At 54.0% G+C, this 70,301-nt stretch overlaps 1 protein-coding gene across 1 annotated transcript; it reads left to right on the top strand.

Annotated features, from left to right (window-relative positions):
* Positions 1-36,299: 36,299 nt before the first annotated feature.
* On the top strand, positions 36,300-69,167 carry GRHL3 (grainyhead like transcription factor 3). The gene is made up of 16 exons (XM_037032915.1): positions 36,300-36,537; positions 48,188-48,374; positions 50,872-50,933; positions 52,145-52,490; positions 52,720-52,793; positions 53,258-53,411; positions 53,633-53,744; positions 55,056-55,150; positions 57,283-57,441; positions 57,900-57,978; positions 58,102-58,235; positions 59,837-59,871; positions 61,063-61,151; positions 62,002-62,087; positions 64,450-64,514; positions 68,336-69,167. The coding sequence occupies exons 1-16, from the start codon at positions 36,521-36,523 to the stop codon at positions 68,448-68,450; spliced, it is 1,809 nt and encodes a 602-aa protein (XP_036888810.1). The 5' UTR covers positions 36,300-36,520; the 3' UTR covers positions 68,451-69,167.
* Positions 69,168-70,301: the final 1,134 nt, after the last annotated feature.

The raw sequence follows: 70,301 nt of genomic DNA, 5'->3' as shown, positions 1-70,301 counted from the left end.
TCCAGACAAGGAAAGGGAAATGGAATAACAAGTGATTCCACACCTACTGTGTGCCAGCATTGTGCTGTAGACACACGTTTCCTTTAAGCCTCACAACAACGGGATGAAGTAGGTACTGTGGTTATCCGCATCTCACAGGCGAGGGAACTGAGGTTCGGAGAAGTGCAGTGCCTTGCCCCAGGCCATGCAGAGAACAGCTGGCAGAGCTGCGACCGGAGCCCAGGCTCTGTGCCTTCAGAGGCCGACCTGGTTCTGAGTGGCTAACTCAGCCAGGGCTGTTCAGCACAGCTTAGTGGGCCCCCTGGAAAGCACTCTCAAAGTGGGTGGCAGTTGTCAGTTCACATCTGTTCCCTATTGGACGGTAAGCTCCTCCAGAGCAGGGTCTGTGTCTTACTCCTTTGTGTATCTCTGATACCCCCCAAATCTACAGGTGTGCCTTGGACGTGGATGTTGGCTGGATGGATGAGCAGATAGATGGATGGATGAATGGGTAGGTGAATAGGCGGACAGATGGATGGATGCATAGGCAAATGAACGAATGAGTGGACAAACAGAAAAGTCCCCAGAGGAAGTCCTCACGTGCCAAGGATTCCTCTTTAATAGCTCTCTGCTCCCTTCCCCCAGGAACAGCCTTAGGTCTAGGCTCGGGGTGGACCCAGGACTGTGGAGACAGCAGTCGTGTGGGAGACTAGGGAAGAAAACACACCCACACAGCCGCCACGTTTGTCTCAAAGTGCATATGGTGGATGTAGCTGCAGTCAGGTTCCAGCCCCAGCAGTCACGCCAGGCTCTTGGACACCCCTCAGCGAGGCCGGCTTCCTGGGCACCCGCGACGCATGGGGCCAGAGCCCGAGTCACGCACTTCAGCTTCCTTCTCTCCCCCCACCCCCGCATCAGCACACACTGCCCCACCCCAATTCTCCACCATAAGGAGGCCATAGGCCAGATTTTGCTACCAGAACCACCAAACCCCCAGAAAGGGCGCGGTCCTGAGGCTGGCTTTGGCCCAGGAAATGGGTCAAAAGCCACTGCCTCATTATTGAAATAGTAGCGAAGGCCTGAGATGCTTAATCACCACACTGAGCTGATAGAATCTCTGGCTCCGCAGAGAGATAACCTGGGAGGAAGGGAGGGGACCGAGGGCGCTGTGAGTATCTCCAGCCCACACTCACTCGGGAGGGGTAAAGGGTATGATGCACCCAAAGTGCTTAGCACAGGGCCTGGCCCACGGGAAGCACTCCGTAAGTGGGAGATGCAATCACTCGTGTCATCAATTAGCACGAAAAGTAAGTAATTGCTACTGAGGTAGTGCTTCACTCTGGCTATATCTAGAAAGGGTTTGAAAGCCTGTGGTTTTGAACCTGAGTCCATGTCACACCCTGGTGCAGTGAAAAGAAAGATAAAAAGGAAAGATTGGGTTTGGTGCCAGGCAATCCATGAAGCGGAGTTTCAGGCAGCTATTAAAAGTGTACGTGGCACTGTATTTACGGCTGGTGTTTTGACTGCGGTGTGTAAATGCCCAGGTCTTAAGTCAGGGGAACCTGGGAGCTTAGAGGAGTCACTTATGCCCCAGAGCTTCCGTTTCCCACTCTGTAAAGCAAAGGCAAAAAGTCGTACCCGCAGACTTGTTGAGTGATTCATGTGCACTGGCGTCCCCAGGGTGGGCACCGCATGAGAATCCCAGGAAGAAAGATGCAAATGCAAATCCTGGGGTTTCCAGCAAGCCCGTCGGGCAGCTCTAGTCCGGTGGACCTCAGGCCGGCTTTGGGGAACCGTGGAGTCGAGGTGTGCGAATGAGCCTGGCCCAGCTCTTGGCACCAGTAAGTGCTCTGAGGCGCCCCTGAGCGGCTGCTGCCTTCCCTTTTACATCAGCTGTACTTGGAAACGAAGCCGTGTCTGCAGGTACAACTCTTGTGTGTGACACTTGGGTCCCTGTGATTGGCGTCCTTGTTTCCACTGTGGGGCTCCCCATAGTCTAGTCCTCACCGAGCAGCCACAGTCATCTTATCATTCAAATGGCTAAATCAGATCATGGCCCGTAAAATCCAAACCCCTCCCCCTGGTTTGCAAGACCCGGCTCCTGCTGGTCTCTCCAGCTGTATTTTGATCTCTCACTCAGCCTCACTCAGCGCCTGCCTAATGGCTCTTCCCCAAACAGACTGACCTTATTCTCACCACAGGACCTTTGCACTTGCTGTTTCCTCTGCCAGGATCCAGCCCAAGGCCGGCCCCAGCTCAGATGTCACCTCCTCAAAGAAAGGCTTTTATCACCACCCCTTTCAAATGCTGCCCTCATCCCAGGGCACTGTTTTCTTTGCAACACTATCCGAAATGGACGTTTTAAGTTGTTTTATTTTTAGTGGTATACGGCCTGATAACTCCAGTGGGGCGAAGGCCTTTTCTATTCTGTTCATTTCTATGTTCTCAGTGCCTAGAAAATATTTATGGCTATCCTATCTTGTTGAATGAATGAAGTTATTATTATTTTTGTGACATATTAAAATGTGATTAAGATACCAAAAAAAGGGTAGGTTTCAAAATAGCATGTCATCTATTCTTCCTTTTCTAAAAGTTTGTTTGCAAAAACATAAACACACACACATAATACATACCCAAATGTACATATAAAATTCTACAAGGGGGTACATCAAGAAGTTGACATTTTTATTTATGGTCAAGATGCAATTTATTCTAAAATCAGAAATAACGTTATTAAAAACACTTTTTTTTTCAACGAAGGAAGCACCCAAGAGGAAAAGGAGAAGACTTGTTGTAACCACAACCTGGGCTTAGGCCAACGAACATCACGTTTCATTTCGTTAGGAACTGACAGCGGCCGAGGGGGTGCCAAGCTGTCCCAAGGCAGTGCGCCTGCAGGTCCCGGAGACGCGTGGCCTGCTGACGCTCTGCTCTAGGACCAGCAGAACCTGGGAATCTGGAGATAGGGGGTATTGTGCCACCTGGTGAATAACGTCCCCAGCTTTGCCAAGGACACTGACACGTCCTTCAGCAGCTGACTGTCACATCCACCCTCTATAAAAACCAAGATACACCATCAAATCACAACTCAGCAAAGATATTTTTGAAGGGGGCAGAGCCAGAGCACCGCGGGCACCTCGCCTGGCCTGTGGCACTTCGGGCACCCAGACAACACTGGCAGTGTGGCGGGCTGCGTTCTGAGCACTTCACCTACGTTACCTTTGTGATCCTCATTGTAACCCTTGGAGGGCAGTGACAGAGACGGTTGCACTGCCAGCCTCATCCCATTTTACTGAAGAGTTCAGCAACATGCTTGAGGCGTCACAGCTAGTGGAGGGGGAGCTGAAATTTGATCCCAGGTGTGCGGGACTAGACCCCATCTGGTGCTGTGTGCTCTTTACCACTCAACAGTACTGTCCCCTGACAATTAAGGGCCCCTGGGGGCAGTGACACATCCCTTTGGACCCACGCAGTTTCTCCTCCTGTCCACCCGGCCATTTCCCTGCTCAGCTGCGTGCTGAATGCAGCCAGGACCATCAGCACACTACTGCTCTTTACTAAGCACGGCTGACGGCGACTGGCACTGGGGGGCGTGATGGGAGCAGTGTGGCTCTGAGGGACAGGCTGCCTTGACCCTGAACCCCAGCTCTTGCCCTTTAGCCGTGTCACAGGTTACTCAACTGCTCTGAGCCTCAGTTTCTCCATTTAGACATTGGGAGCACTTACACAGACTTCTTCCCGGGGCCACAAAGATTACATGAGGTCATCACGGTGAACGTGCCTGTCCCAACACGGGGCTCTGTGGAGAGGGCCCTTAATAAAGTTAGCTCTTCTAACCATGGCCAGCGGCCATTCATTAATTCAGCTTCCTCTTCCATCATAGTCACAAGGCCCACTGCACAGGGCAGTTCTGGTGACCTGACACAACAATGTAGGCGCGGACGATGCTCAGCACGGTGCCTGGCACACTGTCGGTGCTTAGTTGGGCATCATCATTGTCATCTCTGCGATGCTGGCACACCAGGGCGGGAGACAGCAGGGGCTTTCCAGCGTCACTCCGCCTGGGTTCTGGGACACAATACTCCACCTCTCTAGCTTCGGTTTATCCGTCAGAGAAGTGGGATCATAGTAGTACCAGCTGTAGCAATGTGGGCAGTGCTCTGACACACGGCCTTGCAACGAAGCCCTCAGCTACCATACTCTCTAATGTGTGTTTGCCGCGTGTCCCCTTGGTCCTAAGCACCCAGGCCTCTGGGCAGGACTTGGGCTGATTCTCTGTCTAAGGGACCTTGGCTTGTAGACCACCTGGTACATGGCAGCTACACCCTGCACGGTGGGATGACCGACGGTCCCCAGGAAAGCCAGCCGAGGCCCTGGGCACGTGGGCGAGTGGAAGAGCCTCTAGCCTGATGCTCGGGGATGAGCCCAGCCTGAGAGCCTGTGCTTGGCAGACGCCTCTGGAAAGCGGAGGCCGCCTTCCAGGCCAGGCCTGGCCCGAGGCCCGGAGCAAGCCCTTGGTCTTGCCGGTGCCCTGGGCACACGCCGGCTTTGAGCCTGAACAGAGCTTCCTTTGTGCGGTGACAGTGGCATGTAACTGCTCCCGGGTGGCAAGTTACTCACCAAAGAGCGGCCATCGACTTAATAACTGGGGAAGTGCTGGGCTGCTGGGCGAGTCTCTGGGCGCAGCGCCCACACGGTGGAGGAGGGGCACAGGGGGCCCTGGAGAAGAGAGAGAAAACTTGGGGCAGAGGCTAAATGGTGATTATTGCTGTATGTTCATCGAAGCCAGTCGGTTAACACTGCAAATCTTTTGGGAACCCATTTCGTTAACTTACACATTTAATTTGATTTTTTATTTGCTTCATTTAATTAAATTTATTCACTTAAATGGAACTAAAACACATTCCATTTAACTATTCCTAACTCAATCATAAAGAAAATATAAATGTTTTAATACACACAGGTGTGTGTGAGCATAGCAAGCAGATGACAAGAATGGGCGCATGATGGAGGCCGGCCATTTGGGCACTGAGGACACTGCACCCGAGCACCCTGTGCCGTTGTGACGTTCCTTGGGGTCCACAAAGCCATTGTAATAGTCACAGCCCGCATGTCTTTTTCCACATGCACAGCCGTAAACCTCCTTTGGCCCACCCGTGTACATGCAGAAAGAACCAATAGACGTTGCAGACAAGTCTGCCAATCGTGAATTCTTCACACACGGCACATCCCCTGGGCATCTAGACAAAGGAGCAGAGCCTCCCCAGTGTTCAGACCCCCAGCGTGGCCCCCCTGCCCACCGCTGCCCTGAGGGCTGAGCCCGCTGTTTGGGCTCACTGGCTCTGCTCTTCCATGATGGGAAGCCACGGGTCACGCCTCCTTTTGTCGGACACAGCTGTGCCTCTCCTGCCGCGCCACGTCTGTGCGAGGCAACTGTGTTTTTCAACATTCATTTGGAAAATTTTCAAAATACAGGTAAGTCGAAAGACGTTTGCAGCGAACTGCCACGAATCTGCCACCGAGATCCCGCTACGAACATTCTATGGCCCTTGCTTTTCTTTCATATACGGCCATCCCTCCACCCAGTAACGCACCTGTTTTTCTTATGTGTTGGAATAAGTTGCAGGCATCAGTATGCCCCCCTAAATATTTCAGCATGCTTGTCATGGAAAAGTTTGATATCTGTTCACAAATTTTGCCCTCTCGATGTACAATTGAGGTATGCGCAAACCCTAAGACGCCGTTATTACGCTCTGATGAATGCACGTGTGTGCGTGACCAGGCCCTGTGACGTCACTAGTGCCCCGGAGAGCCCCCTCAGCCCTTCCAAGGCAGCACCGTGTTCGCTCACCACATCCCACTTTCTCACCCCACACCCCGAGCAGCCACCGTTCTGATATTTTTCCACAATGAAAGTTTGTGTAAATGGAATCATGGAGTACACACCCTTTCGTGTAAGTGATTTTCCAAGTGTCTGCAGGGCCCTCCACCTCCTCAACCCTGGACTGAATGAATGAGAATCCATTCCTGAAGCTGGACTCACCTGAGCCCTCTGCACCTGACATCCCCCCTGACCTTCTCCCCAGAGGTCACGGGGCCTCGGACAAGGTTGGGCCCCCGGGGTAGACGTGGATTCACCTGGACGGAAGGGAAAGTGCAGCAGTTGCCTCTGCAGATGCGTGGCTCATGCCTGGCTATCCAGTGCTTCCCCAGGTAGGTTTGTTTACCTGGGGACAGGTGAGTGCCTGGGCCACACTACCACATGGAGGTCCCAATTGTAGTCATCCTGTCCCTGTCGGAGAGCATGGGGAATGCCATTTAGAGCTCCCTCAGAAAATCTCATCTTCTTCGACCCAGCAGGTTAAGCCATGGTTCATTGTGGGAAGGCGGGGGGGGGAGCTCACTGGACTTTTAAATACACGCAGCGCCAGTCACAGGGAGCGACCCTCCCCCAGGGCTCCCTGGGGGACTGCCAGAGCCGTCTTCTGCTCACTCCCGGGAGCCCAGTCACACTGGTGTTTTCACGCCCTCTTCCAGTTAACCTCATTCAATAGCAACACGGGGAACATCCACAGTGATTAATTAAACTCCAACGGCAGGACACTCTGTTTTGTCTGGAGACTCCGCAGAGCTGCCTCCTTGCAGAAGGAGGGAACGGGGCCACGGGTCTGGCTCATTTACTTACGTACACACGTCTGGCCTACTTTGCATTGTGATTCACTGCGGCCGAGGTGGATCAGATGGGACGGCATCCAAGGAGGAACCCGGCTGGAGAAGGGTATCCGAATCCTGGAGTCACCCTGCCGGCAGCCTCGGAAGCAGGATTCTCCTGTTTCCCATCCACACGCTCTCTCCTCCGTGATGACAGTCCTTCCCAGGGACCTCATGAACCCTGAGACTTTTTGAACATTTTCCAAAAGTAAATGGGACTGGTCTCCTGGAGGAAGGGGTGACTCAGGTTGAGTCCCCAGGAATACCCCACGTGCTCAGAAGGCAACTGTGGAACCCAGGACAGATTACTTCATCTTCATGTGCAAAATAAGAAGTTTCCTCTTTGGGGTGTTGCAGGGTTTCGGTGAATGACACTGTGTATCGGCCTTGCTTCCGGGCCTGTGCACCTGCCGTTCCCTTCGCCTGGGACGTGGTTCTCCTCTACCCGCCACTGCCCCAGCCCCTCTACTTGACTGACACCAACAACCCCTCTGGCTCCAGCTTAAATATCACTTATTCAGAGAACATCTCAGCCTAGTTCAGGCGCCCAGTTAGGAGCACCCATAGTTCCTCACAGTTTTCCTCCCCGGCCTCATCACAGCTGTGATTTAAATAGCTCTTTGTTGTCTAACCTCCGCCTCCTCCGCCCTCCAGGAGCTCCTCGGAGGCCTGGTCCCCGCCCAGGCCCACGCAGGTCTGACCCTTCAATGGCGTCCCCCTCAGAACTGTGGTCTGTGGATCTGAAGCCTCCAACACCCACATGAGGCCCTTGGACTTGGTGTCTTGTGGGATGAAATTTGGGCCAAGGCTAAGGAGGCTGTGGCAGAAGACTTGGAGTTTAGACTGGGGTGCTTCATGGATCTGGGTCCCAGGCTGGGCTCCCCTAGAACTCGGGGTTCAGTCGGTTCCCTGATTCTCTGGTCAGATTAGGGGTGGACGGGCCCAGACAGGTCCCTGGGGCAGCCAAACCCCGGGCCTCACCCACGCCTCCTCGTATCCAGCGCACAGGCAGGCCTCGGCATGCCCGGCGAAACGTGGTGGGCAGCTTTGCCCCATAGCACACCCCGCCTCTGTTTTGCGAGAAAGGGGAGCCCCCCAATGGAGAGTGTGGCCCCATTGGGCTCCTGCGCTGAAGGAAAAACACACAGACATACATTAATAAACACACACATACACCTGCACACGCACTCCTCTCGGAGAAAAGCTCTGGGCAAGGCCTAGTGGTTCTGGGCAAGAACCACTGCTGTGGTTCTTCATGAGTCCAAAGAGTTCTCTTGCTTGGCTTACAAACTGAGGAGGGTGGGAATCCTGACAACCATGACCGAGGGCCTCAGGGACCCTGAGAGTCCCCTGAGAAGAAGAGGGGAGCCCACCGCAGCCGATGCTCCGAGGCTGCCTTTCATCAGACGCACCGTGAAGCTCTGCGTGAGGCTCTCGGGACACGGTGGTGAGCAAAGGGTCCAGGGCTCCACACTGGTGCAGCCTGTGGTTGGGGAAGACAGATGACAAATGACATAAAATAAGTAACCCATGGAGCAGGTGAGAAGGTGACAGTGCCTTGGAGGGAAATAAAACAGGAAAGGAATGGGGGGGGCAGGAAGAAGGACACTGCATTCTAAATGGCATCCTTAGGGAAAACCTCTCTGAGGTGGCCTGAGTTGTCTCGGGTACCCAACTGTCAAGCTCTTGAAGTTGTTGCTGTTTTTGTCTCATTTTGTGGATGAGGCTCCCAGGGAGAATGAATTCACTCCAGGACTCTCAGCCTGTGAGAGCCCGAGTGGGATTTGAACCCAGGCCTCCCTGATGCCAAAGTGCCAACCTGCCACCAGACCTGCTGCCTCGACCCGGCCTGCCCTGCCCCTGGGAGAGCAGGCCTGCGGAACCCAGAGCGCTGTGCAGAGAGGCAGCCCCCTAGGGCCTGGCATTCCTGCTGGGCATGCGGCTCCAAGTCAGACCTGTTTGGGCTGGACAGCCTAGGCCCTGAAAAAGTCCTTTTGTGTGTTCTCAAAGGGCCTCACAAGAGGGTTAAACGCCCTCACATTAGTGCTAATTTGGGGCTGACTTTCCCATTCAGCCGGTGACAAAGCCGGTGTTTGCACAAGGGCCTGAGGAACGGGACCACACACACTGCGGGCGAGCGAGGAGGCCCGTGCCCGCCGCCTGCCCTGCCCGCCCAGGCACCTGCTTCTCTCACCCGTAATCGGAGCTCCGCGGAGGTTGCCGTCCTGGCCCTCGCCCTGCCCCGAATCTGCACAAATCTCCATCCCGGTCTCTCCCAGTGACATCCTTCCAGGAAGGAAAGAACCTTCATTCAGTTACAAACCCCTGTCCGCACGCACAAAACATGTTTGTGGTGATGAAAGATGGAAACGACACAAACGCCCATCCCAGGGGAACCGGCTACATCGATGAGGACGTTCGCACCACACAGGCGGGCACAGAGGGTGACATGGCTCCGTGGGGCCGGGACACGGGAACTGCTGTGCGGCCTGCTGCCGCTGGAAACAAGCAAACTGCAAAGCAATGCACGGAGCACGATCCCTCTGAGGTCACTCAAAACACAACCGGAGTCAGCAGTGTGGCCATGTCCTTCGATAGGATAGTAAAGGTCTCTGAGTCTGATTAAGGAGCTTGAGAAAACACTGCACTTTGATAGGGAAAGTGATAAATATACCTTGTAATTTTTTTTAAGGAGCCTGAAAAGAAACCATTGAACTGTTAATGGGGAAGAGTGATTGATTGGGTTGGGGTGAGGATGGAGACATGAAGGCGAAGTTTTAGTTTTCTATCTTCTCCTGGACTATTTTAGAAATTTGTTAAGTAATAGGGACATATGTGTACATATATGTATTTGTGGGTGTGTTTATGTATCTGTGTGTGTGAGAGAGTACTTTTAAAAAATTCTCACCCGAGGACATTCTTTTTAATTTTATTTATTTATTTATTTATTTATTTATTTAGAGAGGAAGGGAGAAAGAGAAACATCAATGGGGAAAAGAAGCATTAATTGGTTGCCTTCCTTATGTGCCTGGACCAGGGATCGAACCCGCAACCGTTCGGCTATGGGTTGACACTCCAACACGCTGAGCCACGTCAGCCAGGGCTGAAAGAGAAGTACTTTTCATGAAGAATTCCCATTTTGTTATAAGCAGCCAATTCCCATTACTGGCAATAGTTATTACGTTCTGTCTGTAAAGTCCCCACCAACTCTGAATTAGTGAGTACGGGTCTGCTGCTCCGAGGGGAGGCACAGGCTTATGTTCCCTCGAGCCTCTGGTCACAGCACGTTCATGGACTGATCAACGTGTAACCTTTTATGTGTTTCCATTAAATGCACCTCCCTTAACATACATTGTTGATTTGTTAACCTGACCTCAGGGCCAGCAGCACTGGACTCATGACCGAACGAAGCTCATCTGACTCACAGTGGGTTTGTCTGGAAGGCACATCCCAGCATTTTTAAACTGTAAAAGTACCAAGAAAAAGCACAAAATAATCTGAACAGTGTGCTACTAAGCAGTCTAGGAGCAGGATGCCTGCTTACAGCGTGAGAGCTGAAACAAGAAGGCAGACAGACGGCCACCATGCTCAGCCTCGGCTGAAAAGCTGTGGGTGGGGCCCCTCGACTTTCTCACCGCTTGTGTGAGTCTGAAAATGAACGCAAAGCACCTTGAGCACTGACTGGGGGTCACAAATAAATTTCTGCGAGTCAGCAAATTCACCGAGATAGAACCTGTGAATCCTGACGGTGGACTGTTTATGCTTCAGCCTTCCAGCCACCCCAGGATAATTCTCATCTTGTGCTTTTAAGGTTCAAGTTGGCATTCTGCAAGCTCCCTGGTGCCCACGCCAGCCCGCTGGCCTGCTGGCAGGTTGTATGATCTTGCAAGTGTCAGTATCTAAGCTCAGCTTCCCTTCTTTTGCAGAGCTGAGAATCAATACCTAGCGCAGAGCCTGACACGTAGTAGGTACACAAAAAACAGACAGTCAACACCACTGTTGCCCCTGACCCTGGGGGCTTCAGTTGAGGTTTAGGGAAAGGCTGTCGGCCCCAGAGCTCCAGGCTGGCATCTTTCCCCTCGTTTGGCGGGACCTAAACCCTTGCAACAGGCTGGATGCTGAGGACAGCAGTCGGTGAAATGGCTGTGTGGCACCAAGCCAGCTCAGGACTTTTCCCCTTGGGAGTGACAGCCCTCTCCTCCCCTCTCCTGTCACCTTTGGTGTAGCCCTGGGGTTCCGCTCTTGTCTTGGAGGTCCCCTGAGGCGACTCAGCATGGAACCCTCTGGCCCAGAGCCTCGGGCTCAGGGCCGGGATGGCAGGTCCCAGCGGGCAGGGCTGCAGCTTACGCGTAACCCGGGCTCAGCATGGGCCGGTGGAGACCAGCACCCTGTGAAAGGTCTGAGCCGAAGATCAGGGACCAGGGCCAAACGGAGCGTCTCATCCCACACCTCCCCCCGACTCCAGGCCGAAGGCAATGAACCTGCAAAGGGCAGATACAGTCCAGTGTTTGCCACCAGGACGCGCCTAATAAGTGGTATCTCGTGTTATTGGTGTGTTCGGCTTTGTCGGTGCATGTAAACTTCCTAAACGGCCCAAACACATTTTTCATTCGAACAAAACTATGGAAATAAACTGAGAGAATAGTTTGAATTGTATAAACCTTTCAATTGTAGAACCTTTTTAAAAAAAGAAGGAGGCTGTGAACAGAGTTAGTGCTCAGCACGTGTTTGTGGAAGGGGGCAGGCCAAGGAAGGAAGGGGGATGCTTGATCAGCCGATGACCGAACTATCGAATGGACCAGGGCATGAATGGAGCCCAGGTGGCTCCGCCTCCGCACACTGCTGGAGGGGAGAGCAGTGAACCGGGACGAGCATAACAGGCATTCCTGCTACGTGACTGGCTCTGTGCTGTGCCTTTTGAGTACTAACTCACTTAATCCCCACAGCAATCCTAGGAGGTAAGTATTACTGCCCCCATCTTACAGATGAGCAAACTGAGGCCTCAGAGAAGCAAAGTGACTGGTCCAAGGTCACAGGGCTAGTTAGCAGAGCAGCTGGACCTGAACCCACACACCTGGCTCCAGAGGCTGCCCTCCTTGCCACCACGAGACCCTGTCCCTCTGGGCTGTGATTGTTCTTGTCCCTCAGAGGCACTCCAGGAGGTGGACACCCAGCAGGGAGTGGTGACATGAGGGTGGGCTTGTGCCCTGCTCGGGACAGTGTCCAGATCCTGATGCCCAAACCACTAGGTCCGGATGCCTTCACTTGCCTTCACTCGCCTCTTTCCTATTTTTCCTGTCTGTTCTGATGGAAGTTTCCAGGCTGATCTCCTTCCACGTCCTTCCCTGCACCGAACGCAGCGCCCCCAGCCCAGCCCAGTTGCTCCCTGTGCCCTCCTCACACCCATGCATTCCTCCGGCTCCCCCCCCCCCCCACCCCCAACGCTGTTCATCCCTTGGCCTGGAATGTGCTCTCCCATCTCTGTCCGTCACAGCCTCCCCACGTCTGCAAGCCGAACGGGGAGGCCACGCTGCCTGTAAAGCCCTCCCTGGTGGTCCCTGTTAGAACACGTCACGCCTCGCCTGCCTGTGGGCTTCAGCGGCTGACTCTTCATCACCCCAACCCCCACCCTAGAAATTCTCACTGACCAGCACCCAAGGCTGCATCTTCAAACCCCTCCCCACCCTAGATGTTGGCATGCCAGAGCGAGGGAACTCTGTCTAGCTCATGCCCTTGTCCATGCAGCCTAGCATAGTGCCCGGACTAGGAAACAGAAGTTCTTCTGACCCCTCAGGTGCAGTGAGTACATTGACCGTAAGAGCCCATGACAACTGAAAAGTCATCTACCCCGTGAGCCCATGTTCAGCCAGTAGCTGGTAACAACATGCTGGTGCCCCAAAGTCTTCCATTCCAGGGGTCCTTAAGGCTCCCTCCGTACACCCCATTTTCCATCACAGCCTTTGCCATGCTGTTCCCTCTGTCTGGAACGCTCTTCCCCACCTTGGTTGCTTGGAGAATCCAATCCTTGCTAGCTCGGTTCAGTGTCCCCTCCTCCTAGAAGCCTTCCCGGATTGCTCAGTAGTTGCCCCAGAGCCTACACTTCTTTCAAGTTGTATCCTCAGATCACACCTACCTGGGTGGTTGCAGAGCCTGCTGCTGTACTGGGACGGATTTGTTTGTAGGTCTGTCCAAAGACCAAACACAGTAATTTTCAAGCATGTTTAGGGGTGGGCTTTTTTCTCCAAAAGAAAATCGATGTGCATCTCAACATTAAGCAGATGCAAAGAAGGCAGTTCTTGGCAGAGTAGGGGCAGGGGTGGGGGCTGGGGTGACCCTGCCTGTGTGGTCCCCTCAGACCTTGCCTGGGACCCTCCCTCGGAGCTCCTGGGCCTCTGCAAAAGTTTGAAAGCCCCTGACTCAGCACAATGCCGGGAACGAGGTCGCTGCTCAGCAAATGCCTTTCAAACGATTTGAAGACCAAGCACCTTCATGACCCAGAAGAATGGATTCCTTAGAGTGGAATTTCTGACACCTGGACCAGTAGGAGGGGTGCTCTTAGACTTTGGGTCAGCAGTAGAGGTTGGCGTCTCAGCCCCATCGCTCTGAGGCTGGGCAAGAACTACACCCCTCTGGACCTCATTTTTCTCCTCCACAAAACGAGGAAGATAACAGTCCCTCACTGGGGCGATGGGGTGTGACTGTTCCTGGGGGACAGGCGGTCTGCTCCTCTCCTCCTCAGTCACATTGTTTGTGTCCACCTGAAGAAGGCCAGCAGCAGCCAGGATGGAGCCTGGGCCCTGGCCCCAGACCCCAGGTCTGACATTGACTAGCCATGGCCTCTGAGCCTTGGTTTACTCATCTGCCAAATGGGGATAAGGACAGCAGCTTAAGGGATCGGGGTGAGTAGGTGGCCAGGTCCAGACCGCCCTGCCTTAGGGACTCGCTCCCTCACTTTCTAGCCCTGTCACCTGGAGCAGGTTAGGTTACTCAACCCCTTTGACCCGCAGTTTCCCCACCTGTAAAAAAGGGGTGATGGTAGGACTCACCTCACAGGCCTGGGTAAATTAACACACACGAAGTGCGCAGAGTGGGGCCTGCACATAGTGACTGTTAGATACATGTATGCAATTGATTCCACCCCACACTGTTAGGAGCATTAAATTAGATCGTATGTAAAATGGGCCCAGCCCAGAGCTTTATATGGTAAGAATTCAAATGACGGGGGTATTCTTGAACGTGAATTTAATGCAAATTCAGCATATTACACATCAACTCTCCGGGGAAAGAAAGCTGGGCAGAAACTCCAGGGCTTTCGAGCTCCCCCTGCAATCTCCCTGAAAGGGGCAGCGGCAACCCTCCGTGTGGGTGGGCGCCGCGCGGTGCGGTTCTGGGTGGTCCGGCCTCCTGATTCAGAGAAAAGGGCCCGGCTGGCTCTCCCCACCCGTCCTCCGCGGCACTGCGGCTGCTGTTCCGTGCGATGATCGGACCTGACCCTGGAGAACTGCGAAGACCCTATCACTGCCCCAGGGTCGGGGGGTGGCAGGAGGGGTTATAATCATGCGTTTCATCGAAATTGCGGATACGAGGCACTCCGCTTTCTGGGGCTCCTTATCTAAGGGCTCTGCCCGGGCCTCCCAGGCCCCTCCCCCTGGTGCCCCCAGGAGCCAGCCCTCCCAGGCCAGTGACTGACGACTGACAAGTCCTAAGTGCTTTGTGTGAGGCATCTCATTTAATCCCCACAAAGGGCTTTGCTTTTACCATTTTACAGATGAGGAAACTGAGGCCCAGGGAGAGGCTAAGAAGCTCCAAGGACTTTCTGGCTCCACAGTCCTGGATCGCAACCTCTGTCCCAGTTCGCATCCCAAACATTCCCCTGCGTGGGCTGTAATCACACAGCCAGGAACCTGGGCTCTGGAACACGGCAGCCCTGGGTTTGATTCTCGCCTCCAATGCTGGGTGATCCTGTACGATCACACCACCTCTCTGAGCCTTGGTTTCCTGCAGGGTCTGCTGGGAGGACGAGGTGAGAAAATACATGCATCTACACGTGCCTGAAAGAGACAAGGATTCCGTAGGGGTCAGGTGCCACTCTCTGACCATTGTTGCTGGTGGGCTTTAGTGCTGAAATCGCTGTCTGCGTGGACACGGCCATCACAGCATTAGGAGTCCACCTGGTATTGTATGTGCCACCTGTGGCATTTCCGTCCAGATCCTGAGCCGTGACAAAGTGGACTAAGTAACGGGGTTTCCTTTGCTTCCATTACGACATCCAAATTGGGGGGTTTCTGGTAAGCAGGGAAGCAAATGAAACCGACCCCCCATCTGCTGTGTGAGTGGACTTCAGTCAATGAACCGTTCTGTTCCCCAGTTTTTCTCTAGTCAAACGTGTTGTTCTCTTGCCATTGTGGAGCCAGGAGCTCTCAGGGCAAGAGCGACTTCAGAAGCCCAGGTCATCCTATTTCACTTTCCACCTCTCCCTTATTTTCCGTGATAAAAGACAGGGAGGGGAAGACGCGCAATAGGGAGGGGGGAGGGGGTATTATTTACGGACCTGTGAGTGCCTCTCTGAGACAAAGGTGCTCTACTCATCGCTGGTGACCACTTCCCTCTGGCCCAGAGCAAGTATTGCTCCGGTTGGCGGTGACTGTGCTGTGATCGCCTCCCTCACACTTACTCATCTCTGCCAGGGAGGCAGGAAGGAAACACCGTGCCCGGCGTTGCGCAAACCCAGGGACCAGGCGGGGTCCATTAACCCCAGAGATGAACCTGGGCTCCATCTGCCAGGCCCCACCCTCAACTATGCTGGGCTTTGTCGGTAATTTATGAGCTTCTCCACGTTGCCTGTTATTATGTTCCCTCTCATTAATGAGCATGCTTAGGAGATTCAGGATTTCCTTAATTAGAGTTTCCTTCTTCCTGAGCCTTCTGTCCCTGGATTTTTATAGGTCATTTGCAGCATTGTTGCAAAGTTTGACATTGTACCAGGCAGCTAGGTTACTGCACTGGGAAGGACAAGGGGCAGGTTGAAGGACAGAAGGACAGCTCATGCCACTGGGCAGAGAGGGGCTATTTCAACTCAGATCAAGCAGGGCCAGAGGGGCGTCTTCCTCCTCAAGGGCCACGAACTTCCCATTTCCTGGCCCCAGAGGCAAACACAACGCACACAGCTATCACGGAACTGAGGAAAGTTTGCACACACATTTCTTCTTCATGTCGGAGGCCCTGACGTTGGTCTCCACAGGCAGCAGGGTCACCTCCTCTCCGCTGCGTTTTGAGCGCCCTGGTTTCTGAGGAAGGTCTGTGCATTCACTGAGGGCTCAGCCTCCAGCTGCTATCTATGCAGAGGTGGGCGGGAGAGGGGTGGAGGGGATGGGACATAGTCCTTGTTCACACACACACACACACACACACACGAAAGCCTCCCTTTTCATTCCAAGGCGTTGGACACACCAGCACGCTTCATAAAACAGGTGGCAGCAGGGCGAACGCAGAGCGCTGACTCAGCCCCGCCACTGCCCTTGCATCTGGGGCCCGGACGGCTGAACAGCCGAGCGAGCTTCCCGGGAAAAGATGGAGGAGTTTATCTCCTTAATAAGCCAGCCCGAAGTTGCTGTTCTTAATCATCTTCATCTCCCAGGAGGCGGGGGGATCATTTCTGGTTATATTAATAATTGACCTGGTGTGCCTCAGAACTATTGACGTGGACATTTAAAAAAACAACAACAAAGAAAAACCATTGATACGGTTTTCTTATTTTTTAAAGCAAGTCTGGAGACACAGCACCTCGTGCGCGATTCCAGTCGTGTGCACGAATCCACTCAGAACAGGAGGAAACAGTTTGGGAGGTTTAAAATAACAGTGCTGACAAACAACACTGTGGGGGTCACATCGTGGGGCTTACAGATGGCGCGTCACTGTGTTATACGCCTGAAACTAATATAATATTGCATGTCAACTATGCTTCAATTTTTAAAAATTAAAAAAAAACATTGAATGGTAAAATAAAGTGGTTCTAAGTGTTTGGGTTATTTCTTGCTTTTGGCAATTTTGGAAAATTTCTCCAGCAAACATATTATATTTGAGACTTTAAAAAAAAAAGGATACCCGTAAACCCTGGGACATCCTTGGTAAATCAAACCCATGCTTAGTTTAAGCTGTCTTTCAGATTTAGACCAAAACAAAATCTCTTTATTGAGTTTTGGTAACTTATCCTACCTTTCACAATTCAGGCCACCTCCCCGCAAGCCCAGGGAGTTGAAGCTAAAGAGAAATTCTGTTCATCATTGGCTCTTGGCTCTGTAGCACTTTCTTTTTTCTTTAAGTTCTGGCTTCTTCCCGTAGTGAGAGCTGCCCCAGAAGAGCACAGGGCGGGGCGGCTGCCTTTCCCCAGCCCTGAGATGCTCAGTTTCCCCTGCCTGCAAAGGCGAGGAAAGACTGGGGATTAGACTCACTGCACCGTTCCCAGAGAGGGTGTGATTACAAAAATTTGCTTGTCAAGCTTGGGTCGAGGTGACCAGAACCTGCGTGTGGAACCGGCCTTCTCCGTCTGGGACTGAGTGCTCAGCAGGACCCAGGGACAAGCGAGGCCTTGGAGAGACCTGTTCCTAGACCTCCTCGGCTCCCTCCAAACAGCCCGAACCCCGCCTCACCTGAAGTCAAAACTGGGGAGTCTGGGTGTCATTCCACTTTGAGGAAGCAGAGGAGTTTATAAAACACACCCAGGGCATACACCCAGCAGTGGAATCCCTGGGTCAAAAGGCAGTTCCATTTTCAATTTTCGGAGGAAATTCCATCCTGTTTCCCACAGTGGCTGCGCCCGTCCGCATTCCCGCCAACAGTGCACGAGGATTCCCTTTTCTCGGCATCCTTGCCAGCACTTGTTGTTTGTTGATTTATCATGCTAAGGGAAATAGCCAGTCCGTGAAAGGCAAATACCATATGATCTCTCTTATAAGTGGAATCTAATGAACAAAATAAACTAACGAGCAAAACAGAGCCAGAGGCGGAGAAGCGGGGAACAGCCCGACAGCTGCGAGGGGGGCGGGGAGGGGAGTGGGGACGGGGGAGGGGAGGTGACGAGATTAGTCAGAGAACGCAGCTGCACTGACCACGGACGCGGACCGCGGTGTGGCGATGGCCTGTGGGAGTGGGGCGTGGGCAGGCAGGGAGGAGGGGGGCCAAGGGGGGGAAATCTGGACAACCGTAATAGCATGAACAATAAAATATTTAAATTAAAAACATATCTAGATCTAGAAGATCCAGAAGATGACAATAGGTCATTCGGGAGTAAAACAAACATTTTTAGCCAAAAATGAAGGCTGAAAACGGGTTTTGAAACCCCAGATGGCAGTTTCCCACGGGATGGGGTGAAAGACCCCAGCCCGCCAGGCAGGGGGCAGCTGGCTGCTGGTCCCTGCTCCTTGGTTCCTCTGTGGCGCCTCCCTTCCTCCCCGCGTGGGTGCAATGGGGTTCTTCTGAGCGGCCCAGTGCTGAAGGGGGAGTAGAGTGGACTTGGGAGCTGGCCGATCTGGGCTCACATCCCCATACTCCCCCGGGGGCTGCCTTTGAGGGGGACAGAACGAAGCCCATCACACAGGGCTGTCGAGGGGATTAAGGAGGAAAGCTCCTGTGCAGCGCAAAGCCGGGGCCTGGTGAGCGGTGGGCAGCCGAACAATGAAAGTGTGGGAGGATTACGGGCAGCAGGAGGGGACCGGGGAGTGCCAGAACCGTTCTGCGTGGTGACTGTGGTGGAGGACGGCTTACGGAACAGCGTACCACAAAGAGAAGGTGCGCTGGAGTTTTGAAAACTGGCTGTGTCAGTCTTTTCCGACTTTGACAGCCTGTGGAATTCCTCAGCTGCAGAGCTGCTGTTGGGAAGGTGTGATGAGATTGGTATGATTTTGCACCATGGTGGGGAGAAAAGGGGCGCACAGACCCTTTCAGCTTCATTCATTCACCCCGCTGTCCTCGTACCGATCTGCCTCCAGTCCCGCAGGACTGTCCCAGGGAGTGGCCCTGGGTGGCCCGTCAGAACCTCAGTGGGTCACCTGGAGCAGCAACACCCAGAAGTGAATTGTCTATCACGGTTGCCACTGGCCACACATGGCTTTAGAAACCGGAGCTGTGGCTGGTGTGACCGGGAACTGAATTTTAAATGTTACTGAATCTCAGCTAGTTGACATTTAAATTTGGAAACTGAGTCAGTATAAAATATTTTCCTCTTAAAGGCAACTTTATTGCTTTGGTAGGAATACATTTTATTTTTAATATATTTTATCATTCATTTTTATTGAGATATAATTCATGTGCCATGAAATTTACCATTTTAATGTCTACAACTCAGTGGCTGTTCATATATTCACAAGGTTATGCAACTGTCACCACTATCTCCAGGACATTGCATTACCCTGAAGAGAAACCCCGTGCCTTTTAATTAGTCACCCCGCACTTCCCCCAAGTCCCAGTCCCTGGCAACCATCACCTACTCGCTATCTCTGTGGGTTTTCTTAGTCTAGACATTTCCATATAAATGGAATCATTCAGTGCATGGTCTTCTGTGTCTGGCTTCTCTCACTTCCCATGGTCTCAAGGATCCCTCCACATTGTACTTCATGTTTTTGTGGCTGAGTAACACTCCACCGTGCGGACGCACCGCCTTTGGTTTACCTCTTCATCAGCTGGTGGCCATCTGGGTTGTTTCTACCTTTGACTCCTAGCCCTGAAACTCTAGGACCCAAACTGAGTTGGGTTGCAGGTGTAAACACCTATCAGATTTCAAAGACTCGTACAAAAAAACATATAAAATACCTCATTAATAGTTTATATTAATGACACGTTGAAATGACAGTTTTTATATACTAGCTTGAATAAAAGGCACCATGTGGAAAAGATTACCCTAAAAGCAAGGCAGGGGAAGTATGAGCTTGGGGGGGTGGGGGCGAGGCAGGGGCCTCTCTCCCCCAATCTCATCCTTCAGCTGCCCCGCCCACTGGTGGCCTGACACAGGGTGCAGGGTCGGGCCTGCCAAAAGAGTGGCCACTTCCGGCGTCATCCTGCCTTGGCGCCGAGGGGGGCTGTGGAGAGGACAGGTCCAGGCAGAGGTTGGCAGGCGCTATCCCCCTGCAGCGGGACTGGGGACGGGAACCACTGGCGGCTGGCCCGCACTGGACTGCAGAGGGGCTCGAGTCCACGCCTGCCCCTGGGCTCTGCTCCCTGGCTCAGGAGCAAGGGCAACGACGTGAGAGGCTTCCTCACCTCTGGGCACCAGGCGGCTGGTGTAATAAATCCTCAATACGTGGTAGAAGGCAGAGGAAGGCAGAATCCCATGACTGTTAACACACCTCTGGTGGGAACCCTGTTAAACGCCCCCAATACACAGAGGGGGACCCCAAGCCCAAAAGGATGAGATGACCTGTCCTGAGCCACTGCCAAAATGGTGACAGCGCGAAACCCAAGAACCCTGGCTCAGAGCTGCCCTTCGCGTTTGAAACTGCACGAGAGAGCTTGGGTTACACAGGCAAACCCACTGGCAGAGAAGTGGCCCCAGCCCAGGCTGATCTCAGAGCGTGTCACCTGGCCGATTAACATCTGACTCTCACCAGGGCAGTGCCTCTGGAGATGCCTTTGCCTTGCTCGCTGTGCTGTCTCTGAGTTCCATCCAGGCACCATTCCCGGTTGCTAGGCTTTGCACTGAACAGGAACTGGCTGTCCAGGGTTCTTCAACAGCCACTCTGGGCTTCCGAGACTCAGTTCAGATGTTTCTTGAGTGCCTACTGTGGGCAGAGCACGCAGGAGGCTCGGGAGCTGCCCAGAGATGAAGGAACTACCTGTCCTGCCCTCCAGGAGTTCCCAGTTGAATCGGGTAGATAAAAGAAATATCCTTGCTCAACAATAATTGTTTCGAGATGAACAACAACGATAAAAGCCAGTGTTGGTGACGGTGCAGCGAGCTCATCACTCTCGTCCCTTACTTGGCACAACCTCTCTGGAGGGCAGTCTGGTAACAGGTATCAAGTATGAAACTATGTTCCTGTAAAACCCTGCACTTCTCCCCCTTGAAACTGGCCCCAAGGAAATAATTAAGTCTGGGCACAGAGACGCAGACACAGTTGTGTCCACGTGCCACCGTTTGCAATAACGAAACACTGGGTATAACCTGAGCGTCTGTCCGTGGGGGACTGGTAAATGAGGCCAGGTCTTCCCATACAAAGATCATGAGAGAATATTTAGCCCTGGCTGGTGTGGCTCAGTGGCTTCCCACTGACCTCCAAACTGAAGCCTCACCGGTTCGGTTCCCAGTCAGGGCACATGCCTGGGCTGCAGGCTGGGTCCCCAGTTGGGGGCACGCAAGAGGCAACCAATCAGTGTTTCTCTCCCTCTCTTTCCCCCTCCCTTCTCCTCTCTCTAAAAATAAATAAGCTCTTTTTTTTTCAAAGAATATTTAATGCCGGAAAGAGATCCACATTGTTGCCAGGTGTGAGGGGAAAAGGCAGGTTACAAACAGAATCTATGGCGTGAGAGCCATTTGGGGGTGAGAATCTGTGTTTGCATTACGAACTAGCATTCACTGAGTCATATCCAGGCCTCATTTCAACCCAACGACATAGACGCTCTCTTTATTTTTGTTTCACACTGAGGAAATAAGGCTGGGGAGGGGGTCTCAGCGTCCAGGGCTGGGGTTAGGGTCCCGCTCCTGGAGCTTGTGCTCCAATCCTGGGGTGGCGCCCCCCCCACCTCTGAGCAGAGAAAAACAGAGGGGAGAACAGCAGCGGTTCTCTCTGGATGAAAAAGTGTCATCGGTGTTGAATTTTTTCCTTGTATTTATCGGCATTTTTGTTTGTTTTCCCTGTCAACGAGCGTGGGTTGCTTCTGTAATAGCCTGTGGAACTCTCCAGATCAAAGAGACTGAAGCTTCACTGGCTGGGAGGGTTTTTCCTGGCAAGGTCTCCACCCGACAGAGGGCTGTTTCAGGTGGAGGCCAGGAACCCCGAGGTCTGATCTTCAGAACGACAGTGGGCGCGCCTCATCCCCAGCCAGCCCCCTCCGACGGAATCCCGAAGGGCAAGCAAGGTTCCACCTGGCAGGTTCCCGTCTTTAGCAAGACCCCCAAACTCCAAGGCCTGGACTTCCCCTGCGCTGCAAAGGTGGGCCTCACACCACAGCGGCCGCAGTCATCCTGTTGTAAAGCTTCCAACCACCTCATCTCAGGATGGGGTGGGCAGGGAGAAGCCCGGAACAGGTGGCAAGGATTCTTTTAAAAAATAAGGAAAGATTCCTGCTTCCCCCACCCCCACTCCCACCCCCACAAATCATCCTGGGATCCCTGGGCTGACTGGGTGCTGTCCTGAGTGTTCGTGATGAAACTGTTTGTCACAGCTGCTCGTAGAGAACCACATCCTGGGTTTCTGGCCTCATAGGAGAGGGAGGGGTTGGGAGCGGGCCAAAGGACTGCGGGGGTGGGTGGGTCGGGGAAGGAGGAGGCGGGCAGGGAGTTATCATCACAGTAAAAATAGTGAAGTAATAATAATAAACTCGACAGACATTTACTGGGAACGTCCACATGCTGAGAGATTTACGTGCGTGATCTCAGAGAGTCCTCCCCCAAAACGCCATGAGGTAGGCACTGTTTCACACCAACCCGGGTGACAGTAAATGACCTGCCCAAGGGCACGTCCTACAGCTGCTGAGTGGAACAGTTAGGACCATAAACCCAAGGGCTCCTCTTGCTAAGCACCCCCTTCCCGGAGCCGTGGAAGCCCGACACGGCCTTGACTCTTCTCAGAAAACACACGCGCATCCTCGCTCACATCAAATGTTCATTTCCAGAGAAACTGCTGTTTTTAAGTCGCTTGGCCAGAAGCCTCACATCATTTCTTCTGGATTACGCGACGCCTGTTTGGAGGCGGTCCAGTGAATGTCTCTGACGGCTGCGTCCTGCGCCGGCACCATGTGTGTCCCCGACTGTGGGTCTGTGTTCTCAGTGTAAACTGGAGACTGATGATCATAAATGCACACACAATCGCATAGTGACCACCAAGTTTGGAAACAGACACTATTGTTTTGCCTGTATTATGACGTAATAGAGCTAAAGCATTCACATGCATGTGCTAGGCATGTTTGCCTGCTTTCAGGCTTAATGGCTACTCTGTATTTATCTCGTGGGGGTTAAACATGTGGGTGTGCATACACATCTGTGTATGTACATACGTGTATGTGTAAGTGTGTGGGGTCATACAGTTCAATATGTGTGCAGGGAACTCAGCGTGCAGCCAGGCACACAGTGGGTGCTTAACACAGGGTAGACAGTTTTATGGGTCTGGCCTCATCACTCCCGTGTTTGCTGAGTGCTTGCCGTGCGAGGGCCGAAGGGGCTGCTCACGTGCAGCAGGGGAAGAGGTGGGGCCTGGCCGCAGGTGACCCCCCAGAAGGCCGGCCGTGTTGAGCGACGTGCTGCCAGAACAGTAAAGTGCTCGGAGAGAAGAGTGAACAAAGGGTGAACTCTCGCCAGGGAGATCCAAGTGGCACAATTTTAATTCTTAGATTAAATTTACAATACAAAGAAATGCACGGGTCTAAATTCAATGACTTCTGACACATGTATATGCTCGCGGAACTACCACCAGCATCAAGGTGTAGAATATTTCCCCCGGAGCCCTTTGGAGCCTCTTCCAGTCAATGCCTACCCCTCAAAGGCAACCGCAGCTCTGTTTTTCTACGATAGATTAGTTTTGCCTGTTCTTCACCCTCATACGGTCCGCTTTTTGTATCTGACCTCTCTCAATTGACGTGGGTGGTAGGTTCTGAGCTGAGCCTCGACACGCTGCTGGGGCTGACTGAGTAACAGTCGGGGCAGGAGAGACGTGAGGCAGAGAGTCGTTCGAGCAAAGACAGAAAGGGAGAAAGACCTACATAAAGTGCATTTGGGAATGGAGAGTGGGACTACAGTGAGAGAGAAGGATGGAGAGGTGGGCTGGAGTTTTGTTTTGCAGCGTTTCAAACGCCAGGCTGAGCCCCGTGACTGTTTTTGTCCTGAAGGCAGAGGGCAGCCACCGGGGCCTCCCGATCAAAGGAGCAGGCTGACGGGACCTGGATTGGGAGAAGGCGCATCTGTTTCCGAGGCAGGGAGCATGAAACGCACGCGTCTGGAGGCCCGGAGACTAGTCAGTCATTTGTCCATTCATTCATTCACTCACTCACACACACACATCCATTCAGTCAGCCAGTCTCCCAACTCTCTGACCAAACAGTCCATTCACTCCAAAGTTATTTACCTCCTATTGGGTTGTGGACTTTATTCCCCATCACATCACAGCCCTGGCTTTGGTCCTTTGACTAGAAAGCAAATAAAAGTTTGGTTAACCCCGGCTGCCTAAATTCTGCTCCCCTTTCCCAAGTTCTGGAAAACCCTCAATCTTTTCTAACAGCATCCTCATGAAGTTTTGTTAGGAAAGTCTTCATCCCTGTCGAGTGTGTCTTTCTCGAAGACCCCACTGAGCACACATCTCCTTAGATCATCTGTGAGATTGGCCCAGAGAAACACGAAGGGTCTAAATCCATGAGGGTGGACTCCATGCTTTGGTAGAGGCTGGGGGCAGCATTTCCTGAAGCGTCACCCACAGAGGACCACTGGTTCTGTGCGTTGCTATAGATACAGGGGGAGGATGCAGGGGATGATTTCATGGTCATCTCAGTCTGAAAAACTCTGGGTTAAAAACACAAACAAAACGGTTTCCTGACTGCAGGACTTTCCAGGGACTTGCCTTGATGGCCTGGTATGAAGCTTTTCCCAGATGTTTTGATCCCAGAATCCTTTCTGCCTGGAGCGTTCTTGGGCATTCTTGTGTTACCCAGAATACAGTTGTGGGATTCCCTGACATGACCTGGGGAATTCAGCAGTGGTTCAGGTCCAGGAGAAGTATGGAGCAAGCTGCCTGGAGCCTGGTGCCATGAAGAAGAGGGAGTGAATTCCTCAGGAAGATACAGGGAAAGGAGGGGAAGGAAGTGGACTTGAGCTGAGACCAGCAGTTGCAAGGAAGTAGGAAGAGGAAAGCAACTTCCAAGCTACAAAGGGAACTAGCTCGGGGGTGGCCTGGGGCCTAGAAATGATATCAGTATTGCAGAATTGCTACAGAAACATTACCTTCAAAACTGGCCTCATCTTGCCCTGGCTGGTGTAGCTCAGTGGATTGACCACGGGCCTTTGAAGCAAAGGGTAGCTGGTTTGATTCGAACACATGCCTGGGTTGCAGGCCAGGTCCCCAGTAGGAGACACATGAGAGGCAACCACACATTGATGTTTCTCTCCCACCCTTTTTCCTTCCCTTCCCCTCTCTCTAAAAATAAATAAATAAAATATTACAAAAACAAAAACAAAACCAAAAAAACTGGCCTCATCTGGACTCTGCAATTGTTAGAAGGCAAAGGAGGGAAAAGTTTGTGGTTCCTGGCCACTGGACATGACAGTGACTGGGAGACAGGGTGCCCCTTCGCACTCTTACCCCCAAGTGGCCTCTTTCCTGCAGACAGAGGCGTGAAGACCGCTGAGCTCTGCCCCCTTCACTTACAGCTCGGAGGAGCTGCCTTTCCATGCTGCGCTGCAGTCCCCCAGATGTCAAAGGACCAGAGGTGCCCCGATGGGGTCTTCCGGAAAACAGAGTCTGGGCTTTCCCGGAAGGTGGGCAGATCTGTGTCTATGGTCTGGGCAGAGCTTCCTCAACAAGGCTGCAGTTTGCATATGCAGCCATGGCTGCTGCTGACGTTTTGGAGTGACATGGGCCCTGGGTTCAAGTCCTACCCCTTCCCTTGAGAAAATCACTTTACTTTTCTGGGCCTCAGTCTTCCCAGCTAAAAAATGAAAATCACATTTCTCCCCCGTGGCAAATATGGGGGGATAATATTTTAATATTGTTTTTATTATATTTTGAAATAATATTTATTATTTTTAATAAAATAGTAATATTTTTGAATAATAGATTAATGGGTATAAACTGTTGGGTGCCGTTTGGACAGGATGAGCTTGATAAAAAACTGCCTGTGTTTGTCAGTTGCCACCAATAAATTCCTCTGAAACCTTCTGTCTCTGCAAAGGAAAATGTGTTACATTAAAATGGTTAAGCGATGTTTGACTGGAGGGGGAGGGGTAAAAACTGGTAGAACTAGTTGAAACCAATTCTTTTTTATTTTGTGTAAATCCCACCTATATTATCCCCCCATAACTCAGCGGGACTCTGCCTAAACAGAGACCCTTACGGGGAAAAATTCTCATTCGTAGGGATGCTGGCTGCCTCACCTCCTCGGGGCTCCTGCATTCCCAGCCCTGGTCTCCTGCTGGGGGCTTCTCAGACTGCTAGGTGGGCCACATGTAGAGGAAAGGGTCAGAGGTCACTAGACAAAGAAAGAAAAAGTTCTATTGCCCTGGTGGGCCTGTTCTGCAGCAGATCAGGACACCCTCGGGCTCCAGAAGAAAGGTCCCTCCCTGGCAGTAAACTAATCGGTTCTGGGGAAGTGAAGGGCGGCCCTTGTCCAGGGCACTGAAGGCGGAGGTCCCAGGCGGGACCGGCTGGTGCTCTGTGCTGCGGGCCTTCCTTCCCCAGGCCTTGCTATGGCTCCAGGGGTCCCCCTGGGGTCTCGCAAACCGCTTGTGTGGTTGGGAGGTTCTCCCAAGAGGCTGTAGGAGGGGGTAGTTTTCGGAAGGTGGTACCCAGGCCCTGGCAGACAAGCGTGGTTTTGCGAAATGTGATTTTGGCAGACAAAGACATCTGCTACTAATTAATTCTTTTCTCCTTCTGTTTTCTTTCTTTTTCCGGTGGAACCTTCAAAGTCATAGATCTTAGGTAGCTGGAAAGAACCTGAGTGACCTTCAAATCCAAACCTTTCATGTCACATCGAAGAAACACGAGCACAGAGAAGGGAGTTAACTTGCCTAATGTCGGCACAGCCAGTGAGCGGGAGGGCGGGAACAAACCCTCATCCCCCGACTCTGGGTCCAGTGCTCTCCCCCCTGCTGCAGAACAGTGGTCCTGGTTCCAACTACGTCCCCGATACCATATTAGGCACTTCACCTGCATTAAATCCTCATAACCTATAAAGCAAATACTGCTATCCCCACTTTACGAATGGGGAAACAGACTCAGAGAAACAAATGATAAAGTTCAGGGTCACAACAAAAAGCTGAGCCAGGCTTCAAACCTAGGTCTGTTTAGAAACCTGAAGCTTGGAACACAAAACTATCTAGGACATGCTGAGTCTTTCAAGATGAGGGCCTTAACTTTTTAAAAAAATATTTTATTTATTTATCTTTAGAGGGGAAGGGAAGGAGAGAAGGAGAGAAATATCAATGTATGGTTGCCTCTCGTGAGTCCCCTGCCAGGAACTGGCCTGCAACCCAGGCATGTGCCCTGACTGGGAATCGAACCCCAATTGTGTGGTTTACAGGCCTGTGCTCAATCCATTGAGCTACACCAGCCAGGGCGAGGGCCTTAACTTTTAACACCCCAAAACCCCTCACAGGAGTTAGGGAAGCCCAGGGCCTGGGGGCTGAGAGAGAATGAGGCAAAACGCTCCCAAACACGCCCCATCCAGACGGGGCTGTGCCTGAGTCGTCACTTAGTCCGAGAGCAGCCGCATGAAATACTGTGACCCAGCACTGGGTCATCAGTCAACTCAGAGGTCACTAGTGTTTTTGAAACATGGCCAACCAGCCACCTGCTAGAGAGTCAAGTCACTGTCACCTGACTATCAACACTTGTAACTTCTTGGAGGTTTCCTCAAGGCCCAGCCGTGGGCAATCCTGATTGTGTCTGAAAGGAGCGAATGACTGAGCTTATTGTGAAAGGCGAGAGGGCTGAGGCTCGAGGAAGCATCTCTGAGGGAGAGCGGTGGAGGTGTGACTCAGATTTGGAAGGAGCCTGGGAAGAGAGGAACACTCATGCTGGCCTGCCCTCTGAAGCTGTGGAACCCTGTGACTAACCTCCCCCACTGGGCGCATCTGCACCGGGCTGAGCGCCCTGGGCGGCAGGAGCAAAGGAGGAGACAAGGAACTCACTGTTTCCCGGGGAAGGCAAGATATGCCCGCCCCTAAAGATGACAACAATCGATGACATTATCTGGACTTAGGGAATGAGAGAAGCGCTGCATGCTTTCCACGTGTGACCTCCTCTAATCTTTGCGAGAACCTACACAGTAGGAGTTCTGCCTACTTTAAAGATAAACTAACGTAGGTGCAGAAAGACCAGAGGACTTGCCCAAGGTTGCACAGGTGGTACGTGGCCGAGCCGAGATTTGAACTCCAATAGTTCGGTCCAGAATTCAAGCCCTCAACCAGGAGTGCTCTACCCGGAGTGTGTGAGTGTGTGAGTGTGAGTGTGTGAGTGTGAGTGTGTGTGTGAGTGTGCAGGGCCGGAGCTCTGCGGTACAGAGTCCCGCGTCACCTGGAGGGTGGGATTAGAGAACTCCCATGGAGACCTCCAGAAAGAGGATCTCTGAAACGTGATGACAAAATGAATTTTGGAGAATTCCAGTTGTAGATAAAGGAGGAAAGGGCTTCCAGAATAGAGGGGTTGATGAAGGTGCCCTGACCGGGCCTCCTTGTGGGCAGAAATACACCTTTCTTGTTTCCCTCACCAGCCCACGCTACAGATGCTTGGCCAGGACGGTTCCTAAGTCCACTGAACAGCTGCGTGTTGGGGAAGCATACCGTGGTGGTTCACAGCTCGAGTATTTGAGCCAAACAGCCTAGGTTCAAATCCCACCTTGACCTGACTGAGTTCTCTAGCCTCTCTAAGCCTCAGTTTCCACATCTGTGAAATGGAGGAGGTGATCGTGCTTAAATCCCTGGGCAGTTGTAGGAACTGAGGGACACGGGGAGGTGAAGTGCTTGGCACAGAGCCCGGCACACAGTTAAATGCTCAAAAATGAGAGCTACCTTTATCATTTTTAATGATTAAACAAGTCTCTATATTCATTGCATAAGTGAGTGATGCACCAATCTAGAGAGCTGGGTTTAACACGGAGAAGATCTGAGAGCAATTGGAGAATGAAAGGTGGGGTTTATAGAAGCAAATAAATGAACCCCGTCTGGGAGGGAAAGCTAACCACAGCATGGCCTGTGTCCAGGCAGTGGGGACAGCCTGTGCAGTGCCCAGTCTGAGAGGGTGGGCAGAACCAAGGGTGCTGAATTGATGGCAACTTTTCCCGAGGGAAGAGCCAGAGGGGCCTGATGTTGATGCAAGATCCACCAGGCCAATTTCTATGTCCTTCCCCTTCTCATCCCCCAATGCTTAACCACCTGCACCCAAACTTAGAGCCTTAAAAATTCAGGCAGGTCAGCCACGGATTTAGAGAAACCCTCACCAGAGTGTCCAAGGGCCAAGGTCGAGTGCTTAACCTCTGACCACACGGCCTCTGCCTTCCTGAGAAGGTGCGGGGCCCAGGGGCCCTAGCAAATCACTCCCCCTCATCCCACCTTCAGTGAGATCAGATCTAAACAAACACCAGGGGCAGTTTGAAGGAAAACTCTCACGGAATAGGGAGGGACCTTATGGGTTAACTGTGTCCACCTGAACCTGTCTGAGCTCAGAGCAGGCCCTGTCCAGCTCTGCCCCGCCCGACTGCACCCTGCCCCACCTCGCCTCACCTAGGAAAGCAGCACTGCCCCCAGTCACTCACCCCTCCTGTTCACCCCAGGGCACCAGGACCCTATCTGCCCGAGCCAGGCATTGGGCATTTCTCCTCTGCATACAGTTCCTCAAGGAGACCCTCATTCGAGCCCTCCAAGACCCCAGCTTGACCACTTCAGATAGATGGAGGGGGTATATTTTTAGTGCTGGCATATTTGCCATGCTGGTAGTGGGGATACATAGGTTCTTCCCAGCGAAGCCCTCTTGTATTTGGAAGTGGGCAGTATTTTGTTTGCTGCCCCTTTTAAGCTGCAGACTGGTGATGGCCAACAGCGGGCGGTGTGGGGCGGGTGCTGCTAGGCTCCCAGGAAAGAGTGGGCCTCTGGGGCTGCACCCGCTGGGTTCTGTTCGGTCCAGCGGGCACTCTCTTTGTGGGGCTGAGGCTACATCCTTCCCGGCAGTCCGCTCCCTGGCTGCGTCCTATTCTGGCTGGTTCCTGGCAACAGAGAAAGACCTCAGATGGCCCTCTGGCTGCCTACGCTGTCCCAACTCAGGGATGAGCCTTCTCCGACGTGTTACTTTTTAATAACTGTAAACAGTTTCTTTATTCCTCGTAACAGAAGAAATAATGTCCGTAGACAAGGTAGAAGAATAAAATGTAAATCACCCCAACCCCATTATCCATGACATTCTGATGTGTACCTTTCCTGTATTTTCTCTATTCACACAAATGGGTTTTAAAAGATAGGAACGGACCAATTTACTAAAGGTAAGTGAAAAACGTAAAGGTAGGATGTCAGACCCAGGTTCAAGATTCAGCTCAGAGACTCCCCGGAAGTAACCTTGGGTAGACTGTTCCGCTTCCGAGCCTCGCTTGTCTCCTGTGTGACATGAGGGTAACAGTTCTTCCGTTACAGGATCGTGAGGACTAGACAGGACGCAACGCCGAGCCCAGTGCCTCCCACCCCGGAAGGACTCCTGCGGGCTGCCACCTGTGCTGCGAGCTCGGGAGGCGACTTCCCAGGCACTAAGGGGCCTCGTGTGGCGCCCTTTTAAACTGGGGCTCAGGATGCAGCTGCGTTCAGTATCTTCATTTTCCTGGCTGAGCCTCTGCTGAAGGGTATTTATATTCATTCTCACTTTTCAGGATTCTGAACAGTGCTCTGAGGCATATCCTTGCAGATAACTCTTTGCCCACGGAGATCATTTGCTCAGACTAAATTCCTGTGAGTGAAATGGCTAGATCAAAGGGTGAGCACACAACCAAGGCCGGAGTTTGGACTGATTCACACTCCCTCTAGCAAGGACAGAGGGTTCCCTTCACCTGTGCCAGCACTGGGGCTTAGCACCCTCTTTCATCCTTATCACCTTGATTAAAAAATAATGAAAAATAACTGCTTGTGTGTTTCCAGGCTATTGGGAGTCTCTTGGTTTTTTAAAGGGAGCTTTTAGAATGACTTTTGACCCCGTGATCCCGCATGTCCAAGGAACCTCTGGGAGGAATGTAGGTGGTGTTGTTGGCAGAACTGTGATAAAAATCTAAAGTACAGAATGTAAAAGGGCCTGGGACTGCCCACTCCTCCTCCTGACCGTCCACAAGCGCAACTTACAGATCCTCCCATGCCTTCACCTTAGGGCCAAGTTCTCTACGTGGGGTGCGCAGCCCCTGCCCCGACTTAACTCCACTGGCGGGTAGGGATTGTGGCGAAGTATTTGCAGAGCTTCTGGTATGCAACCAGGATAGTACTTCTGGGACCCATCGGGACCCATAATGGTATCAGGGGTGATGCTTTACCCCAAAATCTGGGGTTCCAATCCAAACTCCTTTGCTTAAGTAAGGGTGCTTTCTCTGAACCTGTTTCTCTACCACACGGGACCAATAACACTCTTCCTTCCCCCGCCCCTGGCTTTCTCAGACGAGATAAGCACAGCAAGACACTTTGTAAACTGAAAAGGGCTGTACGCGCAGAGGAGGCTCGTTTTAGGGGAGACCCAGCACTGACAGCTGTGGACTAAGCTGTGCATTGAGGCTGAAAACAGGTGGTGGCAGCCCACCCCTAAGCCAGGTGCCGGCCTATGACACCAGCTGTCTTTTGCTGTGCTCCTGCTACTTGCCATTGGCTTTCCATTGAGATCTTGTCTGATGTAATACTCAGAGCAGCCCAATGAGGTATGATGGGCAGCGTGCTAAGACTTACAGAAATGAGTCACTGGGCCAAACGTNCGAGATAAGCACAGCAAGACACTTTGTAAACTGAAAAGGGCTGTACGCGCAGAGGAGGCTCGTTTTAGGGGAGACCCAGCACTGACAGCTGTGGACTAAGCTGTGCATTGAGGCTGAAAACAGGTGGTGGCAGCCCACCCCTAAGCCAGGTGCCGGCCTATGACACCAGCTGTCTTTTGCTGTGCTCCTGCTACTTGCCATTGGCTTTCCATTGAGATCTTTTCTGATGTAATCCTCAGAGCAGCCCAATGAGGTATGATGGGCAGCGTGCTAAGACTTACAGAAATGAGCCACTGGGCCAAACGTGTGTACTAATAAGAGGGAGGGTAGGAATCCAAACTGTTAGTGGGAGGTCTCCCCTGGAGGTGGGGGTGGGGGTGGGACAGAGGCAACCCCTGATTTTCCTATAATGTCAATTACCTTGTGTAACATACACACTCCCCCATTTTTCATTCATTCAACATGAATTTATTGAAAACTTACTATATTGAGGGCTGGGTGGGACAAGTGCCACCTAAACTTTATTTTTCCTTGTGTAGTTTCCGTATTCCAGAAGCATACAAATCCTCCCTTGTCTTACAGATCCTATCAAGAGACTATCTACTTGTTTTCTTTTTCCTTCTGCCCACCCATCCATCCTAGGCTTTGTTCCAAAGAGGAATACAGGAGCCTTAAAGAACTGCTTCTAAGGCTTTGCGGCAAGGCACACCTTGGTTTGATTCTATCTCTGCTTCCAAAGAGAGCCAGCTGACTAGCTGCCTCACCCCTCTGAGTCTGCTTCTCTTCTGTAAAACACAGATAATCATGACGACTCCTTGATAAGACTCTAGAGAATTCCCTAACATGTACCTAAAGCATGGTACACACTAAGGACATCGTGTTACGTCCTCTAATCCATGTAACAATCATTTCCCTGAGCAAGAGTTTAGGTGAGAGGAAGTGAAGTCCCCTGTCCTAGGTCTTATCAACTCCTTTAGCAGCGTGGCCCACACTCCAGCCGCCAATTCCATCTGGGTGAATAATGCGACCCTATCATCTGGGTGCATAATGCGACAGGGAGGAGTCAGACAAAATATCTAAAGCCAGTATCATAAAATGCTCATTTTATGATAGCTGATCATTTTAATTAAGTCCAGATCAGATCTGATTCCCGAACTCACTGCTTACAGCCTGCAGGCTGGACGGCGTACTTCGCAGGGAGGCTCTGAGCCGGGATTCTGGATCTTTGCTGTCTTCCCCTGCACCTTTGCCCCAGGGACACACTGACCTCTTGGTCAGTGGACATTTATTTTGGTTAACGACATTCAAACTGGAATTTTTATATAGAATTTCTCATTACAAAAGCAGTGGGAGATTAATGCAGAAAGTTTAATTAAGGCAGAAAGCTGGTTGGGGAGAGGGGATAGAAAAAATTAGAATTCTGTCATTTAGGAACCTCCAGAGAAGTACCATTGACATTTGGGTATTTGTCCTTCCAGTATTTTCATAGAGGTCAATGGATTTTCATTGTTTTGGATAACCATGAAGTCTTAAAGAGTCAGAGGAGGCAGGACTCTTCGCAAGGCCATTGCGCCCCACGGAGGGAGTCCCGCACTGCAAGTGACGCTGTGACAGCGGTACACAACCTTCACAGACACACAAAGCAGCCCTGGCTCCTGGCACGTACTTGACTTTGTGGTCCTAACCTTTGCTCCTCCCCGTGCTCAGGGTATCACGCTCCTTTCGAAAGCGTCTCACGGGCAGCCGTGATCCTGGAAAGGGGAGGGAGGGATGAGGCACGGGGCCATCCCTCAGGGGGGCAGGAGGAGTAACGAGGGGAGGAAGCGCGTTTCTGTCCCAGAAATAATCTAGAAAAGAAGAGCTAGGTGATTTAACATGCACCTGCACCCTGGTAGTGGTTCACCAATCTTGTCTTGCACAGAGGGAAATAGGCTCTAGGAGATGAGTCAGGCAGCTAGTAAGTGGCCAGCGACCAGGCAGAACTTGAATCCAGGACCATCCCTAACTCAGCTGGTCCCACAAGAATGGAAGCAGAAAGACGTGGGCTCAAATCTCAACTCTATCACTTATTAACTTATGACTTTTAAGAAAACATTCAATCCCTCTGGGTCTCAGTTGCTTCATCTGTAAAATGAGGCAACAGCTTCCTCATCAGGTTTACATGAGAATGAAATAAGGAAAAAAGCTTTCCTTAAGATTATTAAGTGCTGTGTATCGGGCACTGCACAATGTAATGCATAGACGTTATCTCATTTAATCTTCACGGCAACCCTCTGAGGGGGACACTATTTTCATGTCCGGTTTTACAGGAGAGGAGACCGAGGCTCAGGAAGACTGTCTGCCCAGCGGCACACAGCAGTGAGTGGTTGAGCTGGGATTTGCATCCAGGTCTGTTCCGGAGGGATGCTATCAGATAACACAGTAACTTTCAGCCCAGTGCTTATAGCATACAAGCACAAAACAAATAGTAGCCATTGTTTACTGTGACTGTTGTGAATGTAATTATTATGTCACGTGATTGGCTGGTCTCAGATTCTTGGTCCTTGGGCCAAGAATCCAAGAACTGGGCGCATCCAAGAAGGGGAAGAGAGGCCAGCCCAGCCTCACCCTATCCCAGACCACGCCACCCCATCCAGGGCACCTTCTGCAGGACCCTGTGTGTGGAGACCCAGAAACCCTCTGCCCTGTGGTCTGGGCCTCTGCTGATCTCTGCAGATGGGTGCAGGCGATTAAAGAGGCAAGAGTCAGAGGGAGAGGGAGAGGACCCATTTCAAAAAGCCCAGCGAGCACAGACACGCCACCTAAATCCCAGTCTCCACCTGAGCCCAGCCAGCGTGAGTCACCCCATAGCCCTTTACCTGCGAATTGCAACACAGCTGACAGAAACTCCAGGCCTTCCAGGAGGTGGGCAGACAGGCGCACGGACGAGCGTGCCATCGTTTGGGCTGCTGAAAGCCTTTGGGCTGGTGTAAGCCTCTGTGAAGTGGTTGGACACCCAGACTCCGCTCTGCGGTCCCAGCTTTAGCTCTGCCCCAGGTCTGCGGCTTGAGTGACTTATTTAAACTCTTTGTACTTCAGTGTCCTCATCTCATGAAAGTGCCTATCTCAAAGGGTTGCTGCAAGGATTAAATGAGACAGTGTACGTAAAGGTTTAGCACAATGTGGTATATTGAGCACCTACTGTGTGCCAGACAGCATAGTGGGCACTGGCAATGCAACAGGGTACGAGACCGACGAGGTCCTCGCTCCTGTGGAGTGCACATTCCAGAAGGGAAGACAGACAATAAATAATTTAAAAACTATCAAAAAGTCCTACGGGCTTTGCAGAGAACCGAAATAAAGTGGTATGACACAGTGACGAAACGACTCTGATTTAGTAAGGATGAGTAGAGAGGCCTGCTCTGAGGAGGTGGCGTTATTAGCAATTATCATTGCTATTTACTAGTATCTGACGGGCCCATCTAGGCTGCCCCCAGCACAGCCTCCAGTTTGGGACCAACCCTTGGCAGCTCCCAATCCTACTTCTCCCTCTCCGTAGGCCTGACCCCCTCCAAGAGGGCTCCTTCAGATTCTGGCTTTGCCCTAAACACCTCCATCAAACTGGCAGGAGTAACTGAAACCCCACCTTTCCCGGAGAGAGAAAGGGGTGGGCCGAGGTAAGGCTCCCAGGAAAGCAAAGCAAAGGAGTAATTTGCCAAAAGAGAAGGGGGGGGGGGGCGGGTAAGAAAGGGAGAAACAGGGGAAAAAAGATGCCAAGATCTTTGGCTTAGATTTAATTTCAAATTAATCCTGGTGTAAGCTCTAAAGAAGGCACCAGCATTCTCCTGTTTGTGTTTATGGATCTTCTGGGTTTACCAGCCTTGTTCTGTACAGAGACAGCTCTCGGCAGTTACTCCGCAATTACTCAGTCTAACAGGCCCCTGATTTCTCCGGTTTCCAGTGCGGAACGCCGCACGCACTAAGGGTTTGTGAAATGCCTGGCTCTGGAGGTGGCCCACAAGCCTTCCACCCTTCCCGTGCTGGCCAGAGGTATGCGGTGTGCTTGCATCTCGTTCAGATCGGTATCGCGCCAAATCAAAGGTTGCCTCCCACCCCGCGCCCCCACCCCGTGCCACCAACACACGCGCACACCCCGCTGTACACTCCCCCAGAGCAGCGATCCTGTCATTCTGGCCTGCGTCTTCCCAGAACCCGGAGTAGGGCATGGCACACAATAGGTGCTCAACGAATGCTGAATTGAGGCCACCCAGTGCAGCTCGAAGGGACAGCCGGGCTTGGGGCGAGGTGGCTGTAGATGTGGCTCTGGGCTCTGACACTCACTCGCCTGTGCCCTTGGGCGAGTCGCTTTACCTCTCTGGCCTCCATTTTCCCACCTACAAAGGTGGTAATAACCTGAAAAAAAAGAAAGGGAACTTATACAGAGACCCACCAAGAAGATCTCCTCTTTCCCTTAAGAATTCCTTGGTGGTTGTGGAGTACGATGCTGGGTAGAGGAGGGGGCAAAAGACTGCGGGGGGGGGGGCTGTTCCTGGGTATCCAGAACACTAACTAAATAGACACAGGAACTGAGGTTTCCTTCAGCCAAGTTTCTGTTTGTCCCTGTACTTTTCCTCTAGCTATCTTCTGTCCAACTTTTTTTTTCTTCCCTCTCTCCTCCCTCGTCTCCACCCCCCACCCCCTCACCAAGAAAGGAATTGGCCAGCTCCACCCAGCTGGCCCCCAGGACTCCACCCCCAGCTCAGCAGGGCAAGAGTTAACAGCTGCACCTGTTGAGGTATACCTGCTGTCGCCGGCACCTGTACCTGTAGCCAATCAGCACCGGCGCTGCCAGGAACCTACCTGTCAGCAAAATCCCGACACCCAAACCTCAACATAAATCAAACACTTCCCTGGGCAGGGAATGTCTGTGTCAGGCGGGGACTAGAGACCAGAGCAGTCAGCAGAGTCTCCGTGCCCCTGCCGCCTGTCGTCGGAGCCTGGAAGCAGGAAGATGTCGAATGAACTTGAGTGAGTAAACACCAGTGGATGCCTGGCGCCCCGAGAGCGTGGAGGCTGGTTGGGATTCCCAGAGGGGAAAGAGCAGGGCGGCCGGCGCCAGGATTCACAGAGCAATTTGTAAGGGTAAATGAATGGGCTGACGATCTCACTCTGGCGTGTAGGGGCAAGCACCGGTCTCAAGGGAGAGCTGAGTGTTTCCCTGGGAAAATAGGGTGGTGTGTTTTTTTTTTTCCTTTCCGTCTCCGCCGAGCAGTTTCGAGCTAAGCAGGGGAACACAGGGCTGAAACTGTGAAGGCTTTCGGCACCGCTTTCTGATACTCCAAAGTTAGCTCGGCAATCAGAGAGCCTCAATTCCATCTCGGCTTCCTACCTTCCTGCCAAAAGAAACTTCTCTGAGGTGATTGATTCTAAGAGCTGTCTTAGGCAGAGAGCTGGGTTACTCCTCCAAAGGGACGTGTTTGCTGGGTTCGAACAGTCCCAAGAGGGAAGGACACAGCGTGGTGCCTAAACGTACACACTCTGCAGTCTACCTGACCTGGGTTCAAATCCAGACTCTGCTCCTATCCTCATGGGCTGTGGAATCTTGGATAAGTCATTCAACTTTTCTGAGCTTCATTTTCCTCCTCTGGAAAATGAGGGTGAGAATGCTTTGCTGAATGCTTAAGAGAGTTAAGTGCGATAAAGGCTGTAAAAGGCTGAGCAAAGCCCGGGTCTGAGGAGGCGTTGGATAAAAGCTGGGGGATTTTATTCAGGGGCAGGTCTCAGGTGATGAAGCTGAGAGGTGGTTTTCGGTGAAGTCACCTCTGCTGCCTGGCAGGGTCCGGGCGCCTTCCTCCCATACCTGGGGTTTAGAATCCCCACTGGCCGATGCTGACCTTCACCAGGACCCCCTGCTTGGGGTCTGGATCTCAGGGAAGGTGGGATGAGGCTGAGGTTCCGGGCTGCATTAGCCAGGCTTCTAAAATACACTCTCTCTGCCACCTTCAGAGGTGCGTGGGCGCAGACAAGGACAGAGCGATCTTTTTTTCCAGCTGCCCCTCCATAGATTGTTTCTGAAACTTGAAGGCCTGAGGGCAGAGTAGTTGGTGGGTCCTGACTGCAGACAGGGTCCCACGGTACCAGCTGGCTTGGGGGTTCTCCTGGGCTAGCCAGCTACGTTCATAGTACAGTCACTCAGGGTTCTCTTGAATGAATTCCCTGGAGGGGACGATGTGTTGCCAACTGGAACTGGAGCAGCAGAGGCACTGGAACCAATATCTGGGCTCAAGCCCCAGCTCTGTTACTACTTAGCTGGGTGACCTTGGGCTAGTCATTTCTGAGTCTCAGTTCCCTGCAAATTGTGGCCATAAGGGCACCCACCTCACAGAGTTGTGGGGCAGGTTGGGGGGGTGGGCGTGGGATCCAACAACTTCAGAGAAGTGATCAGCCTAAAACCCGGTAAGGGGCAAACTAATCCTACTCTTGGTACTTCACACACTATTTAGCAATCATTGAACATTTCTGAACCTCTTGCTATTTTTCCACACTTTGAAAACAAACAAATTGTGTGTGTGGTGGCGGGGGGGCGGGGGTGATGTGTCTCTAACCCACTTAGAGCTACTTCTTCAAACTGCAAAAGGTTGTAGGCAGAAGCTGCTCACTGATGCCCCATAGGGGGTGAGTGTCCCAGGGCTGAGTTACTCCCCAGAAAGATTTCCTGCCTTTCTCTTCCTTAATGATTTGGGTTTGAAGTCAGATGGGCTGACAGTTGAGGCTTCTCCCTGTGGGGTAGGGTGGGGTGAGGGGTCTTGTGCCTGCAGAGTAATTGCAGGCGACTCTGGAGCCACTATTTAAGATTACAATGACAGAGCCTCAATGCCTGGGGGCTCAGCTGCCCTAACTGAGGTGTGGAGGGGGGTCAGAGGGCGGGGCATTGAGTGCTGAGTTTGCTGCTGGTGCTGCGGCGGCCATACTCTGGCTGCCTCATTCCCTTAAATGGTGTCTCGTTGGAGAGGACTGACTGGTCCTGGAGTCCACCTCGAGCCCCGATAGACAGATAGGATAGACAGATAGCGGGGCTTGAAGGTGACTCTAAATTCTGTCACTTTCCAACCGTGGGATCCTGGTGAATTTGGTCCTCCACCCTGACCCTCCGTTCCCTCCTCTGTCCCACAGGGACCATAACCACTTACCTGGCAGCGGAACAGTGTGGGCCCCTCGGCCTAGAGCAGGAGCTCCATAAACATGAGCCTGATTCCTAGGCTTCAGGTGGAAGGCCCACTTCGAAGGTTGGGTGTGGAAGCCTGGAGGCCAGGGTGGTGTCGTTCGACTCAGCTCCAGGCAGCTGCCGGGTGGAGCCCTGGGCCTTTCTTGTGGCCGGGCCCAGCCCACTGGGGAGCGTCAGCCAGCCTCTAGGCCTCCGCAAGCGATTGCCTCCAGCACTTGGAGTTCTGCTGCCCCGGGGCAAGAGCGGGCCACGGGGGATCTTGGGGCCGTGGGACACCCGAAATCGCTGTCAGAAGTCCTCCTCTGCTGGGAAGACAGTGGGTGCCTGAGCACTGCCCGCCATCTGGGCTGCTTGGGAGCTGCAGGTCTGGCAGCCTGAGCCCAGGCCGCAGGAGGGGTGCTGTGGGGCCCTTCCGGAAGTTTTGGGTTCTATGTGCAGTGGTGCCCAAGGGCCCACTGCGTGCCAGGTGCACCTGGGCCATCTCCTCCTGCCCCTGCCCTTGAGGAAATGAGGGTTAGGGTTAGTGACCAGCACATAGTATGTCTGTGGAATGGACAGCTAAGTGAGCGAGGCCCTCCCAAATTCCCCTGCACAATCTCTCCGGGTCCACAGGCTGGACTCTGGAGCCTTGGAGAGACTCAGGGTGTGAGGAGACAAGGGCTGTCCCGGTTAGACCCGTGGGCCTGGGACGCGTCTCCATCTGATTTCAGGAGGCTCGGCTCCAGACTGCCTGGAGCGCTGAAAGAGTTAACCAGGAACGCCTCCCCGCTGTGGTTTTGTGGTCGAAACCATGATTGCCAGGAGCAAATTTTTGTCGTGCACAAGGTGTGTTATTAAAAGTCGTATGCTGGTGGTGAATGAAAAGTTAAAAGCCCTCATTAAGCTCGGGCTGTAAAACAGGAGGACTGGGTGAAGAGGCTGAGACAACCCTAACGGCGGTGGGGACCCCGGGGAGAGGATCAGGCTGGAGGCCTCTGCCACTCCGTGAGCTGCCCCCCGGACTGCCTTCACCCAGTGAGGGCCCTGGGGAGGGTGCCTGGAGGCAAGAGGGTCTTCAGGGCCCACAGAGAGGCCACAGGGCTAGAGCGCAATTAGTACACTCAAAGCTCTACCTTGGTCAAAGCAAAAATAACAGTCAAGCATTTAGGGAGCGCGGATTCCGCACTTGACTCGGGGTGCCGTGCCTTGATAACCACCTCATCTCCTTTAACCCTCCCACAATCCACGGAAGGGTGAGGAATGTAAATGCAATTTTGCAAAGGAGAGGACTTAGGCTTGTCTCGAGCTTGCCCAGGATTTCATGGACTAGCTGGGATTTTAACTGAGGGGTCCAAAGGATGTCACCAGGATGCCGCCCCGCTTCCCATCTGCACGGGCATTGAAAGACGACAGGCAGATGCGTCGGACTGATAGAGTGGCATCCTCTGAGGGAAAGGGGGCGGGTGTGTCTGTTTGTTCCCCATTTGAAACATTATGTGTTACAAACCTGCATTACTTCTGAAATGGGAAGGGCAAAGAGGGAATCACTTCTTTAAAGAGAAATGTATTGGTTCACCTGAAAACAGTATTCTCAAAACGTGGTCCCTGGACCATCATCATCATCACCGTCATCATCACTGGGAACTTGTTCCAAATGCACGTTCTCAGCCCCACCCTGGACCGACTGAATCAGAAACTCTGGGGGTGAGACTCAGCAATATGTGTTTTAACAGGCCCTCCGTGTGATGCTGATGCGTGTTCAAGTTTAAGAACCATTGGCCTGGAGGACGTGGCAGGGCACTGGGTGGCGGGAGTTCCCAGATTCCCTGCCGACCAGCAGCGTAGTGGCTGAGTCAGCAGGCTGGGAGCTTTGCCCCCTAAGCCTGGGGGGCTTTTCAATGAGCTGCTTCTTGACCTCCGGAAGTGTCCGTCTCTGCGTGTGTGAAACGACAGCAATAACACCACCTCCCGTGGGCATGTGCGTATGGGAATGAAAAGGCACTGTGCCTGACACTATAAAATAACTTCATTCCGTTCCCTTCCCTTCCCTGCCCTGCCCTCCCCTCTCTGGAATTCAGCTTCCCGCCGTGTAAAACGGAGCGCATCGTGGCTGGCTGCCTCCCTGTCTCTCGATTCCTTTGGCCTCCTCAAAGGATCAGAGCAAGTGATCTAGTGAAGGTTTGGAAGAAATCGTCTTTTCCGCTATTTGTTGTTATTTGTTGTTATTTGACGGGATCTTCCTAGCAGGTCAGCAAGATTGGAAACTTTTGAGGGCAGGGACAGCATGGTATTGGCCTTTGTATCCCCGAACCCAGCACAGGCCCTGTTACAGAGTAACCCTCAGCCGGTGTTTGTGGAATGAATCAGTGAGCGGATGAATGACAAGATGTGGCACCCTGGGTTCACGTCAACTCCTTTTGCAACTTTATTGAACAATAAAGAAAAACAAAAGGAAAATTGGACCCCCCCCCCAAAAAAAAACAAAATAAGAGGAGAATAGAGCATGAAAGAAAAATTCCCATAGGAAGAATTTTTCAAAGGGAAAGTGAGTTTCTGGAAACTCAGAAACTGTAATTGGAAATATAGAAAATATAATTGGAAAATGGCGTATAAGTAATTTACATGCAACTAGAAGAGTCTGGCTGGAGCCTGGCCGCCCTGAACTTGCCCACCTGGACCCAGATGGGACAGGCTAGCAGGGCTTGCCCCCTTATCTGGGAATCTCCAAGCATCGGGTCTCCTTCTGCCACCAGGAGGAGATGCCCCACTTCTAGGTGGGAGAGAGTGGGGCTGTGACTTGTCAGGCACGGTGCTGGGCTGTCCCACAAGGTCTATGTAATAAGAATAAGATTTCACGTTCTTATGTGTCGGCACTACGCTGATTATTTACCTGCATTATCTCATTGCATTTTCCAACAGCAATACCTCGCAGAGTTGTTGCAAAGATTAAATGAAACCATGACTGGGAAATTGGTGAGCCAGCACCTGGCACTTGGTACGCCTCAATAACCAGTAGCTATCACAATAACTCCGTGAGGTTAGTAGCCTCATCTTCCCCCCATTTAAGAGGAAAACCCCCTGAGGCACAGAGAGGTCACATCGCACCGTCGCACAGCGGGGGCTGGAGCCCAGGTCTGTGGAGCTCTGGGGCCCACCCCCAGCCGTGACTCAGTACTGCCTCGTTCAAACTGGAGCCATTGCAGCGCTATCCCCCAGGCTCTGCCATTTTCTCACGGAAGCCCCCACACGAGCCCCAGCATGCGATGAGGCACATGTCACAGCCTGTGCCTCCAGAGACCAGAAGGGCCAAGGGAAGCAAGAGAACCCCGGGCACCCCTGCCGTGCCAGGGGCCACCTTGCATGGGACTGACTGTCAAATGAGTCCTTCATGAGCGGCTGTGCCAGGGCCTCCCTGCGGGTAATTAGTGAGTGTGATTGATCACCACTGGTGAGGCTGGGTGGCTCACACAGGGTTTGGCAAGTCACTGGGTGTATCTGGGTGTCAACACCCAGCCCAGGCGGCCGGCCCCTGGAACGCTTCCTCCTCGGCTTGGAGGGCAGTGGGGTCCAGCTTGCTCAATTTGTCCTGTGCCAGGACCTCCTTGGGTGGGGCTTGAGGTCACCCCCTCAGTGGTGAGTTTTCTTCCCCCTTCTGCAAAGTTGAGTAAGTCCTTATCCATCTCTGAATCAGTGAGACGCCTTTGAGATAGGGCAGTGGTTGAACAAAGCACTGGATGGGAAGCTAGGAGACCTGAGTCCCAGTTCTGTGAAATATCCTTAGGCAAGTCACGTCTTTTCTCTGAGATGGGATTTCTAAGGCCTTTTTGTACCCTAAATCGCTAGGATCCTAACAAAAGGAACCGAAACCAAAAGGCTTCAGCTAATGGCTGAGGCGCATTTATTTAATCTTACTGGGAAGTTTAAGTGGCTCAGCCAGAGAGCAGTCGGCATGTAGAATCCAAGAGGACTCGTGGGGATGAAACCCCACTTCCCCACAGTGGGCTTCCACTGGTGCTGAACGGTGCGTGTAGGGGTTGGAGGCTGAGTCTGAGTGGGCCTGGAGCAACTGGTACCACCCCCGGCCCCCTCCCCTGCTCCGAGGAAGGGCCCCACCCGCATTAGAACCCCTGCTTAGCACCTTTGCACATTCTCACATTCTCGAATTCTCACAGGCAAGGGGTAGGAGGTCTCAGGAAATGCTCAAGCGCCTCTCTCTTGATTTTGGACACAGCCCTCTTTCAGGAGAGAAGCCAGACCAGGCACGCTCTGAGGAAGCAGCCCTGTGAAGGTTCTCGGTGCTGGAAGCCAGAGCGCCTCTGTTCTGGGCTTGATGCCACGAGATACCAGCTGAGTGGCCTTAGGCAAGGCAGTGGCCTCTCTGTGGCACAGTTTTTCCTTCTATCGAATGGGGATAGTCATACCTTCCCTCCCTGCCTTGCAGGGGCGTTGCAGGATCAGAGGTGATGACAAATGTATGAGAAGCAGGTTGAAAAAGATAGCACAGTATGCAAATATGAGAGATTATCAAATCTTGGACTTGAGTTTCCTCCTCCGTAGGCTGGCCTTCCTTGAAACGAGGGAATGTACGCAGGACCTGACACATAGTAGGCGAACAAGCTCTGGGAACCGTCCCACTTACATCCATGTTCCCTCTCCCCGCTTTGGCCTTTTTCTCAACTGTATCCAGTCACTCCCCAGAGTTCCGACACGGTGGGGGGGGGCGGGGGGGGAGTCCTCCTGCTTCTCTGCCTCCGTAGCTTTCTTCACCTCTCCAGTCTTAGCTGATTTTGCGGTCATTCTGTCTTGCTGCCACTAAAATGCCGCCTCTGAGACAGCAGGGATGACCTTGTTTGCCTAGGGCAAGACCTGGCACATAATGGGAACTTGATAAATGTTTGTTCAGATGCGGGATGGATGCCTCCCAGAATGATTACTTTTTCCCCTCTCTCCTACGTACCTTCTTGGAAACTGGTGGTTTGATGGAAAGGTGTCCAGTCATGGAGTTAGTTCCCAGGCCAGATCCCTGGAGGTCTGGCTTTGTAACTCACCGGCCAGCCCCCCGAACAGGTTATCTGTCGTCTATTTCCTGGCCTGCAAAGTAGACATAATAACACGGCATGCGTGCTGGGAGGCTCTGTGAGATAATGAATGTGAAAGTCAAGGCAAGGGGTTATTACATGTCTCTTGTTTTTCACTCAGAACCTCGCTCACAGGAGGCTTGGGGATGCTGTTAATTTAAGAACCTCAGGCAGAGTCTCCCCTTTACTCTCATTGGGGGGTTCTGAGATGATGATGGTCACGATGATGGTGGTGGTGGTGACGGTAGCTAGTATTTACGGAGTGATTATTCTCTGGCAGGCTCTAGGCTAAGCACATTTCTTGCATTAATGCACTTAATTCTCCTAACAGCCCGCGAGATTAGCCCTGCTCTGAAGCGGCCAGCCCTGGTGACTCCATCGCTTGACTGTGTTCTAATTTTCTTCACAGCGCTTATCGCTGACTAAAATTAACTTATTTACCTGCTTGTCATGGTCTGTCTTCCCAATTAGACAGTGGGTTTCGTGGGAGCAGAGCCTTATCTCTCTCGTTCTTGGCTAATGCCCCAGTGCCTAGGAGATTTCTGGACTGGCACAGAGAAGACACTCAATAGACTCGTTGAACAGATGGAAAAACAGGCTCAGGGGGGCTGAGTGCCTTCCCCAAGGACACACAGTTCCTGGGGTCTGCCAGGCTCCCACTCTGATGCTCTCGGTTCTCCCATACTGTGCCCTGGCGAGGATCTGATGCCGAGGACGGTGCCCGGGGCCAAGTTCTCTCCCCGTTCCCTTTTTCTCTTCTGATAGCTGAGGAGCTCTGCCTGCGACGGGGACACCAACAGGGAGTTTGTGGAAGCCCCGTGGAAGGCGACTGCGTTGGGTGGGCGTTGCCCGGTTTCTCCTCTCGGTTCTGGCTTTGTCACCCATGAGTAGGCCTCTCTCCTTCTCCGAACTCTTTTCCTGGCTCTGACCCCTTGGGCCCTCAGCCCTCAATTCCAGCCTCGAAGGGAACAGGTTCTTGGATTTCAGGATTTGGCACAGGAGGCAATGCTAACCTTTTCCATAGTCGAGACTTTCTAGAAGGCAATTCTTAGTCTTGGAACATGAAGTTGGTTGGTAGCATGAGCGGGCTCCTGGCCAGAAACTTTCAGTCGTCTCGCTTCCTCACGTGTGTCTCCTGCACTGTACGGGTGGGGAACCCGTCTTTGTCTGGTGGTAGAGGATTAGTTCAATGTGTTGTTCCAGAGGAGGGAACTTTCCACAGTAGGAAAGGCATCTAAAAGGAGATTAGTTTGGGGTTCAGAGCTGGATCTTGAAGTCCAACAGACCCAGGCTCAAGTAAGCCTCCACCGCCTGCCAGCTGGGTTACCTTGAGCAGGTAAAAGCGCCTGTTTGGGTCTCTGTTTCCCTGAGAGCCATCTCTCAGGACTCTCGTGCAGAGCAGAAGATATGACACAGAGGAAGAGTTGGCAACAGCGTCTGTCTCCGGTAAATGCTTAAGGCGGCAGCTGCTGTGCATCTGGGAATCAGAGTTTGGGACTCCAGCAGGGTGGACTGGGGACCCTGGTGGGCCAGAAGGCCTCCCAGGCAAACGGCAGACATTGTCTGTTTCTTTTGTTTCTGACGTGACTTTATTATTATCTTCTAAAATTTAATGGGCATTCCACTAGAGTCAGCAAATTGGGGCTCGGGGCCCAAATGTGCCACTGACTTGCAGGGTGGCCATACTTTGTGCTGCTTTGCAAGAGCTTGGTGTCCAGCTCCAAGCCAGGCCCAGAGCACAATAACAGCTCCAATACACTTGGCACTTGTTACGCGCCAGAAAGAGTTCTGAGCATTTTTCATGTGGCAATGCACCCGGTCCTCATAATTCTATACGGTGGGTGCTTTTATTACACCCCTTTTATGGACAAGGAACAGTGCTTAGCACTGGGGGGTCCCCACTGACCAAGGGCGAGAGGTCTACAAGGCCTTTCCCTGTTTCTCCCGTGCCCTTTGGTTTGGGGGTTCCCTATAGCCTGGGGCCGGGAGGGGTGGTGGCAGCCACCCTGGGCTTGCTCTGTGAGTTCCTCTCACCCCAGACCCAGGAGGCAGTGAGGAGGGAGGGGCCTCTTCCCACCTCTCATCTTGAGGCCCTTGATTTACAGCAGCAGAATCTCGGGGTGTGCCTTCCTCTCCGCACCCCTGGAGCAGGAAGGTTTCTGTCATTTCTCTTTCTTGTGTGACAGTTCTCTCTCCCTCCCTGCCTCTCAAAGCCCAACGCCCTGTACCCTGGGGCCCAGTGGGATGGGAGACACTGTGCCCTGGATGAAGCCCCTGGGAGGGCCGCTGCCCACGGCCTGCCTAGGTGTGGCCTGGCTGCCGCTCCCACTCGGTGTCTGAGAATGTAGGCCCGAGCCGCAGGGCAGCAGGAAGGTCCTCCCTGTGACATGATTTGCACCCCCCACCCATCCCCCAGCCTGCCACAGCACCTGGACTTTCGCCACTTCAGTGTGCGTCTGCTGGGGCAAGGACTGCCCTCCTGCAAGGCGGTAAGGCAGTGTGGCTTAGTGGGGAGTCTGTGGCTCTGGTACTAGACAAGCCAGGCATTATACCCAGTTGTGCCATGGGCTGGGCTAGCAGCCTGATCTTGGGCATTTTCCTATCCTCTCCAAGCCTCTGGTTTCTTCGTCTACGGAACGAAGCAAACATCCTTTACCTTGTAGTGCTCTTGTAGGGAACAGTTAATGAGTGGAGAGCGTTCAGACATATTCAATGAAAAGCAGCTGACATTGTTGTCCCCATATGCCTCACCTGAGTGGGTCTACTAGGCTCACGTAGGAAGGAGGGCGCTGGGGACCCAGAGACCAACCAGCGCCCACTTCATCTCTGTGGCTCTCTTTCCTAGCCTGACGGTCCCCATTGTCTGGCTCACCACTGCCCTGACACACTCTTCGCTCTGCAATGAACACAGATGGAACTTTCTCACCTCTGTGCCTTTGCTCGCAGAGAAGAGCATTCTCTACACCACAGAGTCTCCAAGTGTGGCTCCCAGACTGCCAGCACCAGCCTGGCCGGGGAACCTGTTGCAAAAGCGAGCTCTCTGCCACCCCAGACTTACTGAATCAGAAATCCTCAGTGTCACGCCCAGGCATCTGTTTTCCCAAGCCTTCCAGGTCGTTCTGATGCAGCTCAAGCTCGAGACCACTACTCTGTTTGACAGAATCATCCCACTGAAGCCTCACCCGCCTCTGGGCCAGGAGTTCGGGCGAGAGCCTTGCCTTCTCTGAGTTTCAGCTCCCTCACCCACCAAATAGGAATAACAATAGTACCTGCCTTACGGGGTTGCCGAGACAGTTAAACGAGAGAATCCATGAAAAGGGCTTAGCAACGTGCCTAAAACATGGTCGATGCTCGAAAAAGATTAGGGATTAGTTTTTTTAAAACCTGCTTTTTAAAAAGATTTTATTTATTTATTTTTAAAGAGGGGCAGGGAGGGAAACACTGGGGTGGGGGTGCCTCTCACGTACCCCCCACTGGGGATCTGGCCCACAACCAGGCATGGGCCCCGCTTGGGAATCCAACTGGCGACCCTTCGTTTCTCAGGCCAGCGCTCAACCATTGAGCCACACCAGCCAGGACAAGTATTATTTTTATCTTCATTATCATTATTTGGTATATCCTCATTCCCCTCCCCTCCCACACATATTCCTGAACGATGTATCCTCCCGTGCTGGGCGTCCCCAACTACAATGTCTGCGTCCTCCAAACAGCCTTTCCCGATCTCTCTCCTTGGAGCCCATGTGGTTTGACTCTTGGGCCGCATGCCTTGTATTCGTCCGAGTTCTCAGCACAGTGCCCGGGTCCTGCTTGCCTTGGGGGGCCAGCATTGTTCTGCCCCAGTTCCTGGCCTCTGCTGGGGGCATCTGCTTGGACACTACAGTGCATGTTGGTCTGAAATACCGACCCAGTGCCCCCTGAGGGCTTCCTAGCCCTGACTCGCTCTCTTTCTCTCTCTCTACAATTAGAAATGATCTCCAGGCTTCTGAGCCTGTGGCTTTGAAGAGAATTTCAGCAGAACCCATGCCGGGTTATCTGGACATTTTATTCTTTGTGGCTTGTCTTTGTTAGTTCCCATCCTGGTTATGCACATTTCCCTCGAATACATACCTACTAGGGAAGCACTTCTTGAATCCTCTCTGAAGCCTTGCCAAGTTGGGATTACGGTCCTCAGGTTGCAGGTGAGGGAACCGAGGCCCCGGGCCTGCAGCCTCTACATGGCCACATCTAGTGCTGACCCGGGGTGCCTAGCTCCAGGGCTCCAGTGCATTCTGGGAGAAGAAGAGCTTTCAGGCTTTCAGGGTTACTCTCTGCATTCCTGGGCGTGGGTCTGAGGCTGACCATTCTTGGACCTTCTTCTGGGACAGCCTAAAGGTGCCCCTTCTCGCTTGCCTTCCAGTTTCAGGTCTGTGCGGCTGCTCAAGAACGACCCAGTCAACTTCCAGAAGTTCCCCTACACCAGTGAGGACGAGGCCTGGAAGACCTACCTGGAGAACCCCTTGACGGCTGCCACCAAGGCCATGATGCGAGTCAACGGGGATGACGACAGCGTGGCCGCCCTGAGCTTCCTCTATGACTACTACATGGTACGTCAGCCCCCGTGGGCGTGCCCCACTCCAACCCAACGCGCATCTTCACTTCCAGGCTTCACGGCTCCACAGCCTACGGCCACGCCCAGCCCGTCACCGTGTTCTTTCTCTGCCCTCGGCCCGACACCCTCTGCTTTCCCCCGGCTAAATCCTCCTCTCGGCTTTGGGCCTCAGCTTCCACCTTACTCATTCAGTCACTGAAATGGGGATAGGCTTTCTCGGCTCTCCCACCCGGGGCCTCCGCTGGGCACCCTCAGCAACCTCAGCCATCATCGTCCTTGATTTGGGCTGTAGAAACTTGCTATTTGTGTACTTCTTTCTTCCTCTCCCCTTGGTCCTAAGCTCCTGGGGGTCAGGAACCGTGTTGTGATCATCTCCGAATCCCCGGCACCCCGTACCGCCTGCCGCACAGTACTGAGTACGTGCCGACGGAATGGTTCCCTGCCCCATCCACACTCACTCCACCATAGCAACACCCCCGACCTGCCATCTCCTTCTGCCCCTGTCCCTCCGGTCATCCCAATTGCCTTGTCAGTCCCGCCTGCCTATTTGAACCCCACTGCCTAGAACATGCCTTCTGCCCTTGAACCCATTCCCTGCCTTCAGGGCCCTTCCCACGGCCCGCCTTCTCTGGGAAGCCATCCCGCCGCGCCGCTTCCCCCTCTGCTGTCTGGCCCGCCTTCCTACCCCTGCCCTATTCCAGGCACTGGAATACCCCTGACAGGTCGTCTCTTATCCTTCTCTCTTGGTTTCCAGGGCCTTGGCCTTGAGCCTGGGAAACGGTCAGTGACTGGGGACAGGAATGAGGTCCTCCCACATTTGACAGGTGGGCTCGACCCAGCTAGCAGTCACAAATGTATAACACTTCCGACGTGCCCCAACCCGGCCACTGCCCGCGGCACACGAGGCTGCAGAAGTACGGCCCGCATTCTCACGGCGGNGCGGGGGGGGGGGGGGGGGGGGGGGGGGGGCGCGAGGCCACAGAAGCCTTTTAAACCCAGGCAGCTAGTCCCTGCCCAGGTGTCTGAATTGTCGTCACGTGGCAGCCAACTTCCTTGCTATCCCAGGCTGGGTGATGGCTCCAGGAGACTTTCTCAACTTTGAGGATGGGGGACATCAATAGCTAACTGTTGAGGTAACTAGCTCTGAGCCTGAAGATTTAAAGCCATCCTGTAAGTTCTCAAACTCACTAGCCCAGGCAGTGCTTTATCTACCCTCGGAAGAAGGGAAGCAGACTGTAAATTTAGACACCAAGGGACGATATGGTCCCAGGTATGAGGAGGCCCCACTTATCTGTCTGGCTTTGGTTGTCATCCTGGAATGGCGTGGCTACCCCCGCCTCACCAGACCAAGAACATCCTGGTAGCATTTAGCCCAGGTTGATGGAGAAGAAATTTGATTTGGCCGCCTTGGCTTGGGGACATGGTAGGAGCCCGAATCCTAGGTTTGGACTTAAACACCAGCCTGGGATTTACAGCTTATGGTTCAACCATAAAATAAAACCCAGCCCCACCTCCCCTGGGCAACAGGCCATTCCCAGGGCCCGAATGGTGGGGACAGGCTCTGAAGGTGACACACGAAATAAAGGTTTATTGAGATACAAAGTCCTGGTGAGATACACCCACCCCACCCCAGAGCACTGTGGATTCGAAGCAGCCCTGCCAGTGGCCCCACAGTGTGGAAAGAGCAGCAAGTTGGGAGTTTGAGATCTCGTTGTGCCGCAAACCAGCAAAGTGGCTTTGGGCAGTGCAGGCTTGAAGGCCACCGCTGACCGTTTCTTACTGGTTGCCAGGCACTGTGCCAGGTGCCTTCCCTCACACTCTCCATGGGCTGTGGCGAGGAGCCCAGGCACTGGAGTGACCGGACTGGGTTGGAGACCCAGGTCTGGCTTTAGGAACCTGAGGGAGAAACGACCTGGATGTTCAGAGATACAACAGTATTATAATTACAGTCAAAAGGTGACATTTACATAGTGCTCTCCATGTGCTGGGTGCTGGTCTGAGCACTCACACCCCGAGGTTGGTATTCCTCTTATGATCCCTGTTCTACAAATAAGGGCAATAAGCTACAGAGAGGTTCAGGGACTTTCCCAAGGTCATAGCCGGTATGCAGCAGATCTAAAACCCGAGCCCAAGAAGTGTGGACTCAGAGTCCCTGCAGGTGTCGTGACCCCCTGTCTGAGGTAGCGAGAAATGGTCCCAGAAAGGTGCAACCATTTATTCAAAGCACAAAGCCCTTTAAAGTGGCACAGCTAGGAATGGAGCCGAGCCTACCTGCCTCCAACATTCCGAGATCGCTGACTGCTAGCCCGGGGGTACCTCTCCCACCTCGGACTCGGGGCTCAGACTGAATGATGGCTGGAGCTCTGGCGGTTTTCTCCCAGTGACCAGGGCTGCTCCCCCGTCTGGTCAAGTGCGCAGGAGTGGGTTGAGGCTCCTGACAGCCAGGCCTCACCCAAAAGCCGTGCATAAATCCCTCCTTCTTCTCGTCCCAGGGCCCCAAGGAGAAGCGGATCCTGTCCTCCAGCACAGGGGGCCGGAATGACCAAGGAAAGAGGTGAGGCCCCCACACCGCCGTCTCTGCTCTCCGCCCTGCCAACCTCCACCTCCACCTCCACCTCCACCTCCACCTCCACCGCGGGCCTCTTAGCCACAGAGCACAGAAGGCACAGTCCTTAGGGCCCGCGGTATTTTTTAGGGGCCCACAAATGTATTTTAATGTCTTTTCACATTAGAAAGAAAAATACATCATCTAACCTGGGTTATATTTGTTTTCATACCAATGTAACTGTAAAAGATATTTTAAACTATTTTTTAACTATGTTTTATGGAGGAAGGGACCTGAGAAGGCAAAAATACATTAGGGCTGACAAAAGTCCACAAGACCCTGCAGGCACGCACACACTGAGACACACAGGGACACTCACAGTTGCCAGCGGGCCACGCTGGCTGGAGTTTACAGAAAACAAACTTCAAAGCCAGAGCAGTGGAAAGGCCCTGAAGGCAGCTTTTCCCAAAACCCTCTGCCTGCAGCCTTCTGGGGAGGGGATTCCGAGTTCCTGCACTTCTCTCCCCTGGCTTTCTGGGGCCTCTGCCAGCTCGTCCCTCTCCAGGTTCTCCTTTCCCTGGGGAGGTCCTCTGCTGGGAAACCTCTGGGCTCCTCTGCCCTCCGGGAAGCCCACGCTGCGGAGGCTCCTTGCAGCGGGTGTGGGGCCCTCTCCTGCCGGGAGCAGTGGGGCTCCCTGCGTGGAGGCTTTTCTCAAAATGAACTTGTAGAAATGTTGTTAGCTTTGCTGATTATAAAAGTAATACCTGCTTGTTGGAAAATATCCTAACTCTATTGCAATGTAAAAAATAAAATGTTTCCCGTAATCCTACTCCTCTGCCTCCCCAAAAGTTGGGGCATATCCTTCCAGGCCTTTCTCTCAGCGTACATTAACTGTGCTCACAGAGACACACTCCCGCTCACACCCATGGGATAGCGCGCCAGTTGTTTTAACATGGGGACATTGAACTCTGGCTAAGAAAACGAACACGCTTTCGGTTGTTAATATTGCCAAGAACTGAAACGAATAAGGCAACTCTGAGCCTGTCCTTGGTTCCATTTTTGACCCCCTGCTCATTCCTGTGACAAACTGGCCTACGCCACGTCTGGTTCCATGCAAGCACCTAAACGTCACACGGGATTAAAGAAGGCCCCGTGCCAGTGTGAGGGCCACCCCTCAGAGGGAAGGGGCGCGCTCACTTAGCCCCGCCCTCTCTCCCCAGGTACTACCACGGCATGGAGTACGAGATGGACCTCGCCCCCCTTGAAAGCCCCACGCACCTCATGAAGTTCCTGACAGAGAACGTGTCTGGAAGCCCAGAGTACCCAGATGTGCTCAAGAAGAATAACCTGATGAGCTTGGAGGGGGCTATGCCCACCCCAGGCAAGGGAGCCCCGCTCCCCGCAGGTCCCAGCAAACTGGAAGTGGGCTCTGTGGACAGCTACCTGCTGCCCACAAGTGACGTGTATGATAACGGCTCCCTCAGCTCCTTTTTCGAGAGCATTCACGGGGTGCCACCCACACAGCGCTGGCAGCCGGACAGCACCTTCAAAGATGACCCACAGGAGGTAAGGCCCATCCCCATCCCGCCGGCACATCTGGAGGGAAATGCGCATGCGTGTGGGGAAGGCGAGCAGGCAGCGAGGAGGCCAGAGCTCCGGAGTCCAGGGGAGAGAGAGTCCTAGAGCGGAGGTGGGGCTGCCCCGTGCTGTCGTCCAGGTTGGCACCACGTGATCTGCACAGCCACACGTAGCCTAAACACGTCATTTATTCCCTTGGGGTTGTGCTTCTCTGCAGTCGCTGCTCTTCCCGGATATCCTGAAAACGTCCCCGGAACCCCTGTGCCCAGAGGACTATCCCAGCCCCAAAAGGTAACTCAGCCCCTGTGAACCCTCCGCCACCTGGACAGTGGGCAGGGGACTGCAGACAGAGCCCTGCACTGTCCTCCAACCAGGCATCATCGTGAATGAAAATTGGGGGGTGAAGATATATAAAAGAAAAGGCATAGCAAGGCTGATTTCTGCATCCCTTTCCTGGCCTCCGGTCTCAGCACCCTGTTAGAAAACCAAGGCTCTGTGACCCCTAGTCTGGCCTGGGGCTTTGTCACCCTCCAAGGTCTCTCTGCTTTCCATGATGCATTATTCAGCAGGGTCGTGACTCAACAAAGCCATTAAATAGAACACTCCAAAATGTGGAAACTGAGGCCCAGAGAGGTAGAGTGACTGACCAAGGTCACACAGCAAGTCCACAGCAGAGCCTCAGGCTTCCTGTCCTGCTGACCTCTGGAATACTTTTGCCTGGGAGCCCAGTCTCACTGTCCTCTCCCTCCTCACAGTGACTTTGAGTACACCCTGGGCTCCCCCAAGGCCATCCACATCAAGTCAGGAGAGTCGCCCATGGCCTACCTCAACAAGGGCCAGTTCTACCCCATTACCCTGCGGACCCCAGGAGGCAGCAAAGGCCTTGCCTTGTCCTCCAACAAAGTCAAGGTGCGTTGGACCTAGAGCAGCTTGGGAAGGGGATCGGATGGCCGGGTCAGCCCGGCCTGCCAGGGGCCCAAAGACAGGGTTCAGTGGGATAATTGCCCATTGCCATGGAGGGGGGAAGCTGGGGCAAAAGGGCAGGGCCACTGGAGCCAAGCCCAGGGAAGGGACCCAGACAGTGGGGGGCTTTCCCGAGGCTGGGGATCTCATGGCTGCTGTGCTTGCAGAGTGTGGTGATGGTGGTCTTCGACAACGAGAAGGTCCCGGCCGAGCAGCTGCGGTTCTGGAAGCACTGGCATTCCCGGCAACCCACCGCCAAGCAGCGGGTCATCGACGTGGGTGAGAGCCGGCCTGGTGTCCATCCCCCCCTACACACACACATACCCCCCAATTGCACCCTTTATTTCTGTGCCCCTTTTCCCTAGCCCCCTGACCTCTGCAGGACTTAGTTCTGACCTCAGCTTCCTGCCTGGCCCCTGTCTCCAGGTCAAAATCTATGGGTTTGCAGGGATTTGCATCTGTTGTTTGGAAGCAGCAGTCCCTTTTCCGTGTGCTTTGGGATAAACAGGGCCTCGGGGGTCCCAGCTGTGTCAGATAAATGACCCCTGGGATGAGGGCTGCTCTTCTCCATCAGGGGCCTTAGAGGACTGAGACACAGGTGCATAAGATAACAGTGCGGCAGGGCGCCGGTGATTCCGTAGGCTTGAGGCCCGGCGCTGGCCAGGTCTGTTTTGGCAGCTGGGATGCAGGCTTTGTCAGAAGTCAGGGGGCGGGGGCAGGCCCTCTGTGTGTGCTACCTTGTCCCTCCCCCAGACCCCAAGATGGGTGGGAGACCAGACCATGCTCAGGCCTCTTGGTCCTGGCTCCATCACTCTCTTCCGGGTGTGTGGCCTCTGTCACCTCTCCTTCCTGAGCCTCAGGTTCTTCCACTATCAGGTGGGGTAAGGCCTGGTGCCCTGCCCACCTGGTGCCCTGTTTCTGCCTTGGAGCAATGTATGCTGGAGGACACGATGCACACAGGGACAACCCAGTGACTTATCTGAGAGGCTAGAGAGCGGAGTGGTTAGGAGCCAGGGTTCAAGCACCAGACAGAGCTGAGCTCCACTCCTTCCTATTTGCTGTGTGACCCTGGGCAAGTGACCAAGCTTCTCTGAGCTTCACTTTCCTCACGTATCATTGTTTGCGAGGAAATACCAAGTGCTTGCCATCCTGAGCATGTTCCTAAGTGATAGTGGTACGGCCATTCGTTCGCTGTTAGTTCAGTGGTTCAATGTCAGCGGTGCTGGTGCCGCTGCTGTTACTGCCACTGTCACGGCTGCTACTCCTTCTGCTCTGTCTGCAGGGCCTCCTAACTCACCATCTCAATGAAAGTATTATCTTCACCCCGGAACAATGAAGACCTTGGCCTGGGTGGCAGAGTTAGAGATTCCTTCCAGGGTTTGGGCAAATCTGCTACCCAGGCTTGACCTCGGTTTTCTCACCAGTGACCCAGGGCACAGGAACTGGTTTCCTCTCTGGACCGAAACATGGTTCTTAGGGGAAAGTACATCAGTCCCTGCAAGAATGGGCCCCAGCTTCGAAATGCCTGTTCCCTGTGGTGTCCACAAATCCCTTCCCTCCTGACTGCCCTTCTGGTCTCCTATATTTCAGCTGACTGCAAAGAAAACTTCAACACTGTGCAACACATTGAGGAGGTGGCCTATAATGCACTGTCCTTCGTGTGGAATGTCCACGAGGAGGCCAAGGTCAGTGCTGGGGGGCGACGCTGGGCTGCAGAAGTCACTCCCCTGGGCAAAAGGCCTGCCTGCACCTAGGACAGTGGCAGCCGCTCCTCAGAGGGCACCGACGGAGGAGGCAGGGTAGAGAGTGGTCAAGAAGCGCAGGCTCTGAGTCCAGAAAGGCTGGGCCCACACACAGCTCTGTGGTCTCGGGCCAGTGCTATGGCTTTAAAACTGGGATATAATCGTAGCACCAACTGTTCAGCGGCGGACAGAGGGTCACGTGAGGGAAGAGAAAGGTCGAGCACAGCCTGGCTCAGGAGCAGCGGCTGTTGTCCATGGTCAGCCCACCCGTTTACCAGAGAGGGAACCCAAGCACAGAGTGAGGTCACACAGCGAGCTGCTGGTGACACCAGGCTTCTGACTTGCAGGGCAGTGCAGAGAGTTGTAGGGGAGATGCTTGGGGGTCTGGAGACGAGGACTGAAATTCCAGTTGCCTCCCTTCTTGGGCCCATAGGGAAGAAGCAGTAATCTGCCTCCTGGGGTTGTGGTGAAGATGCCCCAAGATCATTTCTGTCTATGAGGCGGGCACACGGCCAAACACACCAGGAAGGCCTGCGAAATGGAGCCTCTGGTGGTTTTTTCCGTACCAGCAATTAAGCCACTTAGTGCTTAAGGCCAGCCTCCAACTCACCGTCTGCTTCTGGGCCTCTCGGTGTCTCGGCTTTCTGTTTGGAGAGCTGGCATTGTGCAGAGGGCACTCAGTAGTCTGAGCCTCAGGGGCTGGCTGACCTTGCCCCTGTCCCTTCCCCTCCCCTGTCCCTTACTCTGCCAGAGCAGGGTTGGGTCCAGTTCATGGCAAGGGCATTTCTGGCCTTGGACAGGCTGGGAGCTAATCCCTGTCTCCCCGCCTGTCCAGGGAGCTGGCGGGGAAATGGAGGTGAGGGGCTCTGAAAACACAAAGGCAGGGATTATTATTATTCAAACAGACGCCAGGAGCAGGAGGAGGAGCTGAGGCCTCCAGTTCAGGGAGGTGGGGAAAGAGTTTCGTGGGAAGGGAGAGGTGGGTTTCGGTTGGGATTTTCTCACAGCCTTTTAAGCCCCCAGGCTCGGGTCTTTCTCAGGTGTGAGCTGGGTGGGGGCTGCAGTAGGGCTGAGCTGGCTGGGGGGAAGTATGTCTGGCATGTGCCCAGGGCCCCCAAGGCCTGGGAAGGAAGGGGGTCTGCTCACACCCCACCCCTGCTGTTCAGGTCAGAGTCATTTCCAAGGGAAATGTCCTGAAGAACAGGGGCCAGCTTGGGGCCAGCTGGCCAGGGACTGCCCAGCTGAGACTGGCCACAGGCTGCCCTCAGTAGGGCGTAGGTTGCAGGGTGAGACTCCAGCTGTCCCACTCACAACAGCTACGTGTGCCCAGCTGTCACTGCATGCCAAGCTAACCAGGCAATCCACACACCCTCCCAGCACCACGAGACAGGTTTATCTGTCCCCATTTTGCAGATAAAGAAACTGAGCTCCATGTGGTTAAAGCAGTTGTCTTGTCCAAAGCCGCATGGCTAGTGAATGGCAGAGCCCAGCTTCCCACCCCAGGCCTGGGTGCTCATTCCACTGTGCACCCTGCCTGTGGAAACATCAGAAAGCCACATCCCTGCCCAGAGCCTCCGTTTCCTTGGCTGTAGAGGGCTGTGACTGGTCCTGGGGTGGCTGGAGCTGGTGGTCGGGTGCAGAGGGACAGTGTCTTGCTCGCTGTGGCCCAGGCCCAGCAGGAAAGTAGTCTCCTGAAGCTGGGAGACTGGGAGTGGGAATTTGGTCCTTCGCCTTCTCACTCTGAACTACAGAAAAAGGAGGCCCTTGACTTTAAGTGCCCAGGGGCCCTTCATCTCCCTCTCAGGACCTTGCTCCTCAGCAGTCCCATGCATGGCTCACTGGTGAGGAACTGGGCGCAGACCCTGGCTCCCCCACACCCTCCCTGAGTGACCTTGGGCAGTTGCCCTCCTGCCCTGAGCATCAGCCTCCCTTCTGTAAGAGAGGTGATGTTCGCCTCCCAGGGCAGTGGGATGCCCGCCCCCTGCCATGCACACACTGGGCTCCTTAAAGGGGACTGTGGGCAGCAGAGCTGGGACGTGAGCAGGCTGCTTATTCAGCTCCCCGTTTTTCCCCAGGTGTTCATCGGTGTCAACTGCCTCAGCACAGACTTCTCCTCGCAGAAGGGGGTGAAGGGTGTCCCCCTGAACCTGCAGATTGATACCTACGACTGTGGCTCAGGCGCCGAGCGCCTGGTGCACCGTGCTGTCTGCCAGATCAAGATCTTCTGTGACAAGGTAACGCTCTGCCGGGCGCAGGGAGGGGAAAGGGCCGGCATCCTCACCGGCTGCTCTGGAGGTGCCTGTCCCTCTCTGCGCTTGCTCTCTGAACCTCTCTCTGTCTCCCCTGCCCCGTGTATGCCATCTGGCTGTCTTGGTCCCTCTATGTACATCTTTTTCTGTCTCTCTTCATTCCTATCTCATCTCTTTCTGAAGATGTCTTTCTAGAGCTCTATAGATGTCTCTCCATGTCTCTCTCTTTCACATTTGTGTTTTTCTCATCTCCCTCTGACTCCATTTCTTCTCCCTCTCTCTGCGTTGATGTTGGGCTGGGCGGGACCACGCTGGGCCAGGCTGGGCCACGCACTGGTACCTTCCTGTAGAAAGCAGCACCAGAAGGCTGGCCGTATTTAAGATGCAAAGCAGCCAGCCCCTCCCCAGACACTTGGTGACCGCCTCCCCCTCTGCCCTTGCAGGGAGCTGAGAGAAAGATGCGGGACGATGAGCGGAAGCAGTTCCGGAGGAAAGTCAAGTGCCCGGACTCTGGCAACAACGGTCAGTGGGGCTGAGTCGAGGACTGCACTGGGCCGGGTTGGGGTGAGGGGGAAGACTAGAGGGCGGAGGTTGGGGACATAGATGGCGGGACCTCGGGTCACAGTGCCTCCCTTTTCCCATCAGGCATCAAGGGCTGCCTGCTGTCTGGCTTCAGGGGCAATGAGACTACCTACCTCCGGCCTGAGGCTGACCTGGAGACCCCGCCGGTGCTGTTCATTCCCAACGTGCACTTCTCTGGCCTGCAGCGTCCTGGAGGGGTGAGGGCCTTGGGCTGAGAGAGGATCCCGGGCCCTGGGTGGGGCCCGCCTTAGCACAGGCCAGCGGGGGGCAACCCACCACTCTGCCAGTCCAGGCCTATTAGATGTTTATGGGTCCTGATATTCTTCACATCAAATACCTTCACTGAACCCCAGGAAATTAGGCAAATGTATAAATATGGTCCCAGAACTTCAGTGACCTTTTCCACTCAAGAGGAGAATGCTAGTGAGGAAATGGACTTCAGAACCATCAGACTGTCTCTGCCCGAAGCAGACACGGAGCAGGTGTCTAATGTCTGAGCCCCAGATGTGACTGTAGCCCCCCAAAGCTGGGAGGATAGCAGCCATCGCGGGGACCCTCGTGAGCACTCCCTATGCACGAGGCTCCGTGCTCCCCACGCATCACCCCCTCTCACCCTCGCCGCATCCCTGGGAAGCGGACCGCATTGTTCTCCCTGGATTTGTGGGGCAGAAACTGAGGCACAGAGAGCTCCCAGAGTTACGCTGGCAGTGGCCGAGCCGGAGCCGGGCAACCTGTCTGTAGGATCGGTGCCCTCCACTGGCTACATCCCCTCGCAAGCCGGGAGCCGTTCACTGAGCACCAGCACGTGCTGTGCACGCTGGGCCCAGCCCTGTCTGCACCCTCTCAGGTCCCCTCACAGCCGTCCTTTGAGGCAGAGACTGGTTGTCCCCATTTTCTGGACAAGGTTGCACAACAAGTCAGTGGCAGGATCAGGGTCCCAGAGCCTGTCTACTGGTTTGCTACCACATTAAACAATTTGACGGTTTCCTTCCCTTGAGTTGGAGCTCACCACTGTTCAGGTGGGGCTGTTGGCAAAGACAGCCTTTGGGGTCCGAGACAGATAATGGCACTGGAAGAGCCACCAATACTGGTGTGGCTCTTGGCCCACTTTTAAAGCCCTTTCCACGTCCACCGCCTTCTCTTCACTCTGCTCCGGGAGAGGTGCCACGGCCTGCATACATAGGTCGCTTTTCTTCCCCAACCAGGAGCCAAGTGGGGAGATGAGCCCTGGAGATTAAGGGCCCTGTGGCCAGGCTAACAGCTCAGCTGTGGGGAGGCAGGAGGGACCAGTCTTCGCATACACACCCTGGGAGGGGAGGCCCTGGTGGTGGGGAGCTGGGAGAGGAGACCCCGAGTCTGGAGCCTGAATGCTGACTGCATCCTGCCGGGGTTTCCTCAGGGTCTCTCTGCCCTCTATGGGGCTGGTGGAGACGCACCAGGCTGCGGTGCCAGGCCTCTGCCTGAGCTCCCACACCTCGTCACCTGCTGCAGGACAGTCTGTGGTGCCGGCCCTCCTGGGCCTGCTGAGGCTCAGGTGGGACTCCCTGATCCTGCCAGCACTCTGGCGCCTCCCGTGTCACTGAGTCCCTGACTCATCCCACCAGGGGGGGATGCTTCCTCTCAACTCAGGACCTTGGCTTACTGGGGGCTGTTAACCTGAGCATCACGGATGGGGAGGCACTGAGACTGAGCCTCCCTCTGCTGCCCCAGCCAAAGGCTGTCCCTTCCTGAAAACCTCCTACAGCTCTCTTCTCATCTTCCTGAATGTGATGGAAAATGTCTCCTCTTTTTATTTCAGGCGGTGCCCTCGACAGGACAGGGCAGCTCCAACAGGTACGGAGACAACAGCCCAGGGCCTCACCTCCCCGCCTGGCCCCCCTCACTGCTCTCCCCGCCCCCACCTGCCCTTCCCTCTGCTGCTCCCCCAGCCAAGGGCTGGGCTCAGGGGAAGCAGCCACGGGGCTCTGCCCCCAACCCCAAGCTCCTAGATTCATGCTCCTTGCTCACTGAAACTGCCTGGGTTTTTATGGGTTTGTTTTATGTGAAAAGCTGGCGAATCTCTGGCGAGACATTTGCTTGTAAAAGGGGAAGGAGAAGGTCTCAGAGATGGTGGTGCAGATTTGGAGAGTGAGGGGGGGAAGCCGTGCTGGAGGGGTGGGGGGTAGTCAGGGCTGGGTGGGGTAGGGGGTGCAGTCAGAGCCCCTCCTGTCCTTGGGAGGGGCCTGGAAGGACCTCTGTCCTCCCTTTGTCAGCCATGGTCCCTTCAGGTCCCCCAGCCTCAGCCCAGAAACCTGTCAGATGAGGAAGGTGACCTGTGGGGATGAGTCCTCTAGGAGCAGGTGGAGTGGAAATGGAATCTTTGTAAACGGGAAGCACTTTAGGAGATCATTTGTTGATACCATCCTCATCCCTATAAACAAGAGGTACTTTTCCTAAGGTGCTCTGACACCAAACTGTGCCACCCCTCCCCACAGGCTCGGTGAGGCAGGCAAGCAGGGGTTAGTGCTCCACTTACAGATGAGGAAGCAGAGGCTCAGGGAAGCTAAGTGACTTGCCCAAGGTCACACAGCTCTTCAGTAGCAGAGACAGGCTGGAACCTTAGTCTCACTTCAGGCCCACAACCCTGCCTCCTCCCGTGGACTCACATCCAGTCTGATTCTTGCGAAGATGAAATGAACAGTGGCCCAGGTTCAAGGTCCTCCTGCGGGCTACATGCTGTTAGCTGCACACGGCGTCTCCTTCAGCCTCACGGCCTTATGAAATACTACCATCATTACTCTATTGTCATCCCATTTTATGGATGGGAAAGCCGAGAGGCTAAGGGACTTAACCCAAGTCACCCAGCTAGTGAGAAGCCAGGCTGGGATTTGAACCCAGGCAGTCCAACTCCTGAACATGCCACTCTAACCACTGCTCCGCTGCTTTATGCCTGCCCTCGGGGGGTCTCCACCTCTGAGGCCCATGGGCCCTTCGGCCTCTGGGACTCCCCTGGGTTCCTGATGAGCCCTCTCTGCCACCCCACAGGCTGCCTCTGAAGCGTGCCTGCTTGCCCTTTGCTGAGGAGTTCGAGCCTCTGCCCTCCAAACAGGCCAAAGAAGATGATCTGCAGAGAGGTAGGCTCACTCCCACCCCTCTGTTGTCTGAGCCCACCCTGCCCAGCCCCCGTGGGCGTTCCCCAAAGCCCTGGCCACGGACGGATCCTGGCCCAGGCAGCAGCCATCCCAGCGGAGGGTACAAGGGACTGCTTAGGCCCCAGAGCTGGGACAGGGCCGAGAGGAGAGCATGGAGGGGAGGGGTAAGGAGGGCACCCAAGGTGCTTAAAGGGACAGCCACAGAGCTGGAAGGCTCCTGCCACCTTTGGCCTTGTTGGATGTGGGTGTCCTAGGGCAGCTGGTGGAGGTGACAGGCTGGTTATATTGGGCAGGTCCCCTCACCGTCTCTAATGGAGATGGGAGCAGGGTGGGGTTCCCATCACTGGCTTTCTGGCTTGGACACTCTAAATCTGTGATATCCTGGGGGCGGAGGGCATGCCCAAATCCCTGGGGGCCACGGCTGACCCTCAGGAAGACACCCACCAGCTGCTAAGATCCAAAGCTTCCAGTGACCTTGAACTGAGCCCTACCTTGTACCTTGGCATTTCCAAATGTCATATTGATATTTCCCACAGCAACACTGTGGGTTCCACCTCTGCTTTCTGTTTGGATGAAATGGGACTCGGCGATGTTAAAATAACCTCTTTGGGTCACACAGTTGGCAGAGGGGACAGTGGGGATTCACACCCGCCAAGGTCGGCAGGTATGAGCAGGTGGGTGGCGCCTGCAGAGACCAGGGGTTTCCCAGCTGCGTGCAGTCCCTCAGCAAGGACTGGCTTTTTCTGCAGAAATTAACCTTATATTAAAAAAGAGTATTCTTTTACGCTGGTAGCCCTCCGGTAGTCCTAAAAGTGACCCCTTTGCCTCTCAGTGCTGCTGTACGTGCGGAGGGAGACCGAGGAGGTGTTTGACGCGCTCATGTTGAAGACCCCCGACCTGAAGGGGCTGAGGAATGCGGTAAGTGCCTGCGGACCCTGCCCTGCCCGGCCAGAACCTGCCTCGTGCGTCTGCGCACGTGCTTCTTCATCCTTTGCCTCACAGTTCCGATTTCCCACAGGAAGGCCCTGGGAAGGAACATACTGGAAGCTTGGCGTTGAGGTGGCCCACCTGGCCCGCCTCTCTGGGGAGGGCTGGCTGGGCTGGGGGGAGGGGCGGCGGGGCGTGCCTCAGTGATCTTATCTGGCGGCCAGAGCCCTGGCTCCACCCGGGTGTCGCGCACGCCATAAATCCTCCGTAATCTGATGGCCCCTGTCTGACAGGCCAGGGCTTTTTGTTGGCTTTGCGAACCTGTTTCTATCCTAATGGGAGTGGAACCCAAAAAGGCTAGGCCCTGGAGACACCTTTTTCTTTCCCAGGGGGCCTTATTTTTGTAGCTTTTCATTGGCTGGGGGGGCGGGTGGCACTGGCAGGAGACAGCCCCTAACCCCCACCTCCCAAGCCACCAGAGAGCAGGTGAAACAGCCCCGGACAACACCCACAGCAGCTTCGAAACTCAACTAAAAACTAAGCCAGCAGCCTCAGCAGGGCCAGCTGTGCTTAAAGGTCAAACCGCTCAGAAAAGCCAGATCTCAGGCTCAGGAGGGAACAAGGAATCGGACTATCACATTATCGACCCTCTGCAGACCCACACTGAGCCAGGCTGCCTTTGCCAGCTCTCCATACTCTCGGAACCACCCCGAAGAGCGGGCGCTATGATTAGCTCCCCATTTCCCGGAGGGAAACAGCGTCCCAGGCAGAGGTCAGGTGGCTTGCCAAGGTTACCAGAGTGACAGAGCTGGACTGCAGCCCGGCCGCTGTCCACTCTGCTCCGCTCTCCTGTTCTCCTCACAGATCCTCAGCCCTGCTTGGTGCCACCCCAGCAAGCTGGGCTCACAGAAGGCCATTAAGTGGCATTTGAATATGCTGGGTCTCATTTGGGTCATCTGAATACAGACTCACGAGCACCCGAAAGGCTCAGCGCCCCATCTAGTGCTTGAGCTCTCTCTCCGCAGTGGCTCCTGCCAGTGGGCGCCCGCTCTGGACGGGTACAGCTCCTGGGCCAGAGAGCTGTGAACCGGCAGGGCGGCCCATGGTCTCTGTGGAACTCACGGTTAGAAAGTTCCTGAGGTCTTGCTCACACTGACTTGAGAGCTTCCTGGTAGCTTGCGGCCACATCACCGTTGAGATAGCCCAGGAATTTTTCTGGCCTGGAGGGATCTCTGTCAAAGCAGAGAATAACCAGGGAGCTGAAGCTGCTCCTCGTCCTAAAAGGCCCAGTGAGGACACCGTCAGCCCGAAGCCCCTGGCCTGAGGTTCACTGCCCTTCGAGGCAGCCAGTAGCGCTAATGTGCAGCACTTGCCTGGGCCCTCCCCCAGGGGCCGGGCGCCCTGTTGGTGCCCCGCTTATCACCCCATTTTACAAATGAGGAAGCTGAGGCTTGACAAAGTAAGGCTTCTGCAACCCCAGGTGGAGAAGCTGGGGCCAGGCCAGCTGCCTCGGCCCTAGGAGACTTGAGGCGCTCTGGGCAGAAGTGGTTGACGGGCGGGGTGCGTGCCGGCAGGTGCTCACGGCCCCCGAGCTGCAGTTCCCTCATCTGCGGGAGAAGCTCCAGTCTTCTGGGGGTGGGGTGGGGGCAGGAAACCTGGGCTCTCTAGGCTGGGCCTGGGCAGTGCTGTAGCTTCTTCAGGCTTAGCCTCCACACCCATCAAATGGGATTACTGATTCCTGATCAAAGGAGGGAATGTTTGGGTTTTCTGCCCCCCACCCCCACCCCCATAGGGTGAGAGCATCCCTGTTGTTACACTTCTGAAGAGTCTTGACCGTTTATTCAGGACGTACTAGGAACCGTCCTAAGTGTTTTATGTGGACCCACTCATTCCGTGCTTCCAGCCACCTTAGGAGCTATGCAGTGTGGCCGCTGCCATGAGTAGTTTGCACAAAGTTGGCCAGCTGGCGGAAGGGGCACCCTCAGCAAACCTCTGACGTTGGCCTGGAGTGGAGGCAGGTGGAGATGCCCTTTGGGATGTTTTATAGCCACTGAACGTGCTGTTTATTGTGATGTGGGAAGACTTATAACATGCAGTGATAAGTAAAACTGCCTATGTAGAACATAAAAATACCTATATGCATGGCCAGGTGGCAGGAAGGAATACGTCCAGAGGTTGACGGTTATTTCTCCGGGAAACAGGATTGTGGATGATTGTAATGTTCCTCTCGGTGTCTTCGCACCATCTGGACATGTGTTACCTTCATAATTAGGAAAGTGGAAGTTGTGATATAAAAGAATGTTGCACATCCCCCCGGGGCAGCCGTCGATGAACCCCTACCATTTTCTTCCAGATCTCTGAGAAGTACGGGCTTCCTGAAGAGAACATTTACAAAGTCTACAAGAAATGCAAGCGAGGGTGAGTGCTCAGTGCCGCTCTCCCTCTCCGTCCCCCTCTCTGCCATTTTCCTGGGAAGCATCGGCTCAGGGAGCTCCCAGCAGGTCCGCTCCGACTGACATAGCCCTGCCGCTCAGGGCTGCGTGGTGCTTGTACTTGGCTTTGTGGAGAGGACTAGGGGGGTCTAGAGTTGGGTAGAACACTCCCAGGCAGGCCAGTGCCACCTAAAGAGACCAAACAACCATCTCTGTTGGGAAGGAAAGGAGTGGGAAACAGGGGGAACTGTAGGGCCACGTGTCAGGAGACTCAAGTTCAAATCCCAAGACTGCTGGATAACCAAGTCATTTGATTGTAAGGATGATGACAGTGACTGTCATTCACTTGACCACCTAACTATTGTCAGTGCGCTTAATGTATTTCATTTAACCCCCACTGCCCGCACTTCACAGGTAGAGAAACGGAGGCTCAGAGGTGGGAAGAGTGTTCAGGGGCAGGAACGGAGTCAAGTCTCAGCGGCAGCGGGCCCAGCAGGGGTGCTGCCTGCTGAGTCAGGGTGCCCAGAAGGGAGTGGCTGGCTGTGTGTCTGGAATGTGATTGGGTGTGGTGTGGAGGGGGCCCCACCAAGATGCTCCCCAGGCCTCCTCCACCTTCAGGTCTGCACCAGGCATGGGGGAGTAAAGCTGTACCCTCCAGGGGGCCAGGCAGTGCCTGTCACCCACCCTGGGCTCCTGGGGACCCCAGCACTCTTTGTTTTCTTCCCAGGGCCCCCTGGGTAGGGGAGATGGGGACAACATGGTGACTGCCCTTCCAGGTCTCAGTCCCTTGGTCAGAGCCCTTGCTACCTAGGTCACCCCGCCAGCCCAGATTGGGGCCCCTGGGCAGTGAGGAATGGCCATTGTCATGCCCTGCCCAGAGGACGCAGGCCCGGGGCTCTGGGAAATACTCCCAGCCTCCCATCCATAGCTCCGACCCCAGACAGCTACTCCTACTGGCTGTCCCCGAAAGGTATTTAGGCATTGTCCCCAGGTACTGTCTGTGGCCTTTCCTTTTTAGATGACTGCAAAGTGAGGCAGATTTTGGACTCAGGCTGAGGCCCCATCCAGTTAGGCCCAGGGGCGGCCTCCTCCTCACAGGCCCAGCCCTGTCTGCCTCCTTGGTTCCCACCCAACTTCCCATAGGAGGGCGGGGTGGGGAAGGTGTGCGCCCCGCAGTCCCTGGGAAAGGATCTGTTTGGTTTTGGTTGTATGTGTCTAGTGTTTTTGTGTGTGTTTTTTCTTCCAAGTTTCGGTTTCAAACTGGGGCTCACACTCTCTTGGGAGCGGGACCCAGCTCACAGCAGAGGGCAGGCTCTGCTCTGCCCAGACAAGCCCAGCTCCGCTCCCCGTCCAGTGCCAGGCCGGCACCCCTGCTGCGGCCCCGCCTGCAGCGGCCTCCCTCCCAGATCGAACCACAGGCTGAGCCGAGGGGCTGGACAGGGCCCTCATGTATGGTCTGGAGCGTGGGGGGTAAGGCGTCTGAGGATGCCCCAGCCCCTACCCCACTGGCCGAGTTGCAGGTCTTTCCCTTCAGCCCAGCTAGCTGGTTAAACTGTAATTACAATAACTTCCGCTTGTGAAGCACTTTGCACTGCCAGGTGCTGGCCTAGATAACTCTGGGAGGTCATCTCGCTGACCCCTTCGGTTTAGTACGATTGTCTCTGTTTCTACAGAGGAGGAAGCTGAGGTTCTGGGTAGTTGCAGCCACAGAGTTAGTGACTGGCAGAAGGAATCCCGGCCTGGGCACACACCCACTGTTTTATCTTGCCTCCTGCTTTTTCCTCTAACCACTAGCCAATGGCAAATAAAGGCTGTGTCCAGGCCAGCCTCATAGCCCTGGGCGTCACTCAGCAGCCCTTCAGAAGCACCCCACACCCCTTGCACACCCCCAGCCATAAAGACCTCAGGTCTAGGACTGTCTGTGATGCCCAATGAGAAGAGTCCCCGAAAACCCTCTGGGGTGAGGCCAGGCTCAGTGCCACCTCCCACAGAGTCAGACTCCTCATCTGAGGAGCGGGAAGTTCTCATCAGCGGCCTAGTTTATTTTCATAGAGCCCTCCCGACAGTCCTCTGGACAAAGGTAGATACAGTCAGCTTTATAAGCACCACTGAATACTTGAAAGATTAACAAATACATTGTTTTTGCTGGCAGCTGGCCAGCAGTTTCATGCAAACCAGGACAGAAGACTGCTAGACACTAGCAAGTGAAGAGGCCCCCATTCAGGGACAGTGGTTCCTGACAAGCCCCTGCCTCCAGGGCCCAGTTGTCTTTGACCTCTAGGGGTCTGCGGGTCTGTCTGGGAGCCCTTGCCCACAGGTGTGTGCCTGGGCCCTCGGGGGCCCGGCCTGGGAGTGGGCGGGAGGCAGTCTTCAGTCTGTGCACGTGGGCACTTACACAGTGCCGGGCCCCTAGCCTCACCCAGTACAGGCCCCTGTGAAACAAACAAAACCCTGCCCACCCGTCCACCCCGGGCCTGGTCCCCTGTGGCCCCCAAAGATCCCTCTGTGAAATGAAGGAACTACAGGTGAGACCTGAAGAAGCAGGAGCCTGTGATGAGACACCAGCGCCAGCACCCAGGCCCCAGGGCTGGAGCCCAGACCTCCTCCCGAAAAGCAGCAGCGGCCTGATGCCGCCCCAGAGGCCTGGGCTTCTTACCCTCCTGTCCGTCTTAAAGTAACCGAGCCCCCATCTGAACTCTCCCCCAGCCTTGCATTTTGTCTTCCTTGTATTTCCACTTCTCTCATTTATGGGGTTTTCGTATTTTCTTTCTACAAAATGATACAGTGCAAGGGGACAAAAGTCTGGATTCAAATCCCAGCTCAGCCATCTGCTGCCCCTGTGACCTGAGGGAAATGACTAGGCTTCTGTGAGCCTCGGCTTCCCCGTCTATGAACTAGAGGAACGGGGTTACAGGGCTTCATCCTCCCGGGCCTGGCTAGAGTCAGGATGCTCGGCACACAGGATCTAGGATCTCTGTGTGCCCCTCGTTTCCGTTTGGGTCAAGGCCCTGCCTGTGAAAAGGCCTCAGCAAACGCTGGTGGGCCGGGCTGATGAATGGATGGATGGGAATACTCCATTCCATTACGAGGGGAGAGCTGATCTGATCAGGTCGGGTCGCGTCTTTGTGGGCCCTTCGTCAGGGTGCCCTTTGGTGTGTGCTCTGGCTTTATCCCCATGCAGAGGGCCCCCGCCATGGAGGCTTTGTCCCTCGGAGGATGGCCCAGGCGCTTGCCTGAAGAGTGAGGGGAGGGAGGCAGCCAAGCCCTTCCAGTCTGTTGCTCCGCCCCTGGGGCTCAGCTTCATGGGGGTGGGGCCACGAGTGGGCTTTTGGGGCACCTGCCTCTGGTTTGGGCAGGTGCACCCCAGTGACACACCTCATCTTCTGGGGGACAGAGCCATGCCGGCCCACCCACCACGCCTCCTGTACATGAACTCACACTCTGTGCCCGAGTCCTTGGTCTGGCCTGGTAACGAAGGAGCACCACATCTTCCCCAGGGCAATAGTTGCTCACACGTATCCATACGCACATGTTTTAAGAGAGGCACCTGGAACAGTAGGTGGGCACAGTAATGGGCGGGCCTGGTCTGAGTTGTGGCTCGGCCACTTGGGCATCATGCCGCCCCTGCAAAGTGGGACAGTGAATACCCCCCTTGCGGTTGGTATGAGGGTGAGAGAGTGTCTGTGAGGTGCTCAAAATATTTGGGGCACCTGATATGTAGTCACCATGCTGTCACCCTTAACGTTCAGAGGCCCTGAACACAAGGAAGGGGCCACCCTCAGTTCAACCCTGTCCCTTGTCTTCCAGAATCTTGGTCAACATGGACAACAACATCATTCAGCACTACAGCAACCATGTCGCCTTCCTGCTGGACATGGGGGAGCTTGACGGCAAGATCCAGATCACCCTCAAGGAGCTGTAAGGACCCGGGGTCGGGTCCAGGCACGGAGCCAGCCACGGGGTGGCCCCGCCACACACAACCTCTGCTCATGCCTCAGTGCTGTTACTTGAACGCCTTCCCCGAGGGAAATGGCCCTGGAGCCACAGAGGGTAGGGCCAGGAAGAGGCCCCCCGTCTCATGCTTGAATCTGCTCTCTGAACTCCCGCCAGTGACTGCTCGGCCAGGGACAGTGTCATCTCGCCCAACAGGCCTTCCTCGTCTGCAGCTGCGCCGCACGCTGCCCTTTGGGTGGTGGGGGCGGACCCGCTCTCCCCTCGCTGCCCCGGCCACCATTCTTGGCTATTCCATTGACTTCGGACCAAGGAGCTCCCGCTCTTTGGTCAGTTAAACTTGAACAGTCTTGATTTTCAGTGCAAATGACTTTTAGAAGACCCTGTGGAAGATACACCTCTTTCTCGTGGACTTCCTCCACACCGGATGTACATAACGGAGTTGATCCGCCAGAACCGAGTGGCTGCTGCTGACCGCCGTGTCTGCTCACTATTGTACACATTTCTCACGCCCGATTTCCATTCATGTTATATATATATAAGTATATATTGTATATATATGCAACATTTTATATTTTTCATGGATACATTTTTATCATTTCAAAAAATGTGTATTTCACATTTCTTGGACTATTTTTGTAGTCGTTATTCAACTATGCATTTTGTATACTCATAGTGTTTAGTAATAAAATTCCTCCTATGTATTACTTCAAATGCTACTTTTGTGCCTTTTGTGGAAGTCTTTCAGGAAGAGAGGGTGGAAGCAGACAGGGCCCCGCTCCTTCTCTGCCCTGGGAGCGGTTTGCCCTGGACTTGAAGGGCGGTGGAAGTGCCAGGCACTGGAGAAGCCGAGGTCCCTCCCTCCCTGCCAGGCACTGGAGAAGCCGAGGGCAGCAGGCTCCTGGTGCCCAGGCTCCTGTGGTCCCACAGGCTGGAGGGTATGACCTTAGGGCCATTGACTGGACATGAAGACGTCCTGCGAAAAGGGTCCAGGACGACCTCGTTGCGGGGGGCCAGCAGGCAGAGCCCGGGGCTGGGAGCCATGCGACCTGAGTTCTGGTGCCCACTCCGCCCCTGCGCTCCGGGCCAGGCCGTTTCCCCGAGAGCCTGCTCCTGCCGGCTCACGAAGCCCCTGTGCTCGCCTCTTCTCAGGGAGACCCATGTCGGTGGGAGTATTCGCACCACGGGAACTGACGGAGGCTGCCCACCAAAGCCCTCGTTTCCCGAAGGAACAAGTCACAAACCACCCCTTCCTTCCCCCCTCCCTCCCTTCCTCTCCGGGCTCACCACCTCCAGCCCTCAGCGTCTTGGGCTACACAGTGAGGGGTGTGGTCTGCACGGGTCATTTGTAACTATCATCCTCTGAGCCGCAGGGTTCATTGGTGGGTCTCAAAAGCCACCACAATGCGAGGGGAAGGACCGCTCTCGAGTATCCTCCGGGACTTAATCATAGCAGTTTTGCTTTTCTCCATGTACAGACGGGAGTTTCTCGCAAACTGCTGTCTGAACAAAATATTTTCTTTAAAGTCCAAAAACGCTGGAGGTCTCTAAGGGCCTCCCAGCCCTGACAGCAGAGGGTACGGCGCTTGTTCCAAGGCCCTGCCTGGAGCTGGGGCCCAGACTGCAGTTGGGCCACTGTGGCACCGGCCCCACTGCAAAAGTAAGAGAAGCCGCCGGACTCAGTGATCAAGATAAACCACAGTGCAACTGTGTCTGTTTAATAACTAAAAAATTTACAATGAACAAAATATCAAAATTTGAAGTCAGGATCAGTACTGATGCCTCCCATGGTCTCGGGAGGCATCAGTGGCTCTGACAGGGC

The sequence above is a fragment of the Sturnira hondurensis genome, unplaced genomic scaffold (assembly GCF_014824575.4).
Source record: "Sturnira hondurensis isolate 20B ecotype Veracruz unplaced genomic scaffold, ASM1482457v3 Scaffold0021555, whole genome shotgun sequence".
Classification (NCBI taxonomy): Eukaryota; Metazoa; Chordata; class Mammalia; order Chiroptera; family Phyllostomidae; genus Sturnira; species Sturnira hondurensis.
The sequence above is the reverse complement of the archived record's forward strand: the minus strand, read 5'-3'. Positions and strand labels throughout refer to the sequence as shown.

Coding starts and splice junctions, on each gene's coding strand:
- GRHL3 (XM_037032915.1), top strand. Junction 58,236..59,836: donor GCCTGCAGCGTCCTGGAGGG/GTGAGGGCCTTG, acceptor TTTTTATTTCAG/GCGGTGCCCTCGACAGGACA. Junction 59,872..61,062: donor GGACAGGGCAGCTCCAACAG/GTACGGAGACAA, acceptor GCCACCCCACAG/GCTGCCTCTGAAGCGTGCCT.